Source organism: Xenopus laevis, chromosome 5L (genome assembly GCF_017654675.1).
Source record: "Xenopus laevis strain J_2021 chromosome 5L, Xenopus_laevis_v10.1, whole genome shotgun sequence".
In the NCBI taxonomy this organism is placed as follows: Eukaryota; Metazoa; Chordata; class Amphibia; order Anura; family Pipidae; genus Xenopus; species Xenopus laevis.
Genome location: NC_054379.1, coordinates 157,124,170 through 157,196,258, shown reverse-complemented (window position 1 = coordinate 157,196,258; position 72,089 = coordinate 157,124,170). Strand labels below are relative to the sequence as shown.

General features: G+C 41.6%; 1 protein-coding gene across 1 annotated transcript; it reads left to right on the top strand.

Annotated features, from left to right (window-relative positions):
- The first annotated feature begins 33,626 nt into the window (after positions 1–33,626).
- LOC108716381 (WD repeat and coiled-coil-containing protein) lies at positions 33,627–42,176 on the top strand. Its single transcript, XM_041563578.1, has 3 exons — positions 33,627–36,008; positions 40,211–40,325; positions 41,488–42,176. The coding sequence occupies exons 1-3, from the start codon at positions 34,155–34,157 to the stop codon at positions 41,664–41,666; spliced, it is 2,148 nt and encodes a 715-aa protein (XP_041419512.1). The 5' UTR covers positions 33,627–34,154; the 3' UTR covers positions 41,667–42,176.
- Positions 42,177–72,089: the final 29,913 nt, after the last annotated feature.

Sequence of the window (72,089 nt, the reverse complement as noted above, 5' to 3'; positions counted from 1 at the left end):
TTATCAAGGGTCTAATTTTGAATTTGAAAAACGTCGAAATTCGAATTCAAAAAGACCATACGAAATTAAGTCAAATTTGTTTTTTGGCCCAATAGGTCCATTTTCGATTACATAGGTCCATATTTGAATCTAAGTAATAGCGCATTCGATCGAATTCGAAACAAAGTTTTTCCCAAAAAAATCTTTGATTTTTCAAAGTCCACCAATTAACTCCAAATAGGTTCCAGGAGGTCTCCCATTGGCTAAAACAGCAGGTTTTAGATGGCAAATGGTCGAAGTCAAGTTTTTTAAAGAGACAGTAAATTTCGATGTTCAAATTTAAATCGAATTTGGACAAAATAGCTCGAAATTTGATTTTTTTTTTTTAATTTGAAAATTCACCTCTACCTTTGTTAAATATGCCCCTAAATATTGACTAGTATTTTACAGCAGCCCCTCTGGCTTGACATAATAAATAGACATAACACTCTACTATATTTAGGGCCTTATTTATCAAAGTACGATTTTATCTGACTATTTTAATCACAAAAGTCTGCCCAAACTAGAATCCACAATTGGACCTTATTTATTATTTAAAAAATCACGATTTTATCCGATCGGGGACAAACACGAAATGCCCGATGCGTCTGAAATGGACAGATTTTCAGGCTAATTCCAGACCACATAAATTTCCAAATAGGATAGGGACCTCTCCCATTGACTTATATACAACCTCAGCAGGATGCTGGATTTTTGGATACTGACTTTTTCCATCCTCGGGGTACAATTTTTCTACAAAAAATTTTATAGTAAAAAAAAAGTCAGATTTTTCAGGTTTTTGGCAATCAGACTTTGATAAATAACCCCCTAAATCTCAAATTCACATTTTTAGGAATTCCTGTGATTTCTCCGCCGCCCAGCAGGGCGTCACATCAGCCCTTGAGGAAAACATATCTGTGGGCTCTTTAAATGCTCAGAGAGCTGAATTCCTCAAAAGTATATGTGTGTACAGAGGGCAGAGCGTCGTCAGGCCAACGTGTTTTATTCTCAGTGCGTATCCTAGCAACAGATGGGAACATCCACTGAGCAGTTTTTATATTGAGCAATAAATCTGGAACAAACCACTCTGCTGTGCTGTTTTTCTTGCTTGTGTTCTACTGCAAACGCAGCAAAGAGGGAGTAGAAGTGAGAAACTGCCCATATATTTACATTATTCATATCTGCCACCGTTCTACACAGGTGAAAGCCCAGATTATATAGGCTGATAATAAATAAATATTAAACAGCGTACTGAGCGCTTTGCGCATTTATTCTGTTGGCTCTTCTATCCCCTAGGCGCTGATTGAAATTTGAATTCCACCAATTGACTCCAAATAGGTTCTAGGAGGTCCCCTATAGGCTAAAACATCAATTCTGCTGATTTTCGATGGTGAATGGTCGAAGTCGAATTTTTGGCAGATATTTGAATTTTCTATTTTTTTTTTAATTCAAATCAAATTTGGACTATTCCCTAGTCGAAGTACAAAAAAAATAGCTTGAAATTAGAATTTTTGAATTTGAAAATTCACCTCGACCTTTAATAAATCTGCACCGTACTGTCTCTTTAAAAATTCAACTTGGACCATTGGTCTAAAACCAGGGATGCACCGAATCCACTATTTTGGATTCGGCCGAACCCCCGAATCCTTCGTGAAAGATTCGGCCGAATACCGAACCGAATCCGAACCCTAATTTGCATATGCAAATTAGTGATGGGAAGGGGAAAACATTTTTTACTTCCTTGTTTTCTGACAAAAAGTCACGCAATTTCCCTCCCCGCCCCTAATTTGCATATGCAAATTCGGATTCGGTTCGGCTGGACACAAGGATTCGGCCGAATCCGAATCCTGCTGAAAAAGGCCGAAACCTGACCGAATCCCGAACCGAATCCTGGATTTGGTACATCCCTATCTAAAACCTGGCGAATTGCTGTTTTAGCCTATGGGGGACCTCCTAGAACCTATTTGGAGTCAATCAAGTTTTTTTGGGAAAAACTTTGGTTCTAATTGGATCAAATGCGCTAATACTTCGATTCGTACGATTGGAATTCACCCTAATACGGACCTATTCGATCGAAAACTGATCTACTGTATTTAGCCAAAAAAACCTTCGACTTAATTTCGGTTGGTCTTTTTGAATTCGAATTTCGAAGTTTTTCAAATTCGAAATACGACCCTTGATAAATATGCCCCTACATCATAAATTCTTATTCTTATTCTTAATTCTTTTCAAATTCCAATCGAATTTGAACTATTCCTTTGTCGAAGCAAACAAACAAACACAAAAATTAGCTCAAAATTTTAATTTTTTTATTCGAATTTTCACTTCGACTTTTGATAAATCTCTCCCCTAGTATTACAATGATACCTGTAAAGCCTCTTGAATATTGAGATATTTTGATGCTGCAGGTTGGTTCTCGTCCCAAGTTGGTTGCACCCAGGTGACAAAGCGACTGCACGGAATAAGTGCCACAAACAGACTGTCCTGTCTTGTGTCCCAGTATCAGTAGAAAGCAGATTAGCTTCTGTTCTCTCCCAAGTCCCAAATTTCTGAATAAAATACCGGTGCAGCACCCTGGTTGTCTGACCTAATAAATTACATTTATCACTTTTTGCAACAAAGAGGTGCTGCAGCGGGATTTGTTTCTTATATGTCTATGTAACCCAGACTGCTTTGCCCCCCACTCACAAGGTTACACAATGTGGTTGAATCGCACACAATTTCGACTACTCTCTCCTGCTATTATACCCGTCACAGTCTGATAGATCTCTCCCACGTACTCTCGTCCTCATCCACCTGTCCTTGTCCTTTTACCTTGGAAACCGTTCTTTTACTCCCATGCTCCATTTCATTTTGTCATTTTATTTATGGTTTGTCCTCTCAAAGGGATAAGCAAAGCTTTGGAGTGTGAGATGAAATGTATCACTGTATAGTAGCAGTTACACTTTAAAGGATAACTAAAGCCTAAAAATAAATGTGGCTAAAAATACCATATTTTATATACTGAACTTATTGCACCAGCCTAAAGTTTTAGCTTGTCAATAGCAGCAATGATCTAGGACTTCAAACTTGTCACAGGGGGTCACCATTTTGGAAAGTGTCTGTGACACTCACATGCTCAGTGGGCTCTGAGCAGCTGTTGAGAAGCTAAGCTTAGGGATCGTCACTAATTATCCAGCAGAAAATGAGGTTGGTCTCTAATATAAGCTGATGCTACAGGTTTGCTGGTTATTAAATTCTTATGCTAATTGCACTGGTTTCTGTGCTGCCATGTAGTAATTATCTGTATTAATTACTAATCAGCCTAATATTGTGACATTTCTATTCTGTGTACTGTATATTGTGAGTGGGTCCCTAAGTTCAGTAAGTGACAGCAGCACAGAGCATGTGCAGTGAATCAGCAGAAAAGAAGATGGGGAGCTACTGGGGCATCTTTGGAGACACAGATCTTTACTGCTAAAGGGCTGTGGTTGCCTTGGGCTGGTACAGAAGCACAAAATATAATGTACAACATTTCTAGCTACTTCTTTGGTTAAGCTTTAGTTCTCCTTTAAGTCCCAGCCCACCACCACAGCAGTCACACTCTGTGATGGCTAGTAGCCATGGGGTGTAACTACCCCCAGGAGGTATAGGGGCTCCAAGAGGCCCTAATTCATATACAATTTCAATAAATGTCGGTAAATCAGTACAATCTCTAGACATTTTGGAGTAGTGATGTGCAGGCTCTTCTCCTGCTCTGCCCGCCCGCCCGCCACCATCAAATGCCGGCTTCTGGGTTCTTCTTTTATAGACGCTGAGCCTGCTCGCCCCTCCCTTTTTCATGTCATTGGCAGGGAGGGTCTATAAAAGGAACCCAGAAGTCGGATGCGGGCGGGCACAGGCTAAGGGAGGGCTGCCAATACTGAATCGCAGCCCTTATTTGGAAGCCTCAAGATCTTTTTGCATGCTTGTGTTGCTCTCCAACACTATTTTATACTTGAGTGTGGCTCATGGGCAAAAAAGGTTGGGGACCCCTGGGGTAGGGTGTGGGTCGGGGAAATCCCCGTTAATAAAGTTTTATTTATGTCTATATTTATTTATGCTCCACTGCTTGTATACATTGTCCTGTACACTATAAATACATATTGTATTGTATATTCTGTATAATTACACACTCTTGTTTTTTTAAGGGGTGGTTCATAAATTAACTTTTAGTATTTTATAGAATGGCTAATGCTAAGCAACTTTTTAATTGGTCTTCATTATTTATATTTTATAGATTTTTAATTATTTGCCTTTCCAGCTTTCAAATGGGGGTCACTGACCCGTCTTAAAAACGAACGCTCTGTAAGGCTATACATTTGTTATTGCTACTTTTTATTACTCATCTTTCTATTCAGGGCCTCTCCTATTCATATTCCAGTCTCTTACGCAAGTCAATGCATGGTTGCTAGGGCAATTTGGACCCTAGCAACCACATTGCAAACTTGAGAGCGGCTGAAAAAAAGCTAAATAACTGAAAAACCACAAATAATAAAAAATAAAAATAGCAATATCACTCTTGACATCATACTAAAAGTTAGCTCTAAGGTGAACTACCCATTTAAATATCTCTCAATGGGCTTGCAGTAGCAGTAACTTAAATCTTTTCAAACAACCTTATATTCTGCCATACAGTAAACTCCCCCAGATCATGCTGCAATCTTAAAAAGAATGAAAGAATGCTGAGAGGGCTAATAATGTCTTGAGGCTTGGCAGCAATGCCATTTTCCAAGGAAGACAGTACCAGGATAGTAGCATTCACTGCACGCTCCCTCTAGTAGTATAATGCAGCATCAATCAATATTCATTTTTATATATTATGGGGTTGGATTGAAAATTTAAAGGGATCCTGTCATCAGAAAACATCTTTTCAAAACGCATCAGCTCTAGCAGACTTCTGCACTGAAATCCATTTTTCAAAAGAGCAAACAGATTTTTTTATATTCAATTTTGAAATCTGACATGGGGCTAGACATTTTGTCAATTTCCCAGCTGCCCCTGGTCATGTGACTTGTACCTGCACTATAGGAGAGAAATGCTTTCTGGCAGGCTACTGTTTTTCCTTCTCAATGTAACTGAATGTGTCTCAGTGGGACATGGGTTTTTACTATTGAGTGTTGTTCTTAGATCTACCAGGCAGCTGTTATCTTGTGCTAGGGAGCTGTTATCTGGTTACCTTCCCATTGTTCTTTTGTTTGGCTGCTGGGGGGAAAGGGAGGAGATGATATCACTCCAACTTGCAGTACAGCAGTAAAGAGTGATTGAAGTTTATCAGAGCACAAGTCACATGACTTGGGGCAGCTGGGAAATTGACAATATGTCTAGCCCCACGTCAGATTTCAAAATTAAATATATAAAAATCTGTTTGCTCTTTTTAGAAATGGATTTCAGTGCAGAATTCTGCTGGAGCAGCATTATTAACTGTCTCGTTTTGAAAAAAATTTTTCAGTATCCCTTTAAGTTACTAATAAAAGTATAAAGAAAACTTGTGTCCCTGGCTGACTACAGCATTGCCTATATCTGTGTGCCCAAACTTGTATTAGTGCTGCACACAGATATCCATATTACCTGGCTGATCCTATATTTATGGTGCAAGATAACTGCCCCATTGTTCTACTCCCAGTGCTGTAAACCCTTAGCGACATCACCTTTGCCTGTGGCAAACTGTATACAAAATATGTTACCTAGATAATGTTACCTAGATACAACTGCATTCTTAGCCTGAACTGATGCCTGTGGGGAATAGTACACTTTCCTGCTGCAAAGTGAATGGGCTTTATTGCATATGTGCTGGTGCATTCCATATTACATCAATTTATATAAAAGCTGCTCTATCTGTAGGCTGCCCTCCAGCCCTGTTTTTTGTAAGCAAGGTTGTAAGACTGCATACAGGTGGTTGGAGTCAAGCAGGGAGATGATTGAGTGAATGGAGGGTTTGGAATTAAATAAACTAGTGACAATTGGCTGAGTGGGTGTTTTAGGAGTTTAAACCTAATTTGGCTCTGGGGTTCACAATCTCCTGTACTGTATATGTTGCATTCCTGTATAAATAATACAATTCTTTATTCTGAGCTCTGCAGCTAGTAATTCCCTTGGATACTTGTTTCATTGCATTAAACAAAGGTAAATCTTGTTTAAGAAACTGGTTTGCTGACATTTTTCAGGGCCTGGTACAAACTGGGTTCCGGGTTCCTGAAGTAGCTCATTGTTTCCAGTAATCTCCCTTGTGCGTTATCTCTCAAGTGCATTATCCTTCCCCAGTAATTACTTATTCTCCATGTATTCTGTGGCTCTTGTGTGAGTCACACTGTGGCCTATGGTATATAATAGCCCTTGTGTCTCTCTCTAGCATTCCCTCTCATTATGTCATACTGATTAATGAAAGATACAGTAGGAAATCTTAAGAAATAAAAGTCACAAAGGTTGCGCCAGGTCTAGTAACCCATAGCAACCAGTCAGCAGATAGTATTTACTTCTTTACAAGCAAATATCTGATTAGATATAGCTTACTAGGCCTGATATAAACCTGGCAACTTTTCCTATATTACCCCACACCAATGGATGCAAATTAAGGGATGATTCAAACCTACCATGGCCAGAAGAATATTGGTCCTTGGCCCTCCTGATTGAATGGGACAAGCATGTATATAAAAGTATAAAGGACATATTATGATGTGTAAGAACTGGTACATACAAGATGTATGTCCAACCTGTAGCCTCCAGCTTTTGTTGAATTGACCCTCTTAGTAATTTCAGCTGACCCGTGTCTCCACATTTATGAAGTGTCCTTGGGCTCTGCTCTGCCAGTGTGTTAGTACTGTGGGAGCTCTACGACAGGTTTCAGATTTATTGTGAGTTAGAAGTGTCATTTATATAAACACTTTCAATCAAGTCCCATATGTCACTTTTTTCATCCCATAAAGTGCCTTAGATATATTATATAATCTTCAGGTGCTGGTTTTATATACCTTGTTAAAATTCTTATTTTTAAAATTAATACATTGACTAATGATAATGCCAAACGGGTTAAAGAGACCTGTGCTCTCATGACAAGACTCCATGAATGTCTCTTTTTGCTCTTCAAGATACTAGAAGACTAGCACAAAGGTCAACAAGAGTGGGAATTGGGGGTGAGCACACTACTGTTGGAATAACTGTATATATTATATACCTGTAGCCTTGTTGTGAGCTAAGGTTTTCCCTCACCAAAGGTCCAACCATCTGTCACGGCCGGCACCCGATACCAGAACAAATGCCAAGCACCCTGGTCTCGGCTTCACCAGTAGTGTGACCACCGTTGGGCTTCGGGAGGAGCCCTCAGCTTACTTGGGTGCCACCTGGACTTAACGAGGGGTGCAAGGCGAGTTGTTCTGGCTGGCAAAGGGGCACGGCTGTCTTTAGGCCGAAGGTCACGGTACAAAAGGTCAAGGCAAGCGGATGGTCAGACAGGCTGGATCGAGGCAGGCGGATAACAGAATCGTCAGGAAGGCAAAGGGTCAAAACCAGGTGATCAATCAGATGGGTTGAGGCAGAATCGGAGTCAAATAATAGGCAGAGGTCAAACCGGAACGACAAACAGGAGGATTAAGCAGAGTCAAGGTCGGTTTCAGGCAAGGGTCAGGTTCCAGAGATCAGAATAGTCAAACAGGCAGGCAAAGGGTCAAAACAGATAATCAGGAACAGATTCACACAGAATAGCAACAGCTAAAGCACCAGGAACAAATCCTATCACGGGCAATCTAAAATTACAAACTGTCCCTTTAAATACATTCAAAACTCGTGCCATTGCGCGCTGACGTCACACATCAGCGCGCCTGCGCCTTTAAGACGCGGACGGAAGCGGCGCAGAAGATCCCTGCGGGCGTCCCCGCTTGGAGTGCGACGAGCGTCCCCGTCGCACTCCACAACCCCTACCGGGGTAAGTTATTACATTACCCCCCTCTCTAGGGGGGGCCACTGGACTACCCAGGCTTACCAGGAAATTTGGTGTGAAATTGTTTCCTGAGGCGATCAGCCTTGATGTCTTCAACTGAGACCCAAGAGTTCTCCTCAGGACCAAAGCCCTTCCACCTAGTAAGGTATTGTAGCTTACCTCGCACAAGGCGGGAGTCGAGGAACTCCTGGATCTCATATTCAGGCTGACCTTCAACCAACACTGGGGGAGGAACAGACAAGTGACGAACATTAGTGGCAGGCTTTAAGAGAGAAACATGGAAGGAGTTAGAAATTTTAAAATTAGCGGGTAATTGAAGACGTACAGAGGATGGATTGATTATAGCAATGATGGGGTATGGACCAATGAACCTGGGACCCAATTTGGGAGAGGGGACCTTCAGCTTGATGTTTTTTGTAGACAACCATACCAAGTCCCCCACCTTGTACTTGGGTGCTTCCCTACGGAATTTATCAGCAGCTTTTTTCTGAGCTAGGGAAGCTGCGGACAAAGAGTTGTGTACCCGAGACCAAATTTCAGAAAATTTAACGACAGAGGAATTGGCAGAAGGTACAGGGGAATTAGAGCCAGAAAAAGAAAATGCTTTGGGATGTAACCCGTAGACAATAAAGAAGGGAGACTCTCCTGATGTCAAGACCGCCGGGAGCGCGAGGAGTCGCGTCCGCTCCCGGCGGCGAAGAATCCAAGATGGCGGCGCCCAGGGAACCCACGTGGGTTCCGACGCCGGCGTTGTGACGCCAGCACGGCGCGACGGTCGCAGGCGCGCTGACGCTGGCGCAAGGGCGCCAAATTCAAAGATAAAAGGACGCCTGAGACGCCAAGATGGCGCCCGAAAATAGGATCCTGTTCCCTGAGAGATTCCTGGGTTCCCTTGCTGTTTTTCCCTGCTTATATCTGCCTGATTCCTTGTTGTGACCCCTTGCCTGGACTTGGACTTCGCTGTTACTCTGCCTGCCTTTGACCCCGTGCCTTGCCCTGGACTTTGTTGTATTCCGCCTGCCTTCTGACCTGTGCTTGGACTTTGATTATTCTCTTGCCTAACCCCTGGATACCACGACCCTGATCCCTCCTGAGGGGCTTCCTCCTAGATCCGGACTACTCCCCAGAGGGGGCTCCCGGCTTCCTGACATTATTTTCGGGCCATGGATCCTTCTGAGGAAGCCACACCTCATGTCGGACGAGCGCTCCGCGGACTGGCATCCCGCATGGAGGACTACGAAAACCAGCAGGTTCGCATTGGGCAAGCACTCGATGTCCTGCTAGCTCAAGTGCCTTCTGCGCCCTCCGCTGCTCCACCTACTGGAGATCCCCCCATGGCGGCAGCCTCTACGAACGCAAGCTACCCGACAGGTGAGCCTCGCATTCCACCTCCCCCTCGCTTCAGTGGGGACCCACAAGCCTGTAGGGGATTTGCCACACAGTGCCAAATTCAATTTGAGTTCCAACCCACACAGTTTCCAAGTGAGCGTTCCAAGGTGGGGTATGTGATGTCTCGATTGGAAGGCAAGCCACTGGAGTGGGCAACGTCTCTTTGGGAGAAGAATTCCCCGGTGACTTATGATGTTAAAGAATTTCTCCAAGCTTTTCGCATAGTCTTTGATGCTCCAGGTCGGGTTACAAACGCCCCTGCCCGTCTCTTGCAGCTCCGGCAGGGAAGCCGCAGTGTCAATGAGTACGCTATAGACTTCCGAACTCTGATGGCGGAGACTTCCTGGTGTGATGACGCTTACAAGGCCGTATACTACCAAGGCCTATCCATCCGCATCAAAGATGATCTCGTCTCCAGAGAGACTCCTGACACCCTGGAAGGGCTGATCGCTCTATCCATTAAGGTTGACACCCGTCTCAGAGAACACCAGGTGGAGAGAGAGCGCAGCAGACGATTTTCTCCCATGTTGGCCCCTCGCTTTCAAAGGCCGATTCTGCAAGCATCCGCTGTCCCTGTGACTCATGTGTCCACGTCTCCCCTGGAGGAACCTATGCAAGTAGGAAAGGCTCGCCTCTCCGAGCAGGAAAGACTCCGAAGACGTATGGCAGGTCTCTGTTTGTACTGTGGTGGGCATTCCCATTTTGCCAACGCCTGTCCTGCCAAAGCCAAGAGTTTTGTACCCCGAGGTATGTCTCAGGTTTCTCATGTAGGGGGCATCACTCGAGGGCCTCAGGAGAAGTATCAAGAAAATTCACGCAGACTTCTCCTTCCTTTGCAGATTCACCTGGCAAGTAAATCTATCTTCGAAAGGGCCTTCCTCGACTCCGGAGCAGATGGCAATTTCATGGACGCCTTCTTTGCCGAACGCATGAAGATTCCCCTGCTTCCATTGTCTTCACCCCTGCGAATTACCGCCATAGATGACAAACCCCTGGAGTTTGAATTCGTCACAATGTTCACGGCGGAACTATCCGTACAAGTTGGGGCGCTGCATCAAGAAAAACTTTCTTTCTTCATCATTCCCTGCCCTTCTACTCCAGTAATATTGGGTCTTCCGTGGTTACGTCTGCATAACCCCACCATAGACTGGTCCACTGGGCAGATCTCTCGTTGGAGTTTATTTTGCCTGCAACATTGCCTTCCGCCAAACCCCTCGAGAAGGTGAATGTCTCCACTGCGGAACTAAAGACTTTGCCCTCCACTTACCAGGGGTTTTCTGATGTGTTTTGTAAAAAGTCTGCAGAGTTCCTTCCCCCACATCGCTCCTACGACTGTCCGGTTGAACTCCTGCCAGGAGCTATGCCCCCCAGAGGGCGCACCTACCCTCTCTCTCCTGCAGAGACTACCGCTATGAAGGAGTACATCCAAGAAAATCTCCAGCGGGGGTTTATCCGCCCTTCTACCTCTCCTGCAGGGGCTGGGTTCTTCTTCGTGGAGAAGAAGGACGGAGGCCTTCGGCCTTGTATAGACTATCGGGGTCTGAATAAGATCACCGTGAAAAACAGGTACCCCCTGCCCTTGATTGCCGAGCTCTTTGACCAGCTGAAAGGGGCAAAGATTTTCTCCAAGTTGGATCTCCGGGGGGCCTACAACCTCATTCGCATCCGGGAGGGTGACGAATGGAAGACGGCATTCAACACTCGGGATGGGCACTATGAATATCTTGTTATGCCCTTCGGCCTTTGCAATGCCCCTGCCGTCTTCCAGGAGTTTGTTAATGATGTGTTCCGAGATCTCCTAGGAAGGTTCGTAGTCGTATACTTGGACGACATCCTGATCTTTTCCAAGGACCTTGAAAGTCATCGCTCCCAGGTGAAGGAGGTACTCTCTCGTTTGAGGAAGAACTCTCTCTTCGCCAAGTTGGAGAAGTGTGTCTTCGAGGTATCCAAGATCCCCTTCCTAGGATACATTATCTCTCCAGAGGGATTTGAGATGGACCCCGTGAAAGTGTCGGCCATCCAGGAGTGGCCTCTCCCACTGAGTACCAAGGCAATCCAGAGATTCATCGGATTTGCTAATTATTATCGACAGTTCATCCGGGGGTTCTCTTCCCGCATTGCACCTATCCTGGCCCTCATCCGGAAAGGGGGTAAACCCAGCCTGTGGCCTCCATCTGCCATAGAAGCCTTTCAGTCCTTGAAAGAGGCCTTCACGTCCGCTCCTGTTCTCCGACATCCCAATCCTGCACTACCCTTCTGCATCGAAGTTGATGCTTCTGAAGTCGGAGCCGGAGCTATCCTGTCTCAGAGACACTCCACTGATGGAAAATTGCACCCCTGTGCGTTTTTCTCCAAGAAGTTCTCATCCGCAGAGCAGAACTATGATGTCGGAAATCGAGAACTCTTAGCAGTCAAGCTTGCCCTTGAAGAATGGCGTCACCTCCTGGAGGGCTCTGAAATTCCTGTCCAGATTTTCACAGATCACAAGAATCTGGAGTTTATACAGTCCCTCAAGAGGCTAAATCCCAGACAAGCCAGGTGGGCCCTTTTCTTTTCCCGATTTAACTTTGTTTTGACTTATCGCCCAGGTTCCAAGAATCTGAAGGCCGATGCCTTGTCTCGTAGCTTCACTCCGGTGGACCGTGACCCTGAGAGGCAGGAACCAATCATTCCACCAGTCAAGATCATTGCCTCTCTGTATCCCCAATTTGCCGACCAGATTCTGGCTGGGCAGTCTTCGGCTCCTCAAGATACTCCGATTGGCATGGCCTTCGTCCCTCCAGAACTTCGCCTGGCCATCCTGCAACAAACCCACTGCTCCAGGCAAGCTGGACATCCTGGTCCGGCCAAGACCCTTGAACTCTTGAGGCGCCTAGTCTGGTGGCCTGATATCCGCAAGGATGTAAAGGACTTTGTGGCTGCTTGTAATGTCTGTGCCACTTCTAAGCCTAGCCATTCCCGCCCCAGCGGGTTGTTACAGCCTTTGCCAGTTCCCTCTCGTCCGTGGACGCACCTCTCTATGGACTTTATTGTCGAACTTCCTCCCTCCGGTGGGAATACTGTGATCTGGGTTGTCATTGACCGCTTCAGCAAAATGGCCCATTTCATCCCTTTGAAGAAGTTACCCTCTGCGGTGGAATTATCCCAACTCTTTATTAAGTACATCTTCCGCCTGCATGGTTTCCCGGTGGAGATCGTCTCCGACAGAGGCACCCAGTTTACCGCCAAGTTCTGGCGTTCTCTATGTAAAGACTTGGGAATAACACTTAAATTTTCGTCTGCCTACCACCCGCAGACGAATGGGGCAGCTGAACGTGTGAACCAAGCCTTAGAACAGTTCCTGAGGAACCACGTGTCTCTTTGCCAGGACGATTGGTCTGACCTCCTCCCGTGGGCGGAGTTTGCTCATAATAATGCATGTCATTCCTCCACAGGAAGGTCCCCATTTATGGTGGTGTATGGACAGCATCCTCAAGCCTTTCCTCAGGACTTCGTGTTGTCGGACGTCCCGGCTGCAGATGATCTGGCAGCCCATATGCTTGCTATTTGGGCTGCAACCAAGTCTAATCTAGAGAAGTGTGCTCTAGTCCACAAGACTTTCGCGGATCGCCGTAGAAGGCCCTCTCCTCCCTACAAGGTGGGTGATTGTGTCTGGCTCTCTTCCAGGAATATTCGCTTGAAGGTGCCATCTCCCAAGTTGGGTCCGAAGTTCCTGGGTCCGTTCCCCATCTTGGAGATAATTAACCCTGTAGCCATCAGACTTCAACTCCCACCAGAGATGAGAATCCCCAACGTGTTCCACGTCTCCCTGGTGAAGCCCACCGTCTCCAACCGTTTCTCTGGTGTCCAATCTCCTCCTCCTGCTGTCTCTGTGGAGGGTCAACAAGAATTCGAGGTGGAGAGAATCCTTGATTCCAGAATCTCCAGAGGGTCCCTTCAATACCTCATCCATTGGAAGGGCTTTGGCCCCGAAGAATGCTCTTGGGAGGGACACCGTGATGTGCATGCTCCTCGTTTGGTAAGAGACTTCCACTCCAAGTTTCCCCAGAAACCAAGTCCCGGTGGTCCTGAGGCCCCCCGTGAGGGGGGGGGGTACTGTCAAGACCGCCGGGAGCGCGAGGAGTCGCGTCCGCTCCCGGCGGCGAAGAATCCAAGATGGCGGCGCCCAGGGAACCCACGTGGGTTCTGACGCCGGCGTTGTGACGCCAGCACGGCGCGACAGTCGCAGGCGCGCTGACGCTGGCGCAAGGGCGCCAAATTCAAAGATAAAAGGACGCCTGAGACGCCAAGATGGCGCCCGAAAATAGGATCCTGTTCCCTGAGAGATTCCTGGGTTCCCTTGCTGTTTTTCCCTGCTTATATCTGCCTGATTCCTTGTTGTGACCCCTTGCCTGGACTTGGACTTCGCTGTTACTCTGCCTGCCTTTGACCCCGTGCCTTGCCCTGGACTTTGTTGTATTCCGCCTGCCTTCTGACCTGTGCTTGGACTTTGATTATTCTCTTGCCTAACCCCTGGATACCACGACCCTGATCCCTCCTGAGGGGCTTCCTCCTAGATCCGGACTACTCCCCAGAGGGGGCTCCCGGCTTCCTGACACCTGAGGAGGAATGGGTAGCATTATTGTATGCAAATTCTGCCCAGGGTAACAGTTCGGACCATGTAGACTGATTATCAGACACATAGCATCTAAGGTATTGTTCAAGGGACTGGTTTACCCTTTCAGTTTGACCATTCGTTTGGGGATGATATGCAGTGGAAAAAGATAATTCAATCCCTACTAAAGAACAGAAAGCACGCCAAAACTTCGAAACGAACTGGACCCCCCTGTCAGAAACAATATTCTCAGGAAAACCATGTAACTTAAAAATGTGAGTAATGAATAGATCAGCCAAGGTTTTAGCAGAAGGGAGGTGTGGAAGGGCAATAAAATGGCCCATCTTACTGAACCTATCCACCACCACCCAAATCCCTTGGGAAGGGGGCAAATCTACAATGAAGTCCATCGAAAGATGGGACCAAGGTTTCTCAGGAATTGGCAATGGATTTAACAGACCTTGAGATAACTGACGAGAGGATTTAGATCTTTGACAGACTGGACAGGAGTTGACAAAAATTTTTGTGTCCCGTTTGAAAGAAGGCCACCAAACATGACGGGACAGTAGAGAAACAGTCTTAGTAACTCCTGAGTGCCCCGCCATTTTAGAATCATGAACCTCCTTCAAAACTTGCTCCCTAAGCTCCTCAGGAACAAACCATCTCCCAGGGGGAGTATCGGTAGGAGCAGATGTTTGTAAGGGAAGTAATAGGGAGGAAAGATCGGATTCTAAAGTGGCTAAAATTAATTCTTTGGGGATGATGGGAGTACACTCACTAGAGTCGGAGGGGAAAGATTCAAAACTCCTAGAGAGTGCATCCGCCTTGGTATTTTTGGAACCAGGCCTGAAAGTTAAAACAAAATTAAACCTTGAGAAGAATAAGGCCCATCTGGCTTGCCTAGAATTTAGGCGATTAGCGGATTCAATATAAAGTAAATTCTTATGATCAGTATAGACCGTCACCACATGTTTTGCACCCTCTAGGAGATGCCGCCATTCCTCAAAGGCCAATTTGACAGCCAACAATTCCCTGTTCCCTATGTCGTAATTTACCTCTGCAGGTAAAAACTTCTTAGAGAAAAAGGCACAGGGATGCAATTTGTTGGAAATCGGATGCCTTTGGGAAAGGACTGCCCCCGCTCCCACCTCAGAAGCATCAACCTCTACAATGAAAGGAAGAGCGGGATCAGGGTGTTGAAGAATAGGGGCAGAACAGAACTCTCTTTTGAGGGTTTCAAAGGCGTGTAAGGCTTCAGGAGGCCAAATACTGGGATCAGCGCCCTTCTTGGTTAAACTTGTGATGGGGGCTACAATAAGAGAAAAATTCTTAATAAATTGACGATAGTAATTGGCAAAACCAAGAAATCTTTGAACAGCACGTAACGAAAGGGGTTGGGCCCAATCCAGGACAGCTCTCACCTTGCCTGGATCCATTTCTAGACCCTTGTTGGAAATAATAAACCCCAAAAACTGAACAGAAGAAACCTCAAAGGTACATTTCTCTAGTTTTGCATAAAGATTATTCTCCCTTAGCCTACGTAAGACTTCGCAAACATGATTACGGTGTTCGTTTAGATTGGAAGAAAAAATAAGAATATCGTCAAGGTAGACCACTACGAATACCCCCAGCAGATCTCGAAAGATGTCATTGACAAATTCTTGAAAAACTGCGGGGGCGTTACAGAGCCCAAAGGGCATTACTAAGTATTCGTAGTGGCCATCCCTGGTGTTAAATGCTGTTTTCCACTCATCCCCCTCTCTAATACGAATGAGATTGTAAGCACCTCTAAGATCAAGCTTGGTATAGACTTGGGCACCTTTAACCTGGTCAAATAGCTCAGAAATTAGAGGAAGGGGGTAGCGGTTCTTAATGGTGATTTTATTTAAACCCCTATAATCTATACAAGGGCAAAGAAAAACCCAGCACCGGCAGGAGAATTAGAGGGTCGGATGAAACCTCTCTCAAGGTTTTCTTCAATATAGTCCCTCATTGCTTGGGCTTCAGGTAAAGAAAGAGGATACGTACGACCACGAGGAGGAGTGGAACCTGGAACTAGGTCAATGGGACAATCATACTGTCTATGTGTTGGTAAGGTTTCAGCAGCCCTTTTGGAAAAAACATCGGCATATGCCGAATAGGCTGCAGGTAAACCCTCAATTGAGGTAGTTGCTATTGTTGGAGGAATACATACGCCCCCACAATCTGAACCCCACTGAGAAATCTCCCCCGTAACCCAATCAATATGAGGATTATGAGCCTGGAGCCAGGGTAACCCCAAGATAAGAGGAGAAGAGGCACCTTCAATAAGAAAAAGGGCTATCTCCTCACTGTGAGAATCGTTAATACACAATGATAAGAAGGCAGTTTTTTTGTTAATTACACCTGACCCTAGGGGTCTTTTATCCACCGCTAAAATTCTCATGGGGGTACACAGAGGGACCAGAGGAATACCATGTTTGGCTGCGAAAGCAGTATCCAAAAAATTACCCTCCGCCCCAGAGTCCACAAAAGCGGACAAATTAACAGAACCCGTAGGCCAAGACAATTTAATTTGTAATAAAACCTTGGAGGCAGATTGGGGAGAGGAAACGCCTGCACCCAAATGGAGCTCCCCTTCTCCATTTAGGCTTGGGCGTTTCCCGGCCTCTTAGTACACTGATTAAGGAAATGATCCTTTTCCCCACAGTAAATACATAAACCTAGGGAACGCCTGCGTGCCTTTTCCTCAGGAGATAAGTGGGATAGGCCTAACTGCATAGGCTCATCCTGAGGTAAAGACACAGATGGGTTAGATACCTTAACATTAGTGACACCAGAATAAGAATAAGAAGTCCCCCTTTCACCCCTTCTCTCTCTTTGTCTCCTATCTATCTGGATGGCGAAAGACATGAGGTCATCCAGATTGGAAGATAGGGGGAAATTTACCAGACTGTCTTTGACAGGATCTGACAGCCCTATACGGAACTGACTACGTAGAGCCATATCGTTCCACCCGGTCTCTACTGCCCACCGGCGGAACTCAGTGCAGTACACCTCCGCATCCCGTTTCCCCTGGTGCAACTTACGAATCGCGGTATCGGCCGAAGAGGCGCGATCCGGGTCATCGTAGAGTATGGCCATGGTCTCGAAGAAAGTATCTAAGGAGATTCACACAGAATAGCTAAAGCACCAGGAACAAATCCTATCACGGGCAATCTAAAATGACAAACTGTCCCTTTAAATACATTCAAAACTCGTGCCATTGCGCGCTGACGTCACACGTCAGCGCGCCTGCGCCTTTAAGACGCGGACGGAAGCGGCGCGCGCGCCCTAGGCGCAGAAGATCCCTGCGGGCGTCCCCGCTTGGAGTGCGACGAGTGTCCCCGTCGCACTCCACAACCCCACCCCTACCGGGGTAAGTTATTACACCATCATAGGAATGCTTGAACCAAAAGTGTCCATCAACCACTGATCTTATGCGGTGTCTTATGTTGGGAATACCAGAGGAAGATGTTTGGAACTTCATTATAGGTGTAAATCTTGGGTCAAGAATTCTTTCCAGCGACAGTGGATGCTGGCAATTTAGGTTCTATGATGAGGAGGAGGCAAAAGTCCTCTTAGACTAAAACTTTCTTCCCCTTGATCCTTGTGGTTAAATATTTATTTCCCCCCTTGTATTGTTGAATTAAACATGCAAATTTCATCAAAACAGTCTTACTACTCTTCTATAATTATAAGAATATTCATGATGAGGGATACCCCCCCCCAAATCTTACTCTTTATGGCCTTCAAGTTTTCCCCATAGACCCTCAGTCTGAGAACATTTAAATCCTACAGGTACAAAACACTGTCATTAGCTCCATGCTTTCCATTCTCAAAACCTCCTACAGTGTAACTATCAAGAGCATCCTGAGCAGCTGTATCACTGTCTGGGCTGGGAACTGCAATGTCATAGAGCGCAAGACCCTACAGAGGATAGTGAAGACAGCAGAGAAGATCATAGGTGTCTCTCTTCCTTCCATCACGGACATTTACACCACTCGCTGCATCCTTAAAGCCACCAGCATTGTGGCTGATCCAACACACCCCTCTCACTCACTGTTAACACTCCTGCCCTCTGAAAAAGGTACCGAAGCATTAGGGCCCTCACTACCAGACTGTGTAACAGTTTCTTCCACCAAGCCATAAGGCTCCTGAATATTCAGGGACCAGACAGATCTCACACGCACACTCCATCTGACCTTACTATTTACCACAACGTTACACAGCCACTGTACGCCATTGTATAAATAAATAGCCATTGGATACAATTGTTCTCTATGAGCACATCTGCACTTTATCATGTTCTTCATCATGTTCTTACTACTGTCATGTCACAATGATACACCCATCATGTCTGACGTTTAGCATTATTTACTAAAAGGGATCCTGTCATCGGAAAACATGTTTTTTTCAAAATGCATCAGTTAATAGTGCTACTCCAGCAGAATTCTGCACTGAAATCCATTTCTCAAAAGAGCAAACAGATTTTTTTATATTCAATTTTGAAATCTGACATGGTGCTAGACATTTTTTCAATTTCCCAGCTGCCCCTGGTCATGTGACTTGTGCCTGCACTTTAGGAGAGAAATGCTTTCTGGCAGGCTGCTGTTTTTCCTTCTCAATGTAACTGAATGTGTCTCAGTGGGACCTGGATTTTACTATTGAGTGTTGTTCTTAGATCTACCAGGCAGCTGTTATCTTGTGTTAGGGAGCTGTTATCTGGTTACCTTCCCATTGTTCTTTTGTTTGGCTGCTGGGGGGGGGAGGGAGGGGGTGATATCACTCCAACTTGCAGTACAGCAGTAAAGAGTGATTGAAGTTTATCAGAGCACAAGTCACATGACTGTGGGTAGCAGGGAAACTGACAATATGTCTAGCCCCATGTCAGATTTCAAAATTAAATATAAAAAAATCTGTTTGCTCTTTTGAGAAATGGATTACAGTGCAGAATTCTGCTGGAGCAGCACTATTAACTGATTCATTTTGAAAACTTTTTTTCCCCTTTAACATATTACATCTGCTGAGTGTGCACTGTCTTGTCCTGTCCCTGCACTGTGCTGACCTGTCTTGCAGGAGTTGCATATTTTTGCACTTGCACTTTTTTTCTGTTGTCCAGTTGTGTAGCACCATGTCCTAGAGGAACGTTGTTTCGTTTCACTGTGTACTGTACAAACGTATATGGATGAAATGACAATAAACTCACTCTTGACTTCTTCTTCTTGACTTATTTTCAGAACCCAGAAAGCAGTATCAGAAAAATCTCTTGGTGGTAAGACAAATATAGGACCTGCTATTAAGAATGCTCAGGACCTGGGGTTTTCTGGATAACTGATCTTTTGTTATTTGGATGTTTATACCTTAAGTCTACTAGAAAATCATGTAAACATTAAATAAAATCAATAGGCTGCTTTTGTTTTCAATAAGGATTAAGTTTGAATCAAGTACAATGTATAGTTACATTATAAAGAGAATTTGGATTAGTTGGATGAAATGGAGTCTATGGGAGATTACTTTTCTGTAATTCTTCTGGATAACAGGTTTCCGGATAGCGGCTCCCATACCTGTACAAAGATATTAATGGGTTATTAGGAATAGATGGGAGAGTTAGTTACACTCTAGTCTGTTGTCATTTATTATATCCAGTTTATTGTGTGTGCCCAAAGTTGAAGGTGAGCATTCCATGCTTACAGTTCTGCAATAATATAAGGAATTTTCTATTTCCTGACGTTTTCTTATATGTCAGCTAAATTTAGGTGCTTAATACAGACTCCACTGGTCTATATATAAAGTCGTGCAGAATGGTTCTTTATTAATTAACCATTCAGATTTAATCAAGGGAAAGCAGATCCATAGCTGTTGTCTTGTGTGCAATGTTCCAAGTGTTTCATTATCTGTGTTTTGATTTTTCTCCAGGGGTCACTGACATTAAGTAAGTAATGGCTGACACAGACTTGTCTGCATGTTAATGTGTCAAATATCAGAGGTCAGGGAACTTGTCCTTGAATGATCCTTGGCCCAGTGATATGAGCAAGACTTGTTGGTCAGTTGAAGATTCTTATTAACTGCTGCCCGTCTCATTTTAGTTTGGAATATATACTAGAATTAGATATAGGTTTTAAGTCTTTTAGAAACCACATTATAAAGATTCCTAGTTAAAATAAAAATGTATGTTGCCCAGAACTTATAAGGTTTTTACTTGTGGTGTTCAAAATAAAAGTAAAGCCTAAAAATATGGCTAGATATCTAGTTTTGAATGCTGTCCAACTGATCCAGGTCTTTAAAGTCATCATCTTCGTATGTTCTTTTGAATGCCAGTGGCACTGCACATGCTCAGTGTACAATGAGCAGCTGTTGAGAATCTAACCTTAGGGGTCATTGAAAATGATCATTTTCAACCAGAAAATTAAGATTGCATTTCTGCTAAAGGGCTAATTATTTGTGATCCAGAATGCATTGGTTTTTATGCTCCTAAGGAAAGTGAATTAATTACTTATGTGACTTAATTACTAATTAGCCTTGTATCGTGAATGTAATATTGTATATATACTGTATTGTGAGTGGGTCCCTATCAGTGTTGGACTGGGATACTAGGGGCCCACCCAAAAACCTTAGACCAGAGGTCCACCAAGAAAATTTAGACCAGGGGCCCACTCTCAGTACTATTATTCTTCCTCTCCTCACTCAACCTCTATTCTCCTAGTCTCTTTTAGTTATACATACTATAATCTATTTTTCCATCTTTTTAGCCACTTTGTTCTCATAGAAATAAGGAATGGCCATGAAATAGGCCAAATGTTTAGCAGCATGAGGGGCCCACTGACACCTTGGCCCACCGGGAGTTTTCCTGGTATCCCAATGGGCCAGTCCGACACTGGTCCCTATCCTTTCATAACTGACAGTTGCCCAGAGCATGTGCTGTGAATCATTTTAACTTTTAGTAAGATGTAGAGAGTGATATTCTGAGACAATTTGCAGTTGGTTTTCATTTTTTATTATTTGTGTTTTTTTACTTATTTAGCAGCTCTCCTGTTTGCCATTTCATCAATCTGGTTGCTAGGGTCCAAATTACCCTAACAACCATGCATTGATTTGAATAAGAGACTGGAATATGAATAGGAGAGGCCTAAATAGAAAGAGGAGTAATAAAAAGTAGCAATAACAATACATTTGTAGCCTTACAGAGCATTTGTGTTTAGATAGGGTCAGTGACCCCCATTTGAAAGCTGGAAAGGGTCAGAAAAAGAAGGCAAACAATTAAAAAACTATAAAACAATTAAAAGAAAAAAACAATTGGAAAGTTGCTTAGAACTGGTCATTCTATAACATAATGAAAGATACCTTAAAGGTAAGCCACCTCTTAAAAAAGGACTACGAGGACCCATAACAGCCTGGATGGAGACCCAGCTTTGGGTCCCAACCAATCATTTAAGAATCACTGATGTTACCAAACCATACCTACACACTTTCCATTTTGCCTACCCTGAAATTCAGGACTAGACAGAGGTTTTTCCATCCTGTGATACTGTCTCAGGATACCATTAAAGGGAATATGAGTTCTGAGAAATACATTTTCAACTGGCAATCTCTTTCTTTATGAGTTGATTGTTTGTGGTTTACTGTATCACAGCATGCATCTGTAAAATCAATCTAGCACTTACGTACAGGGAGATAACTTTATGTTACCGGCAAGGTTTTTCCTCTGTGCCACTTAAACCGGTTTGATTTTACAGGCAGACATCCTATTGATGTTTATTCTGCACCACACAAACTGCAGTGTGTAATATTAAATCACTCTACCTTTGCCCCCTGTTAAATGAAGTTTTCTTAAATTGCGTCAACTCAGCTCTCAAATGGGATAATCTGGGGTCTCCTGGAATGTAAGAGCAAATACATAAATTGTGCAGAACTATTGGTTCCATGCAGGATGCTGCCACTTTGCAAAGTGATTTGTCTAAACTGGAAAACTGGGCAGCAAACTGGAAAATGAGGTTCAATGTTGATAAATGCAGGTTATGCACTTTGGCAAAAATAATATAAATGCAAGTTATACACTAAATGGCAATGTGTTGGGAGTTTCCTAAAATGAAAAGGATCTAGGGGTCTTTGTAGATAACACGTTGTCTAATTCTGGGCAGTGTCATTCTGTGGCTACTAAAGCAAATAAAGTTCTGTCTTGTATAAAAAAGGGCATTAACTCAAGGGATGAAAACATAATTATGCCTCTTTATAGGTCCCTGGTGAGGCCTCATCTGGAGTATGGGGGGCAGTTTTGGACTCCAGTCCTTAAGGATATAAATGAGCTTAAGGGATATAAATGAGCTGGAGAGAGTGCAGAGACTAAGTGCAACTAAATTGGTTAGAGGGAGGGAAGACTTAAATTATGAGGGTAGACTGTCAAGGTTGGGGTTGTTTTCTCTGGAAAAAAGGCGCTTGCGAGGGGACATGATTACACTTTACAAGTACATTAGAGGACATTATAGACAAATAGCAGGGGACCTTTTTACCCATAAAGTGGATCACGTACCAGAGGCCTCCCCTTCAGACTAGAAGAAAAGAACTTTCATTTGAAGCAACGTAGGGGGTTCTTCACAGTCAGGACAGTGAAGTTGTGGAATGCACTGCCGGGTGATGTTGTGATGCTGATTCAGTTAATGACTATAAGAATGGCTTGGATGATTTTTTGGACAGACATAATGTCAAAGGCTATTGTGATACTAAACTCTATAGTTAGTATAGGTATGGGTATTTAGAATTTAATTAAAAGTAGGGAGGGGTGTGTGTATGGATGCTGGATTTTCATTTGGAGGGGTTGAACTTGATGGACGTTGTCTTTTTTCAACCCAATTTAACTATGTAACATGTCAGGTTTCTTAAACCTGAAGTCTTCTGGTATCAATTAATTTGGAAATCACTGGATACTGACTCTGGAGTTGCATGTCCTGGACTACTGACTTGGCAGGTACAAGAGACACAGTCTAAGCCATTCCATTAAATGGATCACACAATTCTCTGAGTGGTAAATACTGATTTTAATGATAGTGTTTATAGTATTTGGGATAGAGTGGTTAGAATATGTGGGATTGAATGACTTGATAGCATGTCTTGAAATAGTCAGAATATTATGGTGAGGATATGTGGGACAGAATGATTTGAATGTCTGTTGTAGAACAGTGAGGCTCTAGAATAGAATGGGAACATAGTAACATAGTAAGTTAAGTTGAAAAAATACATATCCATTGAGTTAAACCTTTTATGTCTATACATAACCTTCCTAACTGATAGTTGATCCAGAGGAAGGCAAAAAAAACCCTGGGGAAAAATTCCTGACTCAAAGATGGCAATAAAACCAATCCCTGGATTAACTGGCACTAATCCTGCATTCCTTGATTTGCTAAAAAGTCATCCAACCCCCTTCTTGAAGCTATCTAATGTATCAGGCTGTACGACTTATTCAAGGAGAGAATTCCAAAACTTCACAGCTCTCAATGAACCTCTTTTTTTTTGTTAACGGAATTAGTGCCCTAGTGTTTGCTGGAAAGACTTACTGTTAAATAAAACATCAGAGATATTATTTTATGATGCCCTTGTATATTTATACATAGTTATCATATCCGCTCTTCAGTACCTCTTCTGCAGCATAAACAATACCAACATGGCCAGTCTTTCTTCCCCTTTTCCAGCTTAGTTGCCCTTCTTTGGACCCTCTCTAATACAATAATGTCCTGCTTGAGGGCTGGAGACCCAAACTGTACAGCATATTCTAGATGGGGCCTTACCAGTGCTCTATATAGTGGAAGAATGACCCCCTCCTCCCGTGAATCTCTGCCCCTTTTAATACAGCTCAAGACCTTATTTGCCCTTGATGCTGCTGACTGGCATTGCTTGCTACAGCCAAGTTTATCATCTACAAGGACTCCAAGGTCCTTTTCCATAATGGATTTGCCTAGTGCAGTCCCATTAAGGGTGAGTGGCTTGCATATTCTTACATCCAAGTTGCATGACTTTACATTCATACAGTCGTTTGTGGGGCACGGTATCAAACACTTTGGCAAAATCCAAATAGATCACATCTATTGCTCCCCCGCTGTCCAACTTCCAACTTGCTTCAGCATGAAAAATCAATTACATTTGTTTGACATGACCTATCCTTCATAAAGCGATGCTGATTACTGCTCATAATGCCATTCTCCAAAATATAGTTTTGAATGTGATCCCTTAACAATCCTTCAAATAACTTGCCAACCACTGATGTCAAATTTACGGGCCTATATTTGCAAGGCTGAGATTGGAATCAATTTTTAAACATATGAATCCATAGGTACCTGTATTAATAGGAGTTTTTTTTTCAATAATGGCTCATGGTAATACTCTGATTAAACCCAATAGCTCATTGCAATACTTTGATAAAGAACTGTATAAAAAGACACTTTATGACTTATAATTGTGTATAACAAAGCTTTGTATCATAGTATACAAGGCGGCCTTATAATCTATAATCCTGTATAATGAAGTGTTGTGCAAGAGAAATCATGGGAAGTAATCAACTCGATGACCTAATACTTGTTCATTATTCTCATATGTATTATGTTTTATGATTTCTGCAGCCCTTATCAGACTTTCCTTTATGGAAGCTAGGGGCACAATATGCTATTCAGCTACCAGTTAGCTAAGATAAGATCTCTGCTTCGGATGTGCTTGTTGGGAGTCTGGCCAGATTCTGATGAGCACATGGGAAGCAAGATCTGTTATTAACCAAATCATTGTATCTTCTTACTAAATTACTATATGAGCTCATTGTTTGCTAAGCCTATATAAACTGGGGGTCTCCATTCGGTCAGTTGAGATTCACCTGTGGGGATAACGCGTGCCCGCGCAGGGTCTTCTGGAGACCATTTGAGCCTCGATCTGTGGACTGTTCAGGGATCTACCAGTCGTATAGGCAGAGAGGGGGGGGCTTACATACTTTGCTCACTCGTTAATGTATATCTTCTTCATTCTATGAATGTAATAAACCTTGGCATATACGTATCTGGTGTGTTTGAATTACTTCCGAGAGACTCATAGAACCACAATTAAAACAGTACCATACCAGATGAAAGCAAAAATCAGAAATAGAGGCCTGGCTAAAACTTGACCAAGCTCTCTCCGTACACAAGGGTGTATTCCAACTTGCCTTGTTTACATTTACTTTGAGTAAAACTTTATGTACCATATCCTGCGTTATATATCCCTCATATTTGGGGGATGGAATCAGTACAGGATAGGATTGTACTCATGAAAAAGCTACAATGGTGAATCAATGACTTTTTATTGCAGCTGGAAGTTCTTTTCTGATAAATAAAATATAATATGACAAATTTGGGATTTTAAGATGTCTGTTGTCTGGTTGTATTTCGGAAGCATTTTTTTACATATTTTTTTACCTCCAGGCTATTTTTCCAAGTTTCTAATCTTAATTATATCTGCCACCAATCTCGCTTTCCCTTTTCTAAAATAAAACATGAACTACAGTATCTCCCTGTGCGCCTCCCAGATCGCAGCTGAGCTTTTAGAAATGGTATCAATTATTTACTCTGCATTTGCCTCATTTCAGGCAGATTTATGCAGTACATCTTGCAAGCTTTTTCTTTGGGCTGGTAGTGCTGATTGCCTTTGTTCATATTCTCATATCAATAATGCAAATTTAGCCTCTTCTGCTCATATTAAATCCACTGTTGCAGAGCTAAAGTTTGATCATTCCAGTCTTTACACAAGAAATATCAGATTGATATAAATGAAAGACGTCACTAGGGCAACCAGAAAGATCTATTTTTGTAAATCAGGTGCAGCATTATGTTTGGGGGGGTTGGAGGGTAAATAGAGCCCCCCCTCCAAGTCAAAAACAACATAAGGGTTTAAATAAGGATTAAATAATGCAACTGCATTTTTAAACAGCAGATGGCAGTACTGTGTATCTGGTTTATTTGCTACACTCAGTAGGCAAGACAGTACAGGTATGAGACCTGTTATCCAGAATGCTCGGGACCTGGGGTTTGCCGGATAACGGATCTTTCCGTAATTTGGGTCTTCCTGCCTTAAGTCTACTAGAAATTCATTTAAACATTAAATAAACCCAATAGGCTGGTTTTGCTTCCATTAAGGATTAATTACAGTATATCTTAGTTGGGATCAAGTACAAGCTACTGTTTTATTATTACACAGAAAAATTTGGATTATTTGGATAAAATGGAGTCTATGGGAGACAGCCATTCCGTAATTCGGAGCTTTCTGGATATCGGGTTTCCGGATAAGGGATCCTATACCTGTAATGTCTAGCCTATTGCCTAACGACATGTATTGACACCATTCAATTGGTCTTCATTATTTATTTTTTATAGTTTTGGAATTATTTCAGAATATTTTTAACTTTCAAACAGCCACTGACCCCATCTAAAATGAATACCCTGTAAGGCTAAAATGTATTGTTATTCCTACATTTGTATTACTCATATTTCTATCGTGGGCCTCTCCTATTCATATTCCAGTATTTTACTCAAATCAGTGCATGGTTGCTAGGGTAATTTGGACGCTAGCTACCAGATTGCTAAAACTGCAAACTGGAGAGCTGCTGGAAAAAAATCTCAATAACTAAAAAAAACCTACAAATAATAAAAAATGAAAACCAATTGTAAATTGTCTCCAAATATCACTCTTTACATCATACCTAAAGTTAACTCAAAGGTGAACAACCCCTTTAAAGGCCCACAGATGGGATTCTGTGAATTATAGTTTGAAAGTGGAGGGGCCATAATTCCAGTTTATATCCGTGAAAGTGCAGCTTAATGGAGTGCTTTGGAAGTAAGAAGTGCTTCACAAAACAAGAGTGATACGTTTCCATTAGCATGACATCACTCTTCTGAAACCAATCACAGAGTGAGATAAGAAAATATCTTGTATAGGATCAGGAGGGCATTATTAGTTTTGCACGTAATGTTTAAACAGCCCCTTTGTGCCTTTACCTTCTTCTGCCGCTTTGTTCTAAACTCAACTCCTGTTCTCCCTCTTTTCTCTGCTTGGTCCCACAGGGTATTGATGCCTCCCAAATAAGCACCCTGCAATGTTCTATGTTTTGTTGTCTCTTCAAACTAAGACCTGAGACTGGGAACAATTCTTCCCTTCAGCCCTGCCTCTATAACTGACAGCTCTCAGCCTCATCTTGTGAGTTGAGAGCCTATTCTCTGTCTCTTTAAACAGTGGTTTAACCAGTGGAGTAACTAGATATTACTGGGCCCCACACAAATTATTTTTCAGGCCCCCAAAATGTCTAGACTAGAGGTTGACCTGTTTAACTAAAATGTATTGAAATTACATTTGAATTAGGGCCTCATGGTGCCCCTATACCTCTTGGGCGCCCCTGCAGCCGCAGGGTCTGTTCCCTTTGTAGTTACGCCCCTGGGCGTAACTATAGAGGAAGCAGACCCCACAGCTGCCAAGGAAACAGTCGGGCCTGGAATGTGGGGTCTGCTTCCTCCATAACTAATAAATAAAACCCTCCGCCCCAGCCACTCTCTTTCCTGAGGTGAGGAAGGGGGGCGCAAGTTGGGCAGGAGTTGGGGGAATCGTGGAGGTGGGACATGAGCAGAGTGGAGGAAGGATGGGAAGTGGGCGGGAGGATAGGGATAATAGTCTTTATGTGGTGTGAGTTGGTATATTCTCCTTACTATGCCGTGACCCTTCTAGGGAAACTTGTGGCCCATTTGTACATTGTATAATAAATCTGTAACCAGTGGATATCCAATATCTTGAATGGCCCTTTCTTGGGCATGTGCATTGGAACCTCCTTTCTGGCACGTGTACAATGCAAAGCTTTGCTTTAAAGATGGCGTCTGCCAAATGGTACCTGCCTGCTTATTGTGATTGTGGATTCTGAAAGAATGAAAGTTTGATTTAATGGTTTTGTACAAGTGAATTTGTATTTGCTTTATTAACACAATAGAAGAGAATATGGAATGATTTCATTGCATGTCAGGTTTTTAAAGCAAACATGGCAGCCCCCAATAGAGAAGCCAACCACAGGAGGATAAACCATAATAGGGGCTAAGGAATATATATGTACAGGTATGGGACCTGTTATCCAGAATTCTCAGGACCTGGGGTTTTCCGGATAACTAGAAAATAATGTAAACATTAAATAGACCTAATAGGCTGGTTTTTGCTTCCAATAAGGATTATTTATATCTTCGTTGGGATCAAGTACAAGATACTGTTTTTTTATTACAGATAAAAAGGAAATCATTTTTAAAAATTTGGATTTCTTGGATAAAATGGAGTATATGGGAGACAGCCTTCCCATAATTTGTAGCTTTCTGGATAAGGGGTTTGCAGATAACATATCCCATACCTGTATTAATATCTTAACGGATTTAACAGTATTGTGTAATAAAGGTTACAAGGAACTTTAGTAAGTTTTTCTTAGCTGATATCAATTCACAGAATGATGAACAGTTCATATGACCGTGTTTATGAAGGTAATAAATAAATGGGAACCAGTTGCACACACTCAGCATTCTGCTCTTTATAGAACCACTTCCAGACAATGTAGATGAGAATGCAATCATTTCTGTCTTGCTCTGGAGATCAGATGCTTTTCATAATTCATAGGGCAGAGTTAATTTGAAGAACCTAAAGTGTGTATAGTTACAAGACTGATCAATACACCCAACAGTCTGTTTTTTCCCCTCCCGAGTGCTGACATTTAATTTTTACCTTGCTCCATAAATATTATATCAAACCCATGTTCAGCTCCATGCTAGAAATTTGGGACTTGTCAGGCTTCATGCCTGAGCCGTTGCTTTAATTGTACTGGTAATGGTAATAGCTGAAACTACAAAGCCAGAGCATATTAATTATCCAATAAAATTGCTGTTGGTGATAGCTTGTATTGATAGTATTGATTATCACATCATCTCGCTCTATCTTCATCTAATAAATAGTGGAAACTAAAGAGCAGAGTTTGCACTTAAAGGCCAGAGGAAAGAAAGATGGGATTGGTAAAATCAAACAAAGGCAACAGTATAGGATGAATAGAAGAACATTTCATCCATATATTTTGTTGCTGATGGAGTTGGTAGTTACCTGTGTGAACTGATGGTCGGATTAGCTACAGATGTCTTTAGCCATAAAATATAATTATGATCACAAGAGGTTGGTGAGACCCATTAGATATATCCTTGGTATCCGTGTAGGCCTGTTGTAATTGGCTTCTCAACAAAGCAAAGAATCAGCTTTTTGGTGCAACAGTGAGACTTTCAAATCCATAGACTCCAAGCAACATTGAGTCTGCAGGTGCTTCTGGCAATACATCAGATCAGTCTAAGAATACAGCTTGTATGATATCCCTTGGAGTTTGAAGGACAAGAAAAGTTTGAGTCATTGGAAGGTGCCATTTTGTTTATCTCTTATCCCAGACTGGCTCTCTTCTCCATGGGTACATTTCTGCAAGGCAGGCCAGAACATCTTTTACAGCTCCCCTGCTTTTGGTGCACCTATTCAAGTTTGGCAATGACAGCAGTTGAGGCTCCTTTAAACCCTGTTGTTCATTTCTGATTTTGATTTTTTTTCTTTTCAAATCAGGGACCAACCTTCTGACGGTTCATGGGGCACCACCCTTGCTTTCCAGTTTAATTCAATAGTAGTAATACCATAAACAATTGAGAACCCAACTTTCCTGCAGTGCACGGGCACCACCTTTGCTTGCCAGTTCAATTCAAAAAGTAACTCCATTATCTATTGAGAGTCCAACCTTCCTGCAGTGAATGGGACAAAGTAGCTTCATTTAAGGATAATCCTTACACCTTGAAGGCAGTCTTGGCACCCCCCTTCAATATCAGTTTATTACAGGGATTACCAATTTTGGAGGATGTGTTACCCCCATGTAATACATAATGCAGACCCCTGGGCTTTATTTAGGTCTGGTGTTGCCCTAGGCACTGGACCTCAGCCCACACCCATACCATAACCAATTGGCAAATGTGCAGCCTTACCTTGGCTGCTGGACTTAGCTACATGAGTCCAGCGAGACTATTTTGGGTGCCTATATAGTAAATATAACCCTAGCTACCCCAGATAGTTATGTCTGGGACAAAATACCTTTGTTAGAAGGTGCTAAAGTTATCAAGGTAATTGCAATGTTTTGGGGTAACTATTGCTTTAGCCGTACCTTGGAGTTCCAGCAACCACTAGTAATCCAGACTCTGCCCTAGATTATACATTCTGAAAAACCACAACTATTTTTTTTATTTCAAATGAGAATTCCATAAATGCCCGAGAACAGCAGCTGATGCACTTGGGATTCTAAATTTGCATATGATAGAGATAAAATTACCCCTGCTGTGTTTAAAGGACCAAACACAAGAGGCAGCCACGCTGGAGCCTAGCAATAAAATGAAGCCGCTTTACATCATCTAAAGGTTGCCATTTATTACTTTATTATATACGTTTCATTTCATCATTTTTTAATCCGACAACAACGTTAAAATGCTCAATACCTGGATAAACCTGACATGAAATAGTAATTTTAATTATTCCAGATGCTTATATTGTTATTTTGTTTTACTGACCTTCATTGTTCTTCTATAATGTTGCTTCAGTTTATGGCATTATATTAGGAGCTAGCTGCGCCCACGTCTTCACTCTAAAGTAGGCTCTTCTACTCAAGGTTACTGAACTTCTCAAACAAAGCCAGCTGCACAGAAATTTGAAATATTAAGAGAGTTCTTTCCAAATTTCCCTTCTGATTCTGAGACTATTTCTAACCAATTGTAGTTATTTTTGTGCATGTACAGTGTATTGGTGCTTTAATTATAAACTATATATCATAGAGGAGGTTCTATAGTATAGATTGGCCTCTCCTTAGAAACTTTATAACTGGTTTATATTTTCTATTTTCTTTACTTTTTTAATTATTTGACTTCTTCCTCTGCAATTTTCAGCAATTCTCTATTGACTGTTTATGTGGCCAAATCACTTAGGGGCATATTTATCAAAGGTCGAGTGATAGATTTTATTTTTCCTCAAATGACCTCGAAACTATAATGGCATCTTATTTAAGAAAAAACTCAAGTGTCTAAAACTCGAACCAACATTACTGACCCGAAAACTCAAATCGAATTCAAACGGAACTCGATTCAAGTTCTCTGAAAAAAAACTTGAATGTCAGGAAGGCTATTAACATCTTCAAATGGGTCACTGGACCTCTGCCATTGAGTTCTACATGAAATCAGCAGATTTTAGGTGGCGTACCTTTGAATTCAAGTTGTTCCCAGGGTTGAGGTATGATAAATCTTGAATTCGAACTTAGGGGCCGATTCACTAACTTCGAGTGAAGGATTCGAAGTAAAAAAACTTCGAATTTGGAAGTGTTTTTTGGGCTACTTCGACCATCGAATGGGCTACTTCGACCTTTGACTACGACTTCGAATCGAAGGATTCGAACTAAAAATCGTTCGACTATTCGACCATTCGATAGTCGAAGTACTGTCTCTTTAAGAAAAAACTTCGACCCCCTAGTTCGCCATCTAAAAGCTACCGAACTCAATGTTAGCCTATGGGGAAGGTCCCCATAGGCTTGCCTATGTTTTTTTGATGGAAGGATATTCCTTCGATCGTTGGATTTAAATCCTTCGAATCGTTCGATTCGAAGGATTTAATCGTTCGATCGAAGGAATATTCCTTTGATCGTACGATCAAACTATTTGCGCTAAAATCCTTCGACTTCGATATTCGAAGGATTTTAATTCCCAGTCGAATATCGAGAGTTAATTAACCCTCAATATTCGACCCTTGGTGAATCGGCCCCTTAGAGTTTGGATTTCTCCCAACTCGAATTTGTGAGTTTTGACCAAAAATCCAACTCAAAAATTCGAATTCAAATTTACCATTCAAACTTATCTGCCCCTTAATATTTTGTTGATTTGTCCAGTTGCCGATTATAAGATGTCGGAGCTTCCACTGGCTACAAAATATTTTATTTAATATGTAGCATCATATGGCATATACAGAAAAAACAGATTTTAAACCCATAGCAAGTAAAAACATACAGGCAAATATCAAGCATATCTGTATAATTACAATTTCAAAGCGTCCTGTACAAATTCAAAATCCTTTATCTATAAGCAGAAATGTAAATGTCAACCAGTAATATGACAGTGAAAAACATAGATTTTTAAAAAAAAAAATAAAAAAAATATGTGTATAATAAATACCTGATTGATCTGCTTTAAAGGGACCATGGCCTTAAAGGAGAACTAAACCCTAAAACTGAATATGGCTAAAAATGCCATATTTTATATACTGAACTGCAAACTGGAGAGCTGCTGAATAAAAAGCTAAATAACTCAAAGGCCACAAATAATAAAAAATGATAACCAAATTGTCTTGGAATATCACCTATTCTTTAATAGGCCACTTAATATAATATAAAACATCTGTAACTTAAAGGAGAATTAAACCCTAAAAATGAATATGGCTAAAAATGGCATATTTTATATACTGAACTTATTGCACGAGGCTAAAGTTTCAGCTTGTCAATAGCAGCAATGATCCAGGACTTCAAACTTGTCACAGGGGGTCACCATCTTGGAAAGTGTCTGTGACACTCACATGCTCAGTGGGCTCTGATTGGCTGTTGAGAAGCTAAGCTTAGGGGTCGTCACTAATTATCCAGCAGAAAATGAGCTTCCCCTGTAATATAAGCTGATGCTACAGGTTTGCTGATTATTAAATTCTGATGCTAATTGCACTGGTTTCTGTGCTGCCATGTAGTAATTATCTGTATTAATTACTAATCAGCCTTATATTGTGACATTTCTATTCTATGTGTACTGTATATTGTGAGTGGGTCCCTAAGCTCAGTAAGTGACAGCAGCACAGAGCATGTGCAGTGAATCAGCAGAAAAGAAGATGGGGAACTACAGGGGCATCTTTGGAGACACCCATCTTTACTGCTAAAGGGTTGTGGTTGCCTTGGCCTGGTACTGAAGCCCAACACTGAGGGGGTTGAATTTCGAATTTGAAAAACCTCGAAATTTCAAATTCAAAAAGACCAACTGAAATTAAGTCGAAGGTTTTTTTTGGCCGAATAGGTCTGTTTTCAATCGAATAGGATCAATGTGTTTCCCAAAAAAAACGAAGGAGAAAACTGCAATTCGGCAGGTTTTAGATGGCCAAAGGTCGACGTCAAATTTTTAAAGAGACAGTACACGATAAATTTCGATATTCTAATTTTCTTCAAATTCAAATCAAATTTGGCCTATTCCCTAGTCGAAGTACACAAAAAATTTGCTCAAAATTTCGAATTTTTTGAATTCAAAAATTCACCTCGACCTTTGATAAATCTGCCATTAAATGTACAACATTTCTAGCTACTTCTCTAGTAAAGCTTTAGTTCTCTTTAAAAAGAATTGTGACCTTAGTGGTACATATATAAAGGAAGCTCATGCCTGGCAGCAGAAAACATCATCTCAACAATTAAAAAAAGGTAAATGATTCATTTTTATATGCGTCAATGTAAAATAGTGAGATTTTTGATTCCGTGAGATTTGCCCTCATTACCGCTCTCAGTAGGAACCAAACAGACTTTGGGTTTCTGTACCATGTTGGGTTCTTGCTATTTGGTGTTGTCTCTAATTGCATTAATTATGACTGATCTAACACTTTCCTTCCACGGTTGAATGAAAAGCCTTAACAGGAAACAAAGTGTCATGAACTCTCCTGCCATTTTTCTAGTCTAATTTAAATCTTTAAAGACTTTTAAAACCACACGTGTGCTACTCTTATGTCACACCAGCTCATAATCCCTTACACTTAAAAAGTCTTTCAGAAATGGCTTTAGAGATTTATTACGTTATATTTAGTACAGCGTAGTTAATCTTGACACACAGATTTCCTGGGCAATGTCAATGAAGTGTAATTGGCTGAACCTTGCTTAGACAACCTAGGGGATTTGAACTCTTCCCTAGAGGGAAATAAACATAGCAATGCTAGCGGTTAGCCAGATTTAAGTTCTGGTGTGTGCAGCAGCTACCATAATCTACAGGAGGGATCAGGCTGTGCATCTGACGGGACGTCAATATGCTGATTGTGCGATAATCAGTAGCAGAAACTCACCCTGGAGACCTCAACTTCCATTCAAATAACATGGATTTAGGAAAGGCAAAACTTTTGAGAAATGGCCTCAACGCTCTGCACCAAGCAATCCATCCAGTGTATGGTTTAGCCTGGACAGATGGTCGTCAGGTTGTGTTGACGGCAATAGAGGCTGCTGAATGTGAAGAAGCTACAATTGGAAACTCTGTGATTATTGGGCACTTTGAACATGTTTATGGCCTTTATTGGGGACCAGTTTCTGAAACCAACGCTCCAGCCTTGTTGGCCGTTCAGCACAAGAAACACGTTACAATTTGGCAGCTGTACTACAGCCCTCAGGAGAAGAACAAGTTAGTTGTTGTACAGACCTGTGAGGTGGGTGACCCTTGCCCTGTGCTGGCACAAGGCTGTGTGTGGCATCCAAGCAAAGATATTATACTGATTGTAACAAAGAGGGATCTGTTTCTTCTCTATGCTCCACGTTTTGAAAATGCCTTCTTCAAGGCTGATATTAAAGGCATTGGAGCGATTTGCTGTGCATGCTGGACTAAAGAGGGGAGCCGTGTTGTGGTGGCTGTTGAAAGTGCTCTTTACTCTTATATATGGGATGATGTTCAGAAAACCTTAAATCCCTGTACCTTTTGCCCAGTGTTTGACATTGACGCTAAAATCTATGCCATTCAGCCAATCACCAGAAACCATGTTGCCGTCACAACCGAGATGCCAGCGGCAGATTGTTATGGCAACAAGGAAACCATTTCAGAAGCCCCAACTCTACAATCATCCCTCTTGGCATTAGACAGTGAACTGTCCAGAAAAAACAGGAGGATGTCTGTGGAATCAGGGAAGTCAGAACCAGTTGAGTTACTGAGGGTTTCTTCTTTGGCTCCTGCGGATCTTCCTCACATTCTGGCCAGACACCGTAAGTCTGACCCCAGTCCTCTGGCTTATATGCGACACAATAACTTCACAGCTAGAAATAAGATAAGTTCATCTAGATTGATTATTGTGTCTTTTGATAATAATTCAACCACCACCAGGAAAGTATCCGTACCTGGCATTTCAATGCCTGACATATTGGTTCTTGATGCCAATGCTCAACGAGTGGCAGTGTCTTCCAATATGTGTAACCTTGTGGTGATCTGCCCAATAGCCCCTTCCTGCATGCCCAATGTTCAACAAATCAAATTCGAGGAAACTGAACAAGTCAAAGGGGCGTGTTTTCTGAACGACCGGACTTTACTTGTTTTGGTTGGCAAGCAAAGATCTAATGATGCCGTTCTTATGCCATTGTCTGTTTCTGAAAAGTACCTCATTTATTTGACCACCAAAGAGTTAACGCCCATTGAATACATTTCATCTTCCATGGTCGATGGTTCTCCCAATGTGGCAAATAAAGACTTTTATGATGAGCCTATGCTAAATAAAGAACTGTTGATGCCCAGCAATATAGGCATTCAATCCCCCATGGTTCGCAGGAGGCTCACCAGATCATTGAGGAGCACCAGTCGCGAGCCGAGCCCAACATCAAGTCTCAGTGACTTCGATGAAAACAGAATGATGACCGACTCTTTTGTAAGTCTGGAAAACCTTGATGCTGGGCCTAGAAACAGAAGGGAAATGAGTGTGGACCATGGCAGGCGCAGCAGAAAATTACACGGGTTGGTTTCCAAGGAACTGTGCGAGAATAACACAAGTGAAGCGCTCCACTTACTGACAAATAATACAGAAGGTTATAACAAAGGCGAAGATATTTCCATAACCCGGAACCTTGAAAATCATGAATCGGAATTGTGGGATTCACATTATTGTCTATCCGTTGTGAAGGAATCATTGAGAAATGGCATGAAAAGCCAACTGTACCCATCTCCGGAAGATCCTCATTATCTATTCATCACGTATCAGGTATAGTAAACAGTGGCCAAGGTTGTTGGCTTTTCTCTGTGGTTTATTTGTTTGTACAAGGTAAATGCATCCAAGTGTTCTTTGCATTCGTTTACAATTACTATAGAATTTGTATCATTAATATTTATCTTCTTGGTCATCCATTAAATTCTATTAAAGGGGATGTTTCACCTTTGAGTTAACTTTTAGTATATTATAGAATTACCAATTTGAAGCAACTTTTCAACTGGTCTTCATTATTTTTATTTTTATAACTTTTTAATTAATTAATTAAATTAAAAAACAAATCCTCTGTAAGGCTACACATGTATTGTTATTGCTACTTTTTTACTACTAAACTTTCTTTTTAATCCCTCTCCCATTCATATTCCAGTCTCTTATAATGGATGGTTGCTAGGGTAATTTGGACCCTAGCAACCGAATCCTGCGAACTGGAGAGCTGCTGAATAAAAAGCTAAATAACTCAAAAACCACAAATGATAAAAAATGAAAACCAATTGTAAATTGACATAGAATATCACCTATTCTTTAATATGATATAAACCATGTTGGGGGTAAAGTTTTTCTTTAAGTTCATTTTTATTGCATCACTAATGTATATGGTATATTGCCTGTCTCTCTCCATAATGAAACGTTGAAAATTCTGGGACCAACAAGGAGAAAGGGGTTGTTCCAATTAGGGATGCACCGAATCCACTATTTTGGATGCGATAGAACCCCCAAATCCTTCACAAAAGATTAGGCCAAATACAGAAATTAATCTGAATTTTAATTTGCATATGCAAATTAGGGGTGGGAAGGGGATAACATTTTTTACTTCCTTGTTTTGAGACAAAAAGTCACGTGATTTCCCTCCCCACTCCTAATTTACATATGCAAATTAGGATCCGGATTCAGTACGGCCGGGCAGAAGCATTCGGCCGAATCCAAATACTGCCGAAAATGGCCAAATCCCGAACCTAATCCTGTATTCGGTGTTCCAATCCTTCTTTAATTGGTCCTTCCTTTAAAAACCCAATCACATTCCAGGTATAAGTTTCAGTTCAACACTAGAGAGCCAAGTGGAAGAAGATATAAATAATCTATTCCTAGAAAGAGTGAGGTTGATATTAATGTTATTCTTATTCCTGAGAGTTAAGGCAGTACAAGGTGGGAGGAGCTAATTATTCAGATGAGAATTCTTGAGACCCAAAATCCTTTGGACTTGGAGGTACTGACATGTTCTGCTTTGCTTATGACATTCCTGTTTAATTAGAATTCTTGAAAGCACAGAGGGGGATGGGAGAATCCCTTAAGCAGCTTTAAGGCCCTATGAAAGCTGGACACATTTATTTTTAGAGCCTCACCAATGTCCACTTAACTCACAGGAAAAGTAAAAAAGATGTTAAAATTTAAATTCATTGCAAAATACTGCATTACTGAAATCCAATTCCTTAACAGCAGGTTAAAGGGGTCGTTTACCTTTGAATTAACTTTTAGGGGCAGATTTATGAAGGGTCGAAGTGAATTCGAGGGAATTTTCTAAGTAATTTTTTGGATACTTTGACCATCAAAAAGGCTACTACGACTTCGATTCGAAGTAAAATACTTCGAATATTCGACCATTCGATAATCAAAGTACTGTCTCTTTCAAAAAACTTTGACTTCAATGCTTCGCCAAATTAAACCTGCCGAAGTGCTATGTTAGCCTATGGGGACCTTCTAGAGCAGTTTTTGTAGGTCGAAGAAAAATCGATCGATCGCTGAAATCCTTCGAATCATTTGTTTCGAAGGATTTAATCGTTCGAATCGAAGGATTTCAGCAATCGATCGATTTTTCTTCGACTTACAAAAACTTTGACTTACAAAAACGATTTTACTTCGACCGCAGGATAGCCAAATTCGATGAAAAAAAGTATTTTTAACTTTGAAATTTGACCCTTGATAAATCTGCCCCTAAGTATGATGTATAGAGTGATATTCTAAAGACAATTTCCAATTGTTTTTTATTATTTGTGGTTTTTGACTTATTTAGCTTTTTATTCAGCAGCTCTCCAGTTTGTAATTTCAGCAATCTGGTTGCTATGCTCCAAATTCCCCTAGCAACCATGCATTGATTTGAATAAGAGACTGGAATATGAATAGGAGTGGCCTGTAGGAGTAATAAAAAGTAGCAATAACAATACATTTGTAGCCTTACAGAGCATTTGTTTTTAGATGGGGTCAGTGAGCCCCATTTGAAAGCTTGAATGATTTAGAAGAAGAAGTCAAATCATTGAAAAATTATAAAAAGGGAAAAACGAAGGCCAATTGAAAAGCTGCTTAGAATTATCATTGGTTAGGGATCTTTTGCCCAAAATAAATTTTGCCTGGTCTGAACTGAACAACAAAATAGAATGGCAGTTTTTTTTTTATAAAAAGGAGGGGGGTTGCAAAGTGAAATTAATTTTAATATTGTCAAAATGTGATTAAATGTATAAGCCAAAGTACAGTAGGAAACACTAGGGATGGAAACTTAGGGCCCTTTGAAGATGTAGAGGTGATGCTACTGGAGGAAAATACTCTGATACCCCCAAAATGCTGAAATCTACCTGCCGACAGAGGCAGAGAGGGGTAGCCTTGCCCAATATCACTGTGATCAGTAGGTTTGAAACGGTTGGTTCACCTTTAAGTTTCTTTTAGTAAAAAGGTATGGGATTCGTTATCCGGAAACTCGTTATCCAGAAAGCTCCGAATTACAGAACGGCTGTCTCCCATAGAATCCATTTTATCCAAATAATCCAAATGTTGAAAAATGATTTCCTTTTTCTCTGTAATAATAAAACAGTAACTTATACTTGATCCCAACTAAGATATAATTAATCCTTATTGGAGGCAAAACCAGCCTATTGGGTTTATTTAATGCTTACATTAAACTTAAGGCATAAATTCTTTCCAAATTATGGAAAGATCTGTGATCCAGAAGAGCCCAGGTCCTGAGCATTCTGGATAACAGGTGCCATACCTGAATTATAGAAAGGCCAATTCTAAGCAACATTTCAATAATTCATATTTTATTATTTTCTATAGTTTTCAATTATTTGCCACCTTCTTCTGACTCTTTCTTGACCCACCTTTCAAATGGGGTCACTAACCCTGGCAGCCAAAAAAACTAGACTCTGTGAGGCTACACTATTATTATTATCGCTTTTTATTACTTAACTTTCGAATCAGGCCTCATATTTCAGTCTCTCTTTCGCACCCCAGCCCGGTTCCTAGGGCAATTTCGTCCCTAGCAACCAGATAGCTGATGAAATCCCAAACTGGAGAGCTGCTGAACTAAAACGTGAAATAATTACAAAACCACACATAATGAAAAATGAAGACCAATTGCAAATTGTCTCAGAATATCACTCTCTCCATCTTGACTCAAAGGTGAACAGTGGTGGTGTATCCAGCAAATGTCCTATTCTTTATAAAGAGAACATAGATCACACCTATTAAAAGCCTCTGTGTGTATATATAACCTTTTAAATAACACACTGTCTATTATTTTCTTTCCTTTTGCCCCCAATAATGAAAGGAGCAGAGACTGAAAGCAAAGGCGTTTTCTTCCTTGTAGCTTATGCTATAGTTAATGGAGGCAGTTGGGCTGAGCCCGTGGAGAAGAATGAGAGCACCTATAAAACAAACTGGCCCTTGAATCATTTGTATGGAGCACAGAGGCGAATGAATACTGGATTCACTGATCAGGCTCTTTAAATCAAACTGCCAGGGATTTGTTTTGCTATTTATTGTGCAGGCTGAATGTAATTGCTGGTGCCAAGTAGAAGGGAATGCATACAGTGCATATTGTAGCATGTTCTATATGTTTCACCTTGGCCTCCTCTTCATCATTTTTGCACTTTACCACATTGACTGTCCTTATTCCTCACTTCCAGCCAGTTCCGGCCAAGCCAACGGGCACCCAAGGTGATACGGCCGGCCACATTGATCCCCCTATGTGCGCGCACGCCTCTAAACTGGAGGGGAGGGAGGCAGGGGAGAGAGCACCGGAGGGGAGGCAGGGGATATCGGGCTGATCCAATTGGGGGCCCAACGATCGGATCATAATGCATCCAATACGGGCGGGCGGATCAGGGGACCGCATACATGTGCAGATGCGGCCGCAATCTGATGGGATTTTTTAACTTTACACGGTAGAGTCCCTGTGACAAATGAACCAGTACTAATGTTTTATGCAGGATCCTGCCCATGAAGGAGTCTCGGAGAAGAGGACTGTCCTCCTTAGCCACGGAAAGCTTCACCTGAGAACCGTGCAGGATGTTTTCCAACTCGCCAGCATTGAAATGAAATTTGGTAAGCGTGTTCGTATGTAAAATTGACATTGCTGTCATGTTTCACTGTGTGATAACAGTAAACCTTCTTTATAAACCAACTCTCAGTGTGATATAGTCATAAGGCATTGTTTTTATTTGTTGGTGAGGTTTTGCATCTACTTTATTTGCAACCTCACTCCAGGAAATATAAAATGCTGTCCGTTTATTGATTGTTGTTGACCGCCCAATCAGAAAGGAAAATGATAGCGAGGCTAGATTTGTATTGTTATTTTTATTACTTACATTTCTTTTCAGACCCATCCAGTCCTCTCTGCCATTCAAACCAGTGCCTGGTTGCTAGGACGATTCACCTGGCAACAAATAATTTCAATGGAAAACTAAACGAAAACATAAAGAAATTGTATTAAATGCTTTATAGTACATAGTAGTTAGTTAGTTAGTTACATAGTTGTTTTATACCTTTTTCGCACAAACAGGTTGGTGTCAGAAAAAAGAGGTGGCTTAAAACATTAAAAAAATGTAATAAAACAATGTTAAACTGCAGCCCCCCAGCTGTTGCTGAGCTATAACCAGAGGGTTATGTGGGAGCTTCATGTAAATATCTAAAATCATATATATATATATATATATATATGTGTATATATATATATATATATATATATATATATGGTATAGGATCCATTAACCTAAAACCCATAATCCAGAAAGCTCTGAATTACGGGAAGGCCATCTGCCATAGATTCCACATATCTCATTTTTAAAATGTATTTTCTTTTTCTCTGTAATTATAAAACAGTACCTTGTACTTGATCCCAACAAAGATATACAGTATAATTAATCCTTATTGGAGAAAAAAAACAATCCTATTTGGTTTAATTACTGTTTAAATTACTTTTTAGTAGACTTAATGAATGGAAAGATACCTTTTTCTAAAAACCCCAGGTCCCAAACATTCTGGATAACCGGTCCCATAAGCATAAGCATTTTGGATAACCGTTAACTTTAGGATGTTTAGATGTGGAGTGAGGTCTATTTGTTGGTCAACACCTCCCCAGTCATAACATGCTGGGAGCGTAGATCTGCAAGCTGACACTCACTCAGAGATAAGCAGTACTAATCTAATGACTGAACATATAACTGTACTTGCCAAATACTACATGTGCCTCCGCCTGTTCCCATAGGGTCCATGTGGATCATACTCACAGAAGATGGAGAAGGATTTGTCCCAATAACATTCAAGCACAACCAGGAAGTCACCATAAGAGATGCAAGAGAGAGGGGCCACAGTCGTTCCTCTACTTGTTGTGCGAACTCCATCACATCCCTGGGGCCCTCGGCCAATGTGCCACAATGTGGATAAAGGGAAAAGCCAGTTCTATACATATACGCACCAATAATACCAATAATGCAGTGAATGTGACACATGTCCCAGTAACTGGGTTGCTGTGATATTTGTTGATGAGCTATGGGAGCCAGTTCAGTTACACACATAAGCCAGAACACACTGCTTGCAATTTGCTGCTACACCAGCACTAATGTATCCTGATATCCTGTCTCTGTAAGTGATAAATAATTCCTCCTATACGGCAATATCTCCCACAGTGCAAATTGCTGCCTTCACTATCTGCCTCCACTAAGGGTGAGGATTCTGATCTTAAACAGAAAGGACAACTGCATATCATGTCAGTGAAAATTACATGAAAATCGATACTTCATTAGATTCAACTAGGCCTGTGTGCATGTACCTTCTGCCCGAGTGCTTAAACCAACAAGCACATTATCTACATGCTCAGTAAGTGGGATAATAGCCTCTGGGAAGGGAGTGTGACTGTGGGATAGCAGGTATAGTAGGGAGAGATGGTGCCTATAGTAACAGTGGATAATAGTCTCTGGGAAGGGAGTGTGACTGTGGGATAGCAGGTATAGTAGGGAGAGATGGTGCCTATAGTAACAGTGGATAATAGTCTCTGGGAAGGGAGTGTGACTGTGGGATAGCAGGTATAGTAGGGAGAGATGGTGTCTATAGTAACAGTGGGATAATAGTCTCTGGGAAGGGAGTGTGACTGTGGGATAGCAGGTATAGTAGGGAGAGATGGTGTCTATAGTAACAGTGGATAATAGTCTCTGGGAAGGGAGTGTGACTGTGGGATAGCAGGTATAGTAGGGAGAGATGGTGCCTATAGTAACAGTGGGATAATAGTCTCTGGGAAGGGAGTGTGACTGTGGGATAGCAGGTATAGTAGGGAGAGATGGTGCCTATAGTAACAGTGGATAATAGTCTCTGGGAAGGGATTGTGACTGTGGGATAGCAGGTATAGTAGGGAGAGATGGTGTCTATAGTAACAGTGGGATAATAGTCTCTGGGAAGGGAGTGTGACGGTGGGATAGCAGGTATAGTAGGGAGAGATGGTGTCTATAGTAACAGTGGGATAATAGTCTCTGGGAAGGGAGTGTGACTGTGGGATAGCAGGTATAGTAGGAAGAGATGGTGCCTATAGTAACAGTGGGATAATAGTCTCTGGGAAGGGAGTGTGACTGTGGGATAGCAGGTATAGTAGGGAGAGATGGTGTCTATAGTAACAGTGGGATAATAGTCTCTGGGAAGGGAGTGTGACTGTGGGATAGCAGGTATAGTAGGAAGAGATGGTGCCTATAGTAACAGTGGGATAATAGTCTCTGGGAAGGGAGTGTGACTGTGGGATAGCAGGTATAGTAGGGAGAGATGGTGTCTATAGTAACAGTGGGATAATAGTCTCTGGGAAGGGAGTGTGACGGTGGGATAGCAGGTATAGTAGGGAGAGATGGTGTCTATAGTAACAGTGGGATAATAGTCTCTGGGAAGGGAGTGTGACTGTGGGATAGCAGGTATAGTAGGAAGAGATGGTGCCTATAGTAACAGTGGGATAATAGTCTCTGGGAAGGGAGTGTGACTGTGGGATAGCAGGTATAGTAGGGAGAGATGGTGTCTATAGTAACAGTGGGATAATAGTCTCTGGGAAGGGAGTGTGACTGTGGGATAGCAGGTATAGTAGGAAGAGATGGTGCCTATAGTAACAGTGGGATAATAGTCTCTGGGAAGGGAGTGTGACTGTGGGATAGCAGGTATAGTAGGGAGAGATGGTGCCTATAGTAACAGTGGGATAATAGTCTCTGGGAAGGGAGTGTGACTGTGGATAGCAGGTATAGTAGGAAGAGATGGTGCCTATAGTAACAGTGGATAATAGTCTCTGGGAAGGGAGTGTGACTGTGGGATAGCAGGTATAGTAGGGAGAGATGGTGTCTATAGTAACAGTGGATAATAGCCTCTGGGAAGGGAGTGTGGCTGTGGGATAGCAGGTATAGTAGAGAGAGATGGTGCCTATAGTAACAGTGGGATAATAGTCTCTGGGAAGGGAGTGTGACTGTGGGATAGCAGGTATAGTAGGGAGAGATGGTGCCTATAGTAACAGTGGGATAATAGTCTCTAGGAAGGGAGTGTGACTGTGGGATAGCAGGTATAGTAGGAAGAGATGGTGCCTATAGTAACAGTGGATAATAGTCTCTGGGAAGGGAGTGTGACTGTGGGATAGCAGGTATAGTAGGTAGAGATGGTGCCTATAGTAACAGTGGATAATAGTCTCTGGGAAGGGAGTGTGACTGTGGGATAGCAGGTATAGTAGGGAGAGATGGTGCCTATAGTAACAGTGGGATAATAGTCTCTGGGAAGGGAGTGTGACTGTGGGATAGCAGGTATAGTAGGGAGAGATGGTGCCTATAGTAACAGTGGATAATAGTCTCTGGGAAGGGAGTGTGACTGTGGGATAGCAGGTATAGTAGGGAGAGATGGTGTCTATAGTAACAGTGGGATAATAGTCTCTGGGAAGGGAGTGTGACTGTGGGATAGCAATAGCAGGTATAGTAGGGAGAGATGGTGCCTATAGTAACAGTGGATAATAGTCTCTGGGAAGGGACTGTGACTGTGGGATAGCAGGTATAGTAGGGAGAGATGGTGTCTATAGTAACAGTGGATAATAGTCTCTGGGAAGGGAGTGTGACTGTGGGATAGCAGGTATAGTAGGGAGAGATGGTGCCTATAGTAACAGTGGATAATAGTCTCTGGGAAGGGAGTGTGACTGTGGGATAGCAGGTATAGTAGGGAGAGATGGTGTCTATAGTAACAGTGGATAATAGTCTCTGGGAAGGGAGTGTGACTGTGGGATAGCAGGTATAGTAGGGAGAGATGGTGCCTATAGTAACAGTAGGATAATAGTCTCTGGGAAGGGAGTGTGACTGTGGGATAGCAGGTATAGTAGGGAGAGATGGTGTCTATAGTAACAGTGGATAATAGTCTCTGGGAAGGGAGTGTGACTGTGGGATAGCAGATATAGTAGGGAGAGATGGTGTCTATAGTAACAGTGGATAATAGTCTCTGGGAAGGGAGTGTGACTGTGGGATAGCAGGTATAGTAGGGAGAGATGGTGCCTATAGTAACAGTGGATAACTCTAGTTGCTAAAGAACTTCAACACCAATAAGTTATGACATAGTAGTGATGGGCATTGTAGTTCTGAGAGCTCAGGAGGTAGCTTGTCTCTGTTCTATTGACAAGCAAGGCTGAATGTATAAATGCAATGACTTGAAGCTAAAGGAAAATATGAAAGTGACAAATATCCATTGCTCCACCCTCTAGTTTTATTAAACTACAACTCCCATTATCTTGATGTTATTAACAGCTGGATTGTAACTGGGTGGACAATATTAATTTGTATATATGTTTAATAATTAGCTATCATGATTGGGCATGTTCCTATTAATAAATTGAAAAATGGAGAATATGTGGTGCTTATTTATTGTATAACACCGTGATGCTGACAGTTGTAATGATGATTATTGGAAAGGGTTGGTCGCACACAGATGAGTATAGGAAATTCCTTGATTGCCCAGCAGAGATATTTGATTGTCAATGGAAATAACCAATGTGCTAAACAAACATTATTCCTAGAATTTGTTACAAAAGCATTGCCATAGTAATTTAGCTTCATTCCTTGGCTCACAAGCCACAAAGATTGCACAAAACACCCTGAACAGTAACTTAATTACATGCTCTAAAGGTAATTTGTGCTGTTGTGCAAAGGAAAACGTGTCAGGCACCATAATTTGCTTCAATTCAGTTTTAATGGATTCTTCAAGTGCAACACTCCGGATACAACGGCTGCCCATATATACTGATCTGTATTACTGTTTCTAAAGCAGAGCTGCCCAAATAATAGGTTTAGTAAAAGCCTTGTGGCAGGCAGCATTGAGAAGTTCTTGTCATTTTGACATTATAAATAGCAGGTACTTTGCCAATTTCTGGATCTGCTGTTTTCCAACTCTTTGTACTGCGCAAGGGTCTGACTGCTGATCAAGGGAGGGTTCCAGGTATATTTTGCCCCCTTTACAGTCTATATCTTTCCTTCAACTAAAGCCATGCCAAGACCTCTTCCCAAAAGCAAGAACGATGGTGATAGTTGGGCAAGATGGAGACAGTGGAGAAGATGGTGATAGGAGGACAAGTTGGAGAGTGAGTAGGTAAGATGGTGTAAGTAGGGCAAGATGGAGACAGTAGAGCAAAATGGTTGACAGTAGGACAAGATGGGGACAGCAGGGGGGGTGTTGATAGTAGGTCAAGATGGAGATAGTAGGGTAAGATGGTAAAAGTACGGCAAAATGAAGACAGTAGGGAATATGGTGATATTAGGGCAAGATGGAGACTGTAGAGCAAAATGGTGACAGTAGGGCAAGATGGAGGAGGCATGGAAATGGTGATATTGGGGCAAGGTAAAGAAGTAGGGTAAGATGGTGAAAGAAAGGCAAGATGAAGACAGTAGGAAGATGGTGATAGTAGGTCAAGATGGAGTCAGTAGGGCAAGATGGTGACAGCAGGGGAAATAGTGACAATAGAGCAATGTAGAGACAGTAGGGAGGATGGTGATAGTAGATCAAGATGGAGACAGTATAAGCAAAATGGTGATACTAGGGCAAGATGGAAACAGCAGGGAAGATGGCGATAGTAGGGCAAGATCGAGATAGTAGGGTAATATGGTGAAAGTAAGGCAAGATGGAGACAGTAGGGCAAGATGGTGACAATAGAGCAAGATGGTGACAGTAGGGAGGATGGTGATATTAGGTCAAGATAAAAACAGTATAGCAAAATGGTGACAATAGGGCAAGATGGAAACAGCAGGGAAGATGGAGATAGTAGGGTAATGTGGTAAAAGTATGGCAAGATGGAGACTGTAGGGAGGATGGTGATAGTAGGTCAAGATAAAGACAGTATAGCAAAATGGTGACAATAGGGCAAGATGGAAACAGCAGGGAAGATGGTGATAGTAGGTCAAGATGGAGACAATAGGGAGGATGGTGTTAGTCAGTCAAGATGGAAACAGCAGGACAAGATGGTGACAGTTGGGCAAGTTTGAGATAGTAGGGAAGATGGTGATAATAGGGGAAGATGGAACAATAGCGTAAGATGGCAGTTGTAGGCAAGATGACATAATAGAGCTGCCCTGCGTTTTTAATTAGTTAGATAAACATATACTGGAAAGATGCTTAGAATAACATTTTCTTTCATTAGGTGACATTTTATTTTTTGGGTTTACATCCCCTTTAAAGGACAAGAAAAGCTCTTATTAATGGTTTTGCCCATCAGAAACACGTCATTCACTTACATTGTGCTGATTTGTTATCATCTATCCCTGTTGTTTCCCGGCATCCATCTTTTATGTTGTGATGTCCACAAGACTTGCTGTCTGTGCATATGGGTCGTCATAACCCTTTACACAATGTCATTTGTGAACAGCGTGAGTCGCCATGGAAATCAGATGCGAGATTTGCTATTGGCTGTAGGCAGACATCCAAGAGGTCACTGGTCCTTCTCTATTGCCTCTCAATCTGTTCTGCTTCCCTGGAAGATGCTACTGGGCAGACTCACAGGGTCTTGGTCTTGTCTCAAACAAGTTGTGGGAGGTTGAAAAGAATCAAGTAAGCGATATTGTTCTCAGCATGTCAGTGTTACTCGAAAATGACTGCTGTTGATGGGGATTACAGAGCGCTGCTGAAGTTACTAGAGTAAGGGAGTACCTATAGAGGAAGCAGACCCTGCGGCTGCAGGGGGGGCGGGATGTATAGGGGTCCCATGAGGCCCTAATTCATGTACAGTTTCAACAAATATTGTAAAACAAATCAACCTCTAAACATTTTGGGGGCCTAAAAAACAATTTGCTGTGGGGCCCAGTACTATCTAGTTACACCACTGTGTTAAAGTAAGCCTTTTTGTATAGGATGACAAGTTCAGTGGCTTTCCTTGTCCTTTAATGTATTTGCCTGCAGTTCCATTCCAGGACTTATATACAGGGGGATAACATATTGGTGATCAGTGTGCAGAACTTTAATTCTTATCCAGGGAATATAAACGAGTGACAAGCGGTTGAGTTTATGAGTACGGCCTTGTTCCAGGGGAGAGGTGGGAATGCGCAAACACGTCCCGGAAACCTTTCCCACCTCAATTACCAATTCATCCTTTCAAGTAGCCATTGAGCTGTATCCCACGGGGGGCGATTACCATGTATGGTCACAGGTACTTGGTATTAACCCGGTTTGTTCTATCCCACGTTTCATAGATAATTGCATTTTCTTCATTATCGACTGCTGACTTCTCATTATCTCGCTCTGTACCGGCTTTTCCCCATCTGACATTTCCTTGCCGCTAGGTAGATAAAGCATTTCTTTCTCTCGCTGTGATTTATGGAATAAGGAGAATACTCAGTAATGCTAATAAAGGCCCATTATTTTATGCATTTAATGGCTCTGGAGACCGAGCAGCAATGATGATGACGATGATGATAGAAAGCGGTTCTGGCTATGTTTGATATACGTACAGCAGCTTTAATTCTATGGAATCACACGCGGGCTAAGCCATTTGTCTGGCATATTCTCATCCTCAGATAAACAGCAGTTTGATTCAATTGCTTTGCAGTCTGTAGTGATCTCTTGGAGTACAAATGATAAGGAATAGTAGAAATAATCATGCTGAATGGATGGTTTATTGTTTTTGCTTTATAAAGCTGAATTCTCCCATTCCTTGGGGCAAATTTACTAAACGGCGAAGTGACTAACGTTAACAAAATTCGCCAGCGTGATGTCATTTCGGTACTGTGCCGATTTACTAACAGGCTCTGGCGTAACTTGCTAGCGAAGGAGATAGACTCTAGCGCTACTTCGCACTCTTAGCCAGGCGAAGTTTCACTCTGGCGAAAGAGCGTTACTTTGCAAATTCACTAAGATGCGCATTTTACTGAACATTACCTGTTCCACCAGACTTGCCTTCGCCAGCTCAGACCAGGCGAAGTGCAATGGAATCTATAAGGCTTCTTCAATTTTTAGTTCAAAATTTTCTAAGTCCCAAAAACGCTGGCGTCTTTTAGTTTTTTTCCGGGTGATCGGCTGCAAAAGTGCGTAAAATGTTTTTTGGGTACCCGGGCTCCCCCATACATTTCCTACCATATGGCACATAAATTGGGCACATGTGTAGGGCATTATAACAACAAAATGCAAAAAGGTTTATATCAAAAAAGATATATGTCCCAAGGCCTCTTAGAGTAAAAACAAAAATAATTTATTGATATTCACATTTAAAAAAATATTCAGTACATACTACCCCACATATCCCACCTTACGCGTTTCGCACCCTCCGGCGCTTAGTCATAGGCGTGTCTTTTTTAAAATAAACCTTTTTGCAGTTTGATCGCTTTTGGAACTGGGGCGGGTCCCTTCGGCCAGGTTGAATAGTTATATGGACTCCCGATTCTTCAATTGATATATGGGCAATATAACAACTCATTTTATTAAGCTTTCCTGGGCTTGTGTAGTGTAATGTATTTGCTGCAACATAAACGTCCATTCAACTTTAACTTACCGCCATATGCAAATTAGCCAACGCTAGCGCAACTTCGGCAGAGTTCAGCGCCCTGGATGCAACTACGGATTTTAGTGAATTAGCGTGGTGCTGGCGAATCTACGCCTGGAGAAGTGTTGTGATGTGAGCAAAGCCGTCGTTGGCGAATTTACGGAGGTTAGTGAATTTGCCCCCTTCTGTTTATAATTATTGATATTTTCTTGACCTTTGTGCTGCCTTACCACTGGCTAAGAGGCACATCCAATCATGGTGAGATTTCTGCTTTATGAGATGTGTGCTCCCAGAGATGTGAGGAGGTGTGCAGAAATAGGGGATCCAGGCCCCTCTCCACTTCTCCGGGCACGTTTCCTCTCCTCTGGAAGTGCACATTCGAGAAAATTCATCCGTGATGTGGTGGTGGGAGACCCACCCCATGCGCCCCTGGTAGTTCCACCACTGGTAGATCGCTTAGAAAGGTAGTTGTATGTAGCTAGAGTAGATATGTAGAAAGGTAGTTGTATCTAGCTAGAGTAGATATCTATTCATGGGGAAGTTGCTGTAACAAGGGCCGTAACTATAGAGAAAGCATAACCTGTGACTGCAAAGGGGCCAGGGAACCCATTATGGATAGACAGGGGAGAACTGCAGGTACGTGCATGTGGAGGGGACCAAAAAACATGTTTTTTTGCTGGGGAACCCAGAAAGTTGGGCCACTGAATTACACCCCTGGCTGTAAATACGGAATAGTGTGTATAGTACAGAAAGGTTGTGCCAGGGAAATAAACTATAACTGTGAGGCTCAGGGGTGTAAATACAGAGGAAGCAGAACCTGAGGTTGCAGAGGGGTCACTGAGACCCTAATTCATGAGCAATTTTATTATATTTTGGTTAAATAGAATAATTTGTCTTGTAGGCACCCAATAGCATCCCCCTAAAGCTGCTGTCCTAGACACAATCCTCTGGGTGCCTTTAGAGATTTATGGCTTTGATTAGAAAATGTAAGCTACACTCTGCTTGGTTATGAAAACTGCACTGATTCAGAATCTGCCTTAGTAAATCAGTCCAGCATGCAGAGTATGGAAAAATGATGTCAGTAATATTCAATATAAAGGCGTATCAGTCGCAACCCTCACTTTACTACAACTCTCAGCAACCTCTTATGTCCCCCTGACAGCTTATTGCACTATCCCCTAATGTCATTGGGTTTTCTTGTTTATTTCTTTTTTTATTTCTCTTCTAAAAACACCCACATTTTTAGCCAGGGCACCGATCTTCTCATAAGTATTGATTCGATGTTTTCACCGTTTAGATATGAGCTAAATTATTCATCACACATTGAGAAATGAGCTAAATGGATCCCAGCCGTGCCACTCTCTCATGGACTAAAGGGGATGAATAAAAGCACAAGGGGAGGTATAATGAGAGCCCATTCTGTGATATTCTCTTCTATTTCACATTTTCTATAAATTCTGCTCTTCTAGTCAATAGAATAGTCCATTAGAATACAGAGTAGAATAGTCTGGTTGATAGAATTAAAAAAACAAACAGATTTTGGGTCTCCAAGTCTGCAGTATATCCATTCAATCAATCATTATATCAGTACAAACTCTGAGGTGGTTATTATAATGATATTCTAAGATTATCCAGCACAGGTCACAATGTCAAGAAACAACTTCTACGTGACCTTGACAGGTTTGACATGGAGTATTTTCGGATTCAGATTTTTAGCAGCTTTGGGGTATAATAAATCTCGAAAAAATTAAGGTTTTTTCTCCCTGGAAAAATTCTAAATTTTTTAATAAATGGCCACCTTAATATTTGTACCTGTAAGACTGCTAGGTAATGTAGTCCCCAGTGCCTTCCACTACAGTACAGAGGAATTAGTTGATGTTTCAACCTGCAGGAATCTCCAGCCAATCAGGGGACAATCTCAATCGAGCCCACCCAAAATCAAGAAGAGGGGAGGAGCTGGAACCAGCTAGAAGAAGAGAGGTGCTGGGAGTGTGTATCTCAACTTGTTGAGTGACTGGCCAGGGAGAGACTGCTGTTAATCTGCATGGGGAAACATTGCAGTGTGCAGCTGGCTGGGAGCCATACCTTCCAACTGTCCTATTTTACGCGGTTACTGAAACCTCCCGAATTTCTCTTTGATCTCCCGCACTGAACAGCCATAAGAAGATACAATGTTTCTGTAATGTAATTAAACAAGAGGCTTTTGGCAGAGAGCCCAAAATACTCAGCACCTGCACTTAGATACATTTGTAACAATTTAAGATACAAATGTAACTATTTAAGATAAGCAGGTCTCTTGGGGAAACTGTGACTTTCGGCTTAAAGGGCAATTCACCTTTATTAGTAAAACTGTATTCAGCCTGGATTCTACTTTTTTCAGCAGGATTTGGCTGAATCCTTCTGCCAGGCCGAAAACAATCCTAATTTGCATATGCAAATTAGGGGTGGGGAGGAAAATCGCATGACTTTTTGTCACAAAACAAGAAAGTAAGAAATGTTTTCCCCTTCCCATCCGTAATTTGCATATGCAAATTAGGATTCCAATTCGGTTCGGTATTCAGCCGAATCTTTCACAAAGCATTCGTGGGTTTTGGCAGAATCAAAAATGGAGGATTTGGCACATTCCTAGTTCAAACTTTCCATAACCTGCCAAATGCATGTGGTACGTAGATTTTTCAAATGTTGGGAGGTATGGGTTGTTGTTGTAGTCCATTGAAAGGAAAGACATTATTGTTCAAGGAGAGCTGACAGTATTGCTTCACACATCAAACGGCACCAGGGGGAGCACAGTTTATACCAAGAGACACATCTTGTGTTGCCTTTACACCAAGAGACAGAGTCCAGTTTCCCAGTTCAGCATAAATATACATGGAATTTACTTTTGGCTTCTTTTATACTGCTGTGCCATTTGCAGTCCATCCAGGCTTTTCATCCCAGTAAGGGGGCCCCCAGTGGTACACAGTATATCCAGCTGGCAACGTGTTGGGGGACTTAGGAGTGGTTTGGAGGGGTTCTATCTTGGGTTTTTTTTTGGTAAATTGTCCTGATATTGTTCATTTCTCTAATCAAAGTCAAAGTAAACATTATTGTTATCTCAGCAGTATACGAATACACAGTGAGACAAGACGAACTAGTACATATCACAAGAAGACGCTGCTGAGCCTTTTTGGTGATGGAGATGGTGTTGGTGGTCCAGGTGAGGTCATCAATTCTTTCTTACAGCTGCAGCTGTTTGTGGCTTTTGCACTGCCATCTTGTGTGCCTGGTTACTGGGGACCCAGGGAGTCACCGGGTTAGAGAAAGCAGACTCATATCTACTACTGCCAACACCTAAAGGTAACCCCTGCCTTATCAACATCTGGCCAACTCTCAGAGGGCCCCACACACAAGCAAATACTTGGTATAACCGTGTATGGCCAGCTTAAGGTTGGGCTACACCAATTTGCCTCAAAGGGGTTAAAAATTCCTGACTCCAAGATGAACCAGTCCCTGGAACTTGTACTAAGAGCTATCTCCCATATCCCTGTATTCCCTCACTTGCTAAACACCATCCAACCCCTTCTTAAAGCTATCTAATGTATCAGCCTGTACCACTGATTCAGGGAGACAATTCCACATATTCACAGCTTTCATGTAAAAAAAATGGCAAAAGACAGAACCTCCTTTCTTCTAATTGCAATGGATGGCCACATGTCAGTTGAAAGGACCTACTGGTAAATAAACATTGGAGAAGGGAAGCAAGGAACCAGGCATGGAACATGGGAAGCAGGCAGGGACCACAGGAAGCAGGCAGGGAACACGGGAAGCAGGCATGGAACATGGGAACCAGGCAGGGAACACGGGAAGCAGGCAGGGAACACGGGAAGCAGGCAGAGAACACGGGAAGCAGGCAGGGAACACGGGAAGCAGGCAGAGAACACGGGAAGCAGGCATGGAACATGGGAACCAGGCAGGGAACACAGGAAGCAGGCAGGGAACACGGGAAGCAGGCAGAGAACACGGGAAGCATGCAGGGAACACGGGAAGCAGGCAGGGAACACAGGAAGCAGGCAGGGAACACAGGAAGCAGGCAGGGAACACGGGAAGCAGGCAGGGAACACGGGAAGCAGGCAGAGAACACGGGAAGCATGCAGGGAACACGGGAAGCAGGCAGGGAACACAGGAAGCAGGCAGGGAACACAGGAAGCAGGCAGGGAACACAGGAAGCAGGCAGGGAACATGGGAAGGGCACAGGAACAAGGAATACCGAATCACAGGAATAACAGACAAGATCAGGCTTGGGAGGTTTGATGATCAAGCAACTGTGAACAGCACGGGACAGGCTTATATAGATCCTGATCCTTAATAACTTGATCATTGGCATATGTCATTAACAAGACAGGTGGAGTTAAAAGAGTAACAGGTAGAGAAGCTGGAAGCATCTCCTGAATACTGATGAGCTGCAGCTTTAAAAATCCCCAGTGGCTCACAAGATAAATGCAGGAGCATGTGAGTATATTGTTCACGAATATCTGCCTTATAGAGTTTCCCTAGATAACTCCGGACCACTGAGCTGACACGACTGGGAGAGACCGAATTGACTCTCAACTGAGTACGCCGACCACATTGCAGAGACGCCGCCATTACCCGATTCAGAGGCCAGTTTCATAGCAGACGGCGCATTCTGCCTGTTGGCAACATCACACTTCTGTGCAACTCCAACACTTTATGATCTCCTGTAAGCAGACAGGCGGCGACTTCTTAAGAGAAACTAACAAAGCTACTATACCATTCAAGGCTCTCCCTTAACTACCGCTCGGTAAGTGGAAACGGCCCACAGGGCCATTTCTTAAATTCCGGCGATACATCACTATTTGAAGCCTTTGTGTTTCAGGGCTACAACACCTGCAAAAAAGACTACATATATATCTGTACTCAAGCACTGACTATGTGAGTAGTTCCAAATACTCATATTTCAATTGCATAAGACGTACTACACCTTATACTGTTTTCTTTATTTAGGCATTCGAGAAAGCTCCTTTCCAGCTCTTTGCCTACCTAACCAGCATAAACAGAAAATGATTAGATTGCTAAACCTTCATTCTTTCTTCTCCTGCCGGTCCAGATACAATCTCTTCAAGTATCAATACAAAATGTCCAACGAAATGGCCAGCACCGCATGGCTAGCAGGGGAGTAAACAACAAAATAAATGCATATAGTGTAGCACCTTTGTTTTGGCAAAATTGGGCAGGGGGCAGGCCGGTGATATAGGGGGGTGGGCCAGTGATGTCAGGGGGTGGGTGGTGATGTCTGCGGTAGAGTCCTACAGTGGGTCGGCGGTACCCTGCAGGTTGCGGGTAGAAGTTCCGGGTGCGGGTATAGGCGCGGGTCGCGGTTCTGCGGGTTTGCGGGTCGCGGTTCTTCTCAATAGCGATTTTTACCTCTTTTTTCTGATCACGACTACTTCCGTTGATGTCACGTCTGGTTTACAATGACAGCACTTCCTGTTTTACTTCTTTTTTTCTGATCACGCCTACTTCTGATGATGTCACTTCCGGTTTACAATGACAGCACTTCCTGATTCTTGATGGTCAGTGGGTTGCGGATAAGGTACTCGCGGGTAGCGTCAGGTAGCGGGTCCATGCAGGTAAGAATGCGGGTTGCGGATTGCAGGTTGCGGTGCAGGTCGGGTACGGGTTCAATAAAATGAACCCGTGCAGGACTCTAGTCTAGGGGTGGGTGACATGGGGCGAGTGATGTCGGGGGGGGGGGGGAGATCAGCGATTGGCATTCACTTCAATGTCCAGTCTGGATTTTCTAATTTAGACCCGGGCAGCCCTTCTAAAAACTGGGGTTTCTGGGTGAAATCCGGACAGATGGCAACCCTAAACACTATATGCACTATATGCATTTCGTTTTTTACTCTCCCACTAGCCGTACTGCACTGGCCATTTCGTTGGTCTACCAATAGGGTTGCCACTTTTGCCAGCGGCTAAACCCGAACAAAGGAGGCAGGGCAGATATAATTGGGGGTGGAGCAGTGATGACATAAACTGGAGAGAAAGTTTTGATGTCCAGTTCTAAACCACACTGGTGGTTATCTATATTATGCCTGATGAGTAAGCCCAATCCTTTAATTACCGGTATGGGATCTATTATACAGAAATCAGTTGTCCAGAATGCTGTGAAATACAGCAATGCTAATTTAGAAAACCAATTTCTTATTTTTTGATTGATTTGCTTTTTTTTGGTTTCTGTAATAAGAAATTAACTTCCGTTTATCATTCATTTATTGACCAGATTATTGTTCGGTTTTCACAAGGCTGCAAACTGAACAGAAACTTGAGGCCCAAACAGGCCTTAGAAAAACCGAACTATTCGGGTCAAAACTGAACAGATGTCAACCCTAACTACCAACCAGAATAGCAAGTAAATCACTCCTGGTCAATATAATGCAATTATTACCCTCAGTACTAACCTTCCAGTTTTTTTTTTTTGTTTGACAATCCAGCAGGAATACAGTAACCAAAACAAGTTCTACTAAGCACTAAATTATAATTCATAACCATGTCATTCTATATGAGTATAGCACAATATACAGGAGACTACCATCATCCAATCAAAGTTACAACTGGAATTTAACCTTGTTAGTCAGGGGAAATTAGAAAATCTGTATCTCGTCAATTTCTGCCTTTCCTCCCAATAACAACAACAGTCAACTCTTCTGAAGTCTGAAGTGCAATGGCTATCCACTCACCAGTTATACGAAACACATTAACAACATGGAAAGTAAAACATGATGGATCTGACTTTTTTACATTTTCACCGGTTCTGCAGGTACAGCAGAAAATGTCTGACAGCCTTCTCTAATGGACCTCAGAAAGTGGTGTCATGGCACTGGGTAGGGGGAAGAACTGAATTGGGCATGTTCTCTAAATACTAATGGCTGGAGGCGAGTTCCTGCTGAGATGTGACCTACATGCAGTACTTTTGTAAAGACCACAGTTACTTTTTATTTTTTTGCTGGCAAAGTGGATTCTTGCATCTTGATTTCTTTGTACGGAAAACTTAATAGCTGTACTCAGAAATAAACATTCACGGCTGAAACTTCTGCAGTGCGGCACACAGCGTGGCATTATGTACGGATAAGCTGAACACAGCATTGTTTCCTTTCTTAACAACCATCTGTAAGGGGATTAAACTCAAGCAATTTTACTGGCCCGAAATGTTATATTTAAATTTAAAATACATAACAACTGCTAAATCTGGACTCCAATAGGGCTACTTTAGGACAAAGAGGCTTCGGTATCTACCGTTGGTTTATTTTTTGAGCATTAGAAGGCGTTTTGTGACCCGTTTTGGTGGTCTGCAAAGAAACAAATCCATTGCCAAGTTTAGGATTACTTTGGAAACTTGTGGAGGTCTATTTATCAACAGTCTCATTTTAGTGGTTTTAGAGGTTTTTAAACCAGCAATAAACTCACTTTCTCTAAAACCGCGAATGCCATGGAAATTATTAAAAGATAAAAAAAGTACAAATGAAAAATACGCTGAACGATGCGCTAAAGAAAATAATACGCTGAACGATGCGCTAAACAAAATAATACCTCCAAAAATTCAATTTTTTCAGACATTTACTAGTGGAAAAAAATCCAAAAACCTCTAAAAGTTTTAACGGTTGAAAAAATGGTCCAATAGGATCAGTGCAGCTCCCATTGACTTCTATAGGGCCTCGACTACTTTTACTTGATGAAGTTTTGTATCAGAGTATTTCATATGTTTTTACACTTGCAATGCATTCACTTACCTTATTTTCGTCGCATGCGATTTGTCGGATCGCGCCAAAAACGTCCGTGTAGTCCTACGGCCTTTCCGCAATTCTGGGCTTTCTGGATAACAGGTGTCCAGATAATGGATCTTATACCCATCAATACTCTGGTCGATGTCATTCAAATATGAACAAAATTTTTCCCCAAAACAAACCTTCTATATGGTGTAGATCTTTGTTGTTCTATGTTGTACTACAGTGGTTCCGACCCACTCCCCGTACTGTCTCCCAGTGGGTTCATTTGATCAATGAAATGATGGTAATAAAACTCACCTATGAAGCCAGGGGTGTACCTGACAAATCTGATAGAATTTGGGGTACATGGATTGACATGTGTCTTATACTTACCTTATCAAAAATTAATTGTTACCTTATCAAGAATTTACCTATGTAACATATTGTGTTACTCTCCTTTTATTTCCCCTGTTTTTATTTCCTTTTCTGAAAATGTTGTTCCTCCTTTTCTTTTTTTTTCATGCGTTGATGATGTATGACCTCAATAAAATTTGTGATTGACAACGTGTTTTGATGCATAGAATTTATGTTAGGAGGTCATTATGAAATGCAAAATAAATACAGGTATGGGACCTGTTATCCAGAATGCTTGGGACATGATGTTTTCCAGATAAAGAGTCATTCCATAATTTGGAACTTCATAACTTAAGTTTGCTAAAAATTATATAAATATGAAATAAACCCAATCCACCAATAAGGATTAATTATATATTATTCTGGGGCAATTATAACTTAATGTTTTTTTTACTACAGAGAAAAATGAAATAGGTTTTAACATTTTGAATTATTTAATTATAATGGGGTCTATGGGAGACAACCTTCCCCCAATGCAGAGCTTTCTGGATAATGGGTTTCCGGATAATGAATGGGTGGGTGCAGGTTCATCTCTTCTGCCTGCTCTCCCTGCCTTCCATCTTAGGGTTTTATAAGGGGCGGGCCTGCCCCTCCCCCTTTTGTGATGTCATTGGCTGGGCGGCCAGGCGTGGGTCTGTAAATGGAAGGTGGAAGTCGGGTGTGGACGGGGGGTTGAGTTTTTCTCGACTCGCACTTCACTACCTGGCATACTAATTGAAATAAAACAGCCTGGATCAGGGAATCCAGCATAAGATACAACGGGTTTTCATTATATCTATTACTGAAGATGACACCCTTGTAGTTAAATACATACAAGCTTATGAAAAGCCGCAGTCGGATCTGCAGAAAAGTTTGACAGCAATAAATACAACCATTGTTTGGTCTAATGAAAAGAGTCGTTGAACTATCCAATGGGAAACAAGATGTCTCTGAATGGAGACACATACCTGCAAAGTACTATTCAGCGGCAACACAATGCAGGACAATCCCACTCGATTATCCACCTACAGAGACAGAGTCATTACAAATGAATCATCATTCATCTGCTGTAGGCTCATGTGTTCAAAAGCAGAGACTCCAGTGGCTTCTGATTGACAGTCATCACTGTATCTAGAGCTGGAGGGGGCAGACTAGTTCCCCACTGGAATGTTGGAGTGTGTCGTTTAACAGGGTTGGACATTCTTGCTCTAGAGCTCAAAATATAAGACTTGTTTACAGGTTTGGGGACTCCAATTGGCCTATTTTTTCTCATCACTCTTCATAGTTAGGCTAGATTAACAATAAAGTGTACGAAGAAATAATAAAAAAAAACAGCACAGTGAGTGCAAGTGGGGATCACCCCAATGTGTTTATTGCATCATAATTTTACATTTTGGGGAACAACCCTTTCTCAAGCATGGGTTGCATTATGACACAATAAACACACATAGGTGATGCCCACTTGCACTCATTTTGTTGTACGGGCTTTTGCTTAATGGGAAAGGGTGCTGATCCCTTCCTAACAGAGTAGTCAATATTGTGTGTGCTTCAGCCACCTTAGTTAACCTTGTGGGTTGGATGCAGAGCAGTCCGGAAATACTTGCCAGGGGTTTGCATAGACATACTTGACTTAACAACTTGAATTTATTAGGTCAAACCTTTCGCCTTGAAAAAAGGGTGAAAGTAAGCCCAAAACGTAGTACTCCCCATTCTCCATAGTTCTTCATAGTTATGCAAAGCTAACAATGAGGTGGAAGACCCTTCAGAACCAAGTCTATTTGCAAAAAACAAGAGGGCTTCTTGCTCTCCGTAGTTCTTCATAGTTACATGAGGTTAAAAATGGGGTTAAAGAACTTGCAGATCCCAGTCTATTTGCAAAAACAAGGGAACGCCTTGCTCCTTACGACTCTTCATGGTTATGTCAGGTTAATAATGGGGTGGAAAAACCTACAGCTGTAATTGTATTTGCAAAAATATGGGGATCCCTAACTTCTCATCATTCTTCATAGTTAGACTAGATTAACAATAAAGTGTATGAAGAAAATAAATAAATCCGCACAGACTAACAATGGGCTGTTTGATCAACAAAATTAAATTTTTCACTTTTTGCAACAAAGAGGTGCCGCAGCTGTATTTTTCCTGTATCCCTTCCTAACCAAGCACTGAGCAGCAGCATTTGAAGAGGCCAGGGTATGCTGGTGACTGCACACGGGTGGACAGAACTGCAGATCCAAGTCAGTTTGCAAAGACTCCCCATTCTTCATAGTTATATCATTCTAACAATGGGGTGGACGAACCTGCAGATTTCAGTGTTTTTTGCAAAAGAAATTCATCCTTGTTCATTGTTAGGTTGGGCTAATAATAGGGTGGAGGAACCTGCAAAAACAAGGACACTTCTTGCTCCTTACCATTCCTTATAGTTATGCGAGGCTAACAATGGGGTGGAAGACCCTGCAGAACCAAGTCTATCTGCAAAAACAAGAGGGCTTCTTGATCTCCATAGTTCTTCATAGTTATGGAAAGCTAAAAATGGGGTGAAAGACCCTGCAGAATAAAGTCTATTTGCAAAAAACAAGAGAGTTTCTTGCTCTCCATAGTTCTTCATAGTTACATGAGGTTAAAAATGGGGTTAAAGAACCTGCAGATCCCAGTCTATTTGCAAAAACAAGGGAACGCCTTGCTCCTTACGAATCTTCATGGTTATGTCAGGTTAATAATGGGGTGGAAAATCCTACAGTTGTAATTGTATTTATAAAAATATGGGGATCCCTAACTTCCCATCATTCTTCATAGTTAGGCTAGATTAACAATAAAGTGTATGAAGAAAAGAAAAAAATCAGCACAGACTAACAATGGGGTGGAGGAACCTGCAGATCCAAGTCTAATTGTAAAAACAAGGGGACACCTTTCATGACATCATCACAGTTAGGCTGGGCTAACAATCGGCTGAAGGAACCTGCAGATCCAGGTTTATATGCTAAAACAAGGGACGCCTTGCAATGGGTTGGAAGGACTTGCAGATTCAGCTTTACTTGGAAAAACAAGTTTCTTCAGATCTAGAGGTCAAAGCAATGGAAAGTCTGGACAACAGCATAACATTTCTTTTTTTTTTTTAGGTGATACATTTTTGGATATTTGAATATACACACACACTTTAGTTGTGATTTGGTTCAGTACTCCATATCTTTTATGGAAGATTCCATTTTCAATCAAATCTTAAATCTGTGGATTCAGGTGCCATGACATTGTTAGATTCGGGTGCCAGTCTCGTTTTCTGCCGTGCTGTGATGACTACAGGTTTAAAAATAAATATGGGTAAAAATACTGTATTTTGTAGACTGACCTTCTGTTTCAGCTGGGAGGTTCAGCAGCCCGATAGCCCTTAAAGTAGTGCAGCTCTGCACCTTGGATCTTGATTGGCCATCTTTTGTGTGTCAGTGGCACTGCACATGCTCAGTGGGCTCTGGGCTGATTTTGGGAAGTTAAGCTTAGGGGGTCGTCAGAAATCATCAATACATTTTGTACAAGGTGCGATTATTTTAGCCTAGGAGGCTGCTGAACATAGTGAAACAACTTTTGGGCATCGAATGAAAATATTTTCGCAGCAGTTTATCCCTGGCTTTGGTGTCTGTTTTTTTTACATGCAAAGTTATAATGAGTTATAATGAGATTCTTCGCAAAAACCCACGTTGCCTCTTATGCTTAGTCTGAAACAGGAGGGGAGTGAATTAGAGAGATACTGAGCACGACCCGACACTTCTCCCATTAATCTTTTCTTGGAAACAGAATGAGTCTTCTCGCTTTTCCTTCAAAATTGTAACGCCTACACTCACAGCTAAGTAGCATGGGTTTTGATGTGCAAGTAGGTCATCTTTAGTCAGTATATTGGCAAAGGCAAAATTACTCACAGTTTATATATCAGATTAACCCAGCCACTGAAGATTTCTTACACTGAAACCTTTCTATCCAGAAAAGGAAGAAAAAAAAACCCTGTGTATATCAGAGATCATTTAAAGGCTGTCATTTAATTCTGCATAAACTATTTGGTTCTGGAACAAACAACGTTGCCGTAAATCAGCTAAAATCCTTGTTTGTCTTTTCCCTGAAACATCTGAGGGTATTTTTATCAATGGTTAAAAATAGAACGTATCTTTTCACATTCGTGGCTATCAATAGAATGCCATATTTCAGTTTCACTGATTTCTCCTTTCTATTTTGTTGTTGTTATTGTTCACTACATTTAACAGAGGGGAATGCTACACATCTTCAATGCTTTCAAGCCCACCACATATCGGACACAGAGTGAGCTTTCTGTTCAGTAGTGTTGGGGGGCGGGACTTCCTCTGTTTCACAAACTGTCAGCTTTGAAACATAAGAGGAGTCTACTGCCAGTAAAAACAGAACATAAATCAACCTTTGAATGGTGAAGGAATAATGTACAAAATAAAGAAGATAGGTAGCACCATCCATTGAAAGAGATTTTGTCCAAATGGTGGTGTGCAAGGTCAAATATCGTATATAGTTAGCCAGAAACGAGGAAAGAAAAAAGTATGACCCATAGTTTTGCACCTTCCCACTCTTATAATCTAAAGTCCCATTGACCGAAAAAATAATAATATTTTCGCTAATATTTCACCGTTTAATAGCTGCTGACTACGTGTCTATACAGCTTCCGTACCTAACCTTGGTTTTAACAAATGTAACACATGCTTCTTTCGTTTGGTATCAATTTTAGAGGTTAATAATAAAAGTTAGGTTTTATTTATTATTATTATTTTTTCGGTCAATGGGACTTTAGATTATAAGAGTGGGAAGGTGCAAAACTATGGGTCATACTTTTTTCTTTCCTCGTTTCTGAATGGTGAAGGAATACAGGTAGTTGCAGCTGCAGTTCAAAAACAACTGTTAAAGATATACACAGGGGCGTAACTATAGAGGAAGCAGACCCTGCGCCTGCAGGGGGGCCCAGGAGGTATAGGGGCCCCACAAGCCCTAATTCATATACAGTTTCAATAAATATTGGTAAAACAAGTCAACTGCTAAAAATTTTGGGGGCCTGAAAAATAATTTGCTGTGGGGCCCAGTAATATCTAGTTACGCCACTGGATATACAGATGATGAATAGATAGATATAGATATAGAGAGAGAGAGAGAGAGAGAGAGAGAGAGAGAGAGAGAGAGAGAGAGAGAGAGAGAGAGATAGATAGATAGATAGATAGATAGATAGTGAATAGATGTTAGAAGGAGAGAGAGAAACACTAGACAGATAGATAATAGATAGATGATAGATAGATAGATAGATAGATAGATAGATAGATAGGGATGCACCAAATCCAGGATTTGGTTCGGGATTCGGCCTTTTTCAGATAGATAGATAGATAGATAGATAGATAGATAGTGAATAGATGTTAGAAGGAGAGAGAGAAACACTAGACAGATAGATAATAGATAGATAGATAGATAGATAGATAGATAGATAGATAGATGATAGATAGATAGATAGATAGATAGATAGATAGATAGATAGATAGATAGATAGATAGATGATAGATAGATAGATAGATAGATAGATAGATGATAGATAGATAGATAGATAGATAGGGATGCACCAAATCCAGGATTTGGTTCGGGATTCGGCCTTTTTCAGCAGGATTCGGATTCGGCTGAATCCTTCTGCCTGGCCGAACCGAATCCGAATTTGCATATGCAAATAGAGGGCAGGGAGGGAAATCACGTGAATTTTTGCACAAAACAAGGAAGTAAAAAATGTTTTCCCATTCCCACCCCTAATTTGTGTATGCAAATTAGGATTCGGTTCAGTATTCGGCCGAATCTTTCGCAAAGGATTCGGGGGTTCGGCCGAATCCAAAATAGTGGATTCGGTGCATCCCTAAGATAGATAGATAATTGATAGATAGATAATAAATAGATAGCGGGAGAGATAGATAGATGATAAATAGAATGAAAATAGCAATCATTATAAATTATGTCATTTGTACTTTAACAGTCATTTCTTCCACTCTGACCATGTGATATTTGCAACCCAGGGCAAGTGCCTTCTCTGCTCCCCTAAAACTAGCCCTGCAGTAAATGAAAGCAACTTTATCATCATCATCCCTGTGTATTTATATAGTACCAGCAATGCTTTAAAGCAAACAATTTACAATCATTTTACAAACAAGGGCTACAGAATACAAATATGATAGGAAAGTCCTGCTCACAAGAGCTTACAGTCCGAAGGATGAATTTGAAACTTGACCGTTTCCCTTTTATGTGAAGTTTCATTAGATATTTGTTTTGTTTTTTCTGACTTCTTAAAATACGCTCTGGTAGCTAGCTCTTTTTATATGTTGGGGGAAAAGACATAAAGTAATTTGTGATTCCATTATCTTGCCACAATTTACTGCTGTTAAACTGTCACTTCTCCCATCGCTGTCAGTGACACTGTGCCGTCTGAAATAATCAGGAAGCCATGTTGCCCTTTGAATTCTGCTGCTGAACTAGAGATGATAGCACCCATTTAGTTACATTACATTTCCTGTGCATGCCATTCACTGTTATACCAGAAATTCTAAATATCACTAATTACCCCCATACATATTGTTTATCAATTTCCTGAGCTGAAAGGGGGTGGTTCACCTTTAGGTTAACTGTTGCTATGTTATATAATGGCTAATTCTAAATACCGGTAACTTCTCAATATGGGGCAAATTCACTAAGCCGCGAAGCGCCGAACGCTAGCGTTAATTCGCTAGCGTTTGGCATTTTCGCTACTGCGCAAATTCACTAACGAACGCTGGCGTAGTTTCGCTAGTGTTACTTCGCAACCTTACGCCAGGCGAAGTTTCGCTAGCGACGAAACTACGCAAATTCACTAACTTGCGCAGTGTAGCGAACGCTACCTTTTACGCTAGACTTCCTTCGCCACCTCAGACCTGGCGAAGCGCAATAGAGTAGATAGGGATTGTTTAAAAAAAATTACAATTTTTTTTCTAAGTCCCAAAAAAACGCTGGCGTGTTTTCTACATGATGGCTGATAGGCTGAAAAAGATCGAAAATTTTTTGGGGCTCCCCTTCCTCCCGCCTACATTTCCTGACTCATGGCAACTTACCTAGACAGTGGGCACATGTGTAGGGCAAAATAAAAATTTTATTTGCTGATTTGAAGGTTTTCTAGGCATTTGTAGTGCAGATACGTGTTCCTCCATTGAAATTTGAATTTCGCGCCGTATGCAAATTAGCCTTCGCTAGCGTAACTTCGCTTTATATAGCGAATCAACGCTAGCGCAACTTCGCAACCTTACGCTACCCCTGTGCGCTACTTTGGATTTTAGTGAATTTGCGGAGCCCTGGCGAAACTACGCCTGGCGAAGTGCGGCGAAGTTGCGCCTGGCGCAACTTCGCATCTTAGTCAATTTGCCCCTTTGTCTCTATTTTTTCTTTTCATATTCCAGTCTTTTATTCAAATCAGTGCATGGTTGCTAAGGTAATTCACACCCTAGCAACCAGATTGCTGATATTCCAAACTGGAGAGCTGCTGAATAAAAAGCTAAATAACTCAAAAACCACAAATAATAAAACATGAAAAACAGTTACTAATTGTCTCAGAATATCACTCTCTACATTATACTAAAAGTTAATTTAAAGGTTAACACCCCCTTTAAAGGCAAAGTAACTCCATCAGTAAGCAGAGCTGGAATACTCTTGCCCTGTTCAACAAAGTTTGTTCTTGACTGCAACATTGTGCCATATTGACTGACTATAAATTGTATGGAGTCAAGGCTTTATATCTTCGTTAAGTGAAAAAAAAAAAAAGGTTTTCACGTAATGTAAAGAAATGAGTAAACTTATGAGTAAAAAAGAGCATAGACAATATAATATTCTTCATTAGACAGTTATTACATTGTAAATTTGACTTACACATAATGCATTTTTTAAAGTCTTTCCATTGGAAGATGAGGCACTATGGGTTTGTAAAATGATTATATTTATTCCGTAATTTAGGTTTTTATAAGAACATTGAGCAGCCGTAATGTTGCCTGTGGCTATTGTTTATGTCAGAAGCAGTAAAATAATAAAAACTGATGTATTCACAATGTTTTCTGCCTTATGATACCCTGAGCCTAATCTTCACCAAACTGTCCAACCAACTAACTGACCAGAATATAGCAGATGTTACACACACAAATATACACATGTTTTTATATATATATATATATATATATATATATATATATATATATATATATATATATATATATATATATATATACATATATACACACACACACACTCTATATATCTATCTATCTATCATCTATCTATATATCTTTCTCTCTATCTATCATCTATCAATCTCTCAAATGTCAAAAGAAACACCACATTTCTTTCCTTCTATTGTGTACTCATGGGCTTCTGTATCAGACTTCCTGTTTTCAGCATAAACCTCCAGGGCTAAGGCTTGAGCATGCTCAGTTTGCTCCTCTCTTCCTCTCCCCATCCCATCCCTCCCCCCTCCTCTCCTCCCTGCTGTAATCTAAGCCAAGAGCTATAGGTGAGCAGGGAGAGAGATTTAGGAAGGAAGTGATGTCACACCAAGCTAATATGGCAGCTGTTATCCTAAACAAACAGAGAGAGCTTCTACAGTTGTTTACTCAGGTATGGTAAAGCATTCTGCAGAATAAATATAGTGTTATAGCTTGCACTATTGTGGCTAATCTATTGGCAATAAAATGATGTGGTAGTTTTCCTGCTCCTTTTAAAGCTCCATAAATCATGGAAATGGAGTGCAAAGGTTCTCCCTTCAGAAACTCCCATATGGCTGCTCTGCTCCTAAGGAAAACTGGGGGTATCAGAAGTCGTAGAGATTGAGATTTAGAAGAAAAGGAAAATAGACAACAGACAGAAAAGGAGAGTAGAATAGGATGAAGAGGAAGTAGCAACATAATTTGGGCTGGTCATCTGAAGGGGAGAAAGAAGGGAGGAAGGGGCTCAACTACATAAAGAAGAAGGGGGAAATAAAAAAACAGGGGAGAAAAGGGGGCAGATTGTGATAATGATATAACAGGGTTTTTTTTTTAATTGAAAATGATATAACAGGGGACTAGAATAGAGCAAATGAGTGGAAAGTGGTGAGAGGCTTGTTGGTTTCTTTATAGGCCGACCCACTCTGACAATGGTCATCTTCAACCTGCGACTTTCCAGCTGTTCCAGTTCCCTGTACCAAGCACAGAATACATCTGCAGGGCCACGGGTTGCTAATCACTTGCTTAGAGGAAACAAATTGCCTTTTCATTCCACTGTTTCTCCCCAGCATTCCTTTCTGCTCTTCACATGTTCACAATAAGTGCCTGCGATTATATCCTTCCATTCCGCCTTTCGATTTATCCAGCCATTTCTCAGAGATGCCTGTGGTGCCCACACTCGGGGGAAACAATAAAGCATTTCAGCCTGAGATGTCATTATTGCCTGCGTGCGTTCCTGTGCACATTACCCGGCGTGAGACCGCTGCATAGGAAGGCAGTCTTAGAATAAATAAAAGCCTGATTTCCAGCGCTCCTCTGATTAATGCCTTTTGCCTGGCTTTCTATTGATTAGAGAGCAACGGAACAATCCCATTTCCAGAGACATTTGTTTAACAGCTTTATAATGGTGATGGCTTTATATAGACACTTGCCTCTGAGACTGCCAGGTAACAGATTATGCTGCCCTTTTAGAATTCAATATGTTTGTGAAAAAAGGAGCATTTCATACAAATATTGCATAAATAAGCACAAACATATTTCAATTTTTACAACGCATGTCCCTGCTCCTCAAATTTCCAGCGGTATAGTATAATGCCAGGTGCCATTTCCAAGCTGCCAGCTTCTTGTAAGGGTGTTATCACAATAAGAGGCCTATTTGAAGCAATAAGGAAGGCTGTGCCCAGCCACATTGAGACAATGGCAGCTCTGAATATATTTACACTGCAAGTCAATAACACCTTCATATAAGTGTAGGGATGTGTAAAATAGCCACCCCTAGTATTTTGTGCAGGCAGTCCCTCAATGTTATGGACACCTATTTGGGTCCTAAAATACAGTTGGGAGGGGTACTGCTCTTTCTGCTCTAAGCTATGCCCCCTGCTACTTCTCACAGTGACCAGCAGATGGCACTGTGCTAGGATATAAAAGGCTCTGAAGCCATGCTTTCAGTGTCCATTTTGTGCTGGCTCTAGCCTGAGCTAACAGTCTGAGTCTGAGTGGAACCTGATTGTTTTAGGATTAGTCAGGATAGGCTACTCACCATTATAGGTCACTCTAGGAGTGACAGATAGACAGGTTATTTAGCTGAGCAGCTCAAGGCTCCGACGAGGAGAGTCAGAGGGATTAAGATCCGGGGTACTAATAGCCCAGAAGTAGGGACTTAGTGTATAGGAACAGGGTAGATAGATTCCCCTCAGGTTCCACTTAGGGAAAGGCTGAAAGCTGGTTGTACCTTTATTGCTGCAGAGCACGTCCTCTTGCCTGTGGGGACTAATATTGACCAAAAGGTGCTGTGAGTATTGCTTATTCAATGTGATACCAAATCCTGTCATGCTCTATTGTATACTCCACTGAGGATTGTGTATGTTCAATAAATCAGTTCATGTTTAAGTTATAAGAACCACTGGCGCCCAATTATTATACCCTGAATCCAGTTACAGTTGCTCTACACCCTGCCTCCACACCGTTGCGAGGGCTCACTCCCTAAGATTACAGGTCTCATCCGGGGCACATTTATTGGGAGTGGAGCTTAATAGTGGTGTACAATACACACAATTTGCTATAGCGCTACATAAGCAAACTTTGTGCCTATTATTACATATGGGAGTTGTTCTCTTATTCAGAAGCCATGAGACATAAGGCATGCCAGATAGGGGTTTTCCTGGTATTAGGGTAGCGCTATAAAACTCGGTGCAGTGACTGGCCCACTGGGATACCAGGAAAACTCCAGGTGGGCCCAGGTTTCAGTGGGCCTCTTGCTTCTAACCATTTGGCCTATTTCATGGTTATTCCCTATTTCTTTATAGAACAAAGAGGTTTAATAATGGAAGAATAGAGTATGTAGAGACAAGAGACAAGGAGAATAAAGAGGTTCAGTGAGGAGAGGAGCAACAATAGTTTGAAAAGTCAGCCTAAGGTCTTCTGGTGGGCCCCTGGCATTCCAATCCAACAATGACTGGGTGAGAGATCTGGGTCAGAATGTAGCATATTATGGGAGATTTGGCAGTGGGGTGTGGCATAAGGGGTGTAATATCTGTATATACAACATAATAAATAAGGGAGAAAAGCTGAAAAAGGAGAAAAGGCACAGGATACACAGCAGATAACAGATAAGCTCTGTAGTAAACAATGGGATTCTTCAAAAATATCTGTTATCTACCGTGTATCCTGTGCTTGAATGGCTGCACAGCAGCTTGTTTATTGTTTATATAAACTATAGTAGTACTTATCTGTTATCTACTGTGTATCCTCTGCTTATTTATATAAACTATAGTAGTACTTATCTGTTATCTCCTATGTATCCTGTGCTTGAATGGCTACACAGCAGCTTGTTTATAAAAACTACAGTAGTACTTATCTGTTATCTACTGTGTATCCTGTGCTTGAATGGCTGCCCCCATGGCTACACATCAGCTTATTTATATAAACTATAGCAGTACTTATCTGTTATCTACTATGTATCCTGTGCTTGAATGGCTGCCCCCATGGCTACACAGCAGCTTGTTTATATAAACTATAGTAGTACTTACCTGTTATCTACTGTGTATCCTGTGCTTGAATGGCTGCCCCCATGGCTACACAGCAGCTTGTTTATATAAACTATAGTAGTACTTACCTGTTATCTACTGTGTATCCTGTGCTTGAATGGTTGCCCCCATGGCTACACAGCAGCTTGTTTATATAAACTATAGTAGTACTTACCTGTTATCTACTGTGTATCCTGTGCTTGAATGGCTGCCCCCATGGCTACACAGCAGCTTGTTTATATAAACTATAGTAGTACTTATCTGTTATCTACTGTGTATCCTGTGCTTGAATGGCTGCCCCCATGGCTACACAGCAGCTTGTTTATATAAACTATAGTAGTACTTATCTGTTATCTACTGTGTATCCTGTGCTTGAATGGCTGCCCCCATGGTTACACAGCAGCTTGTTTATATAAACTATAGTAGTACTTATCTGTTATCTACTGTGTATCCTGTGCTTAAATGGCTGTACCCATGGCTACATAGCAGCTTGTTAATATAAACTATAGTAGTACTTATCTGTTATCTACTGTGTATCCTGTGCTTGAATGGCTGCCCCCATGGCTACACAGCAGCTTGTTTATATAAAATATAGTAGTGTTTCTGAAGCAAATACACTGGTTTTACCAGTGCAGAGCAACAGTTTATTATATTGTCATATTATATTGTAAAACACTTTGATTTCTGGTGTTACTGTTCCTTTAAGCGCAAAAGTACAGTTTTTTTTTTCATTAGATTAACTCTCAGATGGAAAATGATTTATGTAAAAGTATTGTAGTGAGCTGTCCAACATACAATGGAGCCGTTCACCTTGGATCTACAATACACTCTTCAAAATATGACTGTAACAATTGCATTGAGTCTTTAAATTGGAGTTGGATAAAGAGTGGGGAGGGGGCATATAGAGGGGTTTTGGAGTCACACTCACATGCTCTTATAGTGTAAGGGTCTGTGTAACATGCTGGTGCTTTATATATAAATAATAATGATGGATAGTGGTATGGGATCCTTTATCTGGAAAACCGTTATCTAGAAAGCTCCAAATTACAGAAAGGCCATCTCCCATCTCCATTTTATCCAAATAAAGCAAATTTTTAAAACGGATTTCCATTTTCTCTGTAATAATAAAACAGTAGCTTGTACTTGAACCCAACTAAGACATAATCAATCCTTATTGGAAGCAAACCCAGCTTATTGGTTTTATTTAATGTTTACATGATTTTCTAGTAGACTTAAGGTATGAAGATCCAAATTATAGAAAGATCCATTATCTGGAAAACTCCAAGTCCCAAGCATTCTGGATTAAAGGTCCCATACCTATATCGTTTCCAGATCAAGAAGGCTGCTGTCCATGGTCCTGAAAGTTTTGGTCTCCAGTGCTCAAACAGGACATTATTGTATTAGAGAGGGTACAGAGAAGGGCAACTAAGCTGGTAAAGGGAAAATCTTAGCTATGAGGAAAGACTGGCCAAATTGGGGATGTTCACGCTGCAGAAGAGGCGCTTAAGGGGTGATATAATAACTATGTATAAATATATAAGGGGATCATATAATAATCTCTCTAATGATTTATTTACCAGTAGGTCTTTCCAGCTGACACAAGGTCACCCATTCCGATTAGAAGAAAAGAGGTTCCGCCTAAATATTGAGAAGGGGTTTGTTACAGTGAGAGCTGTGAAGATGTGGAATTGTCTCCCTGAATCAGTGGTACAGGCTGATACATTAGATAGGTATAAGAAGGGGTTGGATGGTGTTTAGCAAGTGAGGGAATACAGGGATATGGGAGATAGCTCATAGTACAAGTTGATCCAGGGACTGGTCCCATTGCATCTTGAAGTCATGAAGGAATTTTTCTCTCCCTCTAAGGCAAATGGAGAGGCTTTAGATGGGGTTTTTGCCTTTCTCTGGATCAACTGGCAGTTAGAAAGGTTATATAAAAGATAAAAGGTTGAACTTGATGGACGTGTTTTGTTTTCAACCTAACTTACTATGTTACATTAAGCTTGATTTTGTCACTTACAAAGAACTGGATAATCTGGTTTCAAATAATATTCATTTCACATACCCCAGTTAATATTAATTATACATTATTTTTAATTTAATGCATAAAAAAAATGATGGATTATGGAGACAGTAGGGCAAAACAGCAACATTAGGGCAAAATGGGGACAGTAATACTTTATATTATTGTAACTTGACCTGCGGCATTTCAGTTGTGGTTGATGTGCAGCTCCCAGTTGAAGGTTGTCCAAGGGGAGCTGGTAGTTGCAGTTCAATACATGAAGAACCTTAAATACTGCATACAAATTATGTTGACCCACTTTTTACAATAAGTCTATGTGCGCCAGCGGTTTCTACACAATATTGTGCTCAAAAAGGAGGAAGACGCTTCATTTCAGACATTTGATTCAAATCCTTGCCCCACTAGAAGCCAGTTCTCTGTACAGTCCTGTCCTGTGGCAGAGGATAGAGGGACGGATACAGATGCGGTAATAGAACTCACTTTACCAATAAAAGGTGGGTGTCAGGACTAGTCTTTATATTGCCATGCCTTGATTAAGGGAAAATCTGTCACCATCCAGCTTTATGATTTATTTCTGTACCAGAAGTCTCAGACATGATGTAATATAGGCCAGTTTAATGCTATTTATTTGAGTTATGTATTGATTATGTGCTCCGTGATGATGGAAAACCAATAAAATCATTAGGCGGAAAAAAAAATAAGCCTTCCAATAATTCTCTTCTGTTGGGCCAATGAGCGAGGATCGAATGAGAGGGCAGCTGACATGTTTATGAACCAGAAAGCCAAGCTCAAAGCAAATGATGACATTAATCAAGACGGGACAGAGACAAATGGCGGGGGATTTTCTGTGTGACATATGTCGGCAACTTTGCATGTATGATATTTACCTCTTGCCAATGAAGAGGCAGAA

What these genes read in the sequence shown, in the direction of transcription:
- LOC108716381 (XM_041563578.1), top strand. Translation starts at nt 34,155, where the DNA reads ATGGATTTAGGAAAGGCAAAACTTTTGAGAAATGGCCTCAACGCTCTG. An exon ending in ATCTATTCATCACGTATCAG is followed by an intron (nt 36,009 to 40,210) that starts GTATAGTAAACA and finishes TGTTTTATGCAG; the next exon opens with GATCCTGCCCATGAAGGAGT. An exon ending in CAGCATTGAAATGAAATTTG is followed by an intron (nt 40,326 to 41,487) that starts GTAAGCGTGTTC and finishes CTGTTCCCATAG; the next exon opens with GGTCCATGTGGATCATACTC.